Here is a 72,089-nt window from a genome sequence, read left to right as displayed (position 1 = left end):
GAATAAAAGAAGGACAATAAATTTCATTTGTATATTTATTTATATAGCAAACTTTACCTAAAATACAAAGATACAACTTGCTATTATTCGTAATTATGAAATAATTACTATGAAATTTCTAATTATGAGCTTAAGTTTGCTACTTATGAAATTTTTTCATTAAAATAAAAAGCTTCTTTAAATATCCAAATAAACACTTAAGTCAACGAGAAAGAATTCAAGGAAATTAGATTTCCAAGCAATCATCCTTTTTAAACTTGAAACAATCAAAAGCTTCAACAAGCTCTCAAACACTCAAAAGATTAGTATTCACATTCATCAAAAATAAAATCTCTCTTTAAAATGAGTTATGCTCCACTATTTATAGACTAGACTAATTACAAAAATATCTTAATGAATTAAGTGTCTTCTTAGTCAAGATGCTTGCATTTAAATAATAACCGTGTCCATATCCTCTTTTTCTTTCTTCAAGTTGTCTTTCACGTGGAACCTTGTAATTTTATTTTAAAACGTTCCTAAGATTCAACAATTTATTCCAAACTCCTTTTAGGCCTTCAAATAATTGACTCAAGCCAAAGCTTTTGAACTCTTTATCTTGGCTTGGCGTGCATGCATCACCAAGGGCCAAAAAGTTGAATATATAACTATTATGAGTAGGAGTGTTCAAAATCGAATCATACTAAAAAATTCAAATTGAAGACTGGCCGTGGACGTATTTATACATTCAAGTGCTAATTAGTGCCCATACTTTCGTATATTTAGTGAGCTACATTGCATATATATTCATTTGATTGGGTGTAATTTGTGTGCGTAAACTAATAGATATAATTAGTGTTTCAGGACTAGACTTTTGCGAAAATTGAGCTTGATTGGATGTCAATACCTTGCTTGTGGATGATTGAAGGCATTAGGAGCAATATCGGGAAGCAAGACGAACTTAAAAAGAGTTTAAAAGGCATCCGCAAAGCATGAGACACGAAGTAAAGTGAAGAGACTACACTATGTTGGAAATTTAGAGTTTGAAATACAGCTCCGTGCCACAGAAGTTGAGCAAGTGATAAGAGCGTGGCATGGAGCTGGCAAAAAATTGAATAGCAGAAAACAGTATTGATCTGCGATAAAAACAGGACATGGAAGAGTGTTTTCTATAGCTTTTATCCTTATATTATGTGATGGAATTATTCTTGGACGACTTAGGAGAGAAAAAACACATGAGGGAGGATCCAAATAGGTTTTTAATTCTTCTCTTTTCATTACTTAATTCTTGCATGAACTACATTAATTTGGTGATTGTAAAGTAGATTTTTAGTGGCTAAAGACCCTCTCTAGGATTGAGGCTGTGAACATGATTACTTTGGATACAATTAAGTTAGTTTAAAGTTAATTATCACATTTGATTGTTCATATGTTTTTGTAATTACTATTTTATTGTTTCACGACCTTTAGAATACACTTATATTTCTAATGTGAGCTCGGAAGAAGAAACTTTAGATTATAATGTGTAGCATATGGAGTGGGTTATTTTCTTTTAGAAGAATTAAGGATAGGATATGTGGCTAGAATAGGAATATACCTAATTTGCCCCATTTGGTTCAAATACGAAAAGACATATAAATACGAAAAGACATATAAATGCATTTGAATTAGTTCTCAAATTTTTGCTCAATGATGTAGTTGTGGGGCTCATTTAGATATATGTTTAGAGGCTCGGAAGACCACCATCATGTCATTAACTCCGCAAATCAACAACGAAGATAGTTAACTTGACCAACTAGATTGTATATCTTTGTAGGATTGTTCAAATTTCCTCGACCCTGGATTATTTTTATTATTATTATTATTTCAAACACTTTATATTCTCGTTATTGTTACTTTCAAATTTTAAAAACTCAAACTCTCTTTTGGGTACAACTCGCACTTATTTAGTCTCATTAGTAACACCAGAGTTGGATTGCTTGCTAAACACCAAGTCCATGTGGGATTGATATTCGGCTCGAAAGGGCCACTTTATTACTTACACGATCATCTACACTTGCATGTGTGCTAGGACACAATAATTTTTTACACCATTGCTCGGACTTTAAAATTTAACAACTCTTTAATCTTTAGTTTCACTACTCTATTTGATAAGTGATGACAATTTGATCTGAGCTACTAAGCTTGCAGGTACAAGTTTGAATATCTAGTAAGCTAACAAGGAGAAAGAATTTGGTTGAACCATATCCCAAACCCAAGAGACACTTGCATCAATTAAGGAGAGAAACAACACTTCTCTATCCCATTCCGCAAGTTCAACAGGGCGAAGCCATTCCTGCACTCATGGGTGATGAACAACTAGTCTGCAAGACAGAGTGCAAAGTGACAATTCCACTCGCAATTAATGTTACCTCCAACATTCACAAATCAGCTATAGAAGGTCGATTTGAGCTTAAGTAGAACATGGTGCAATTCTTACACAGTAACGAGCAATTCACAGGCCTATCACGTAAGAATCTATAGGTGCCCTTAATTTTTTTTGGAGATTAGTGAAATGTTCATTCCCACTGGAGTCTGACTACGTGAGGCTCACACTTTTTTCTATTGGGGGAAGCAATGAAATAGTTGAGGGCAAAACCTTCAAACTCGATCACAACTTGAGAGGACTTGACAAAGAAGTTTATCTCATTCTTTCTGGCAAAATCACAAGGTTGAGGAGTGAAATCCTGAATTTTAAGCAAAATTTAGATGAAAACCTATATCATGCATAAGAGAGATTCAAGTATCTTCTCAGGGATTGTCCGCATCACCAGCAGATCAATCAGGTACTAGCTCAAACTTTTGTTGAAGGACTTGACCATAGCTCAAAAACTTTGCTAGATTTAACTGTAGGTAGTCAGGCTTTGGAAAAACTTATGACTAACTGTATACTCTCTTGAATCAAGTTGCACAAGATAATCCTAAATGACAAGGTGATGCATACAGAAGTACGATGAAGAAGTCTGCAAGTACGATAGAGTAGACAAAATCAAAATGTTGACTATGTAAGTTGCTTTCTTTCATAATCAAATGATGACACAGCTCAACAAGTTGAGTGTGATTCAAACCTAGGCCCAAGTTAACGCAATTCAACAGAGTTAGATTTGGTGTAAAATTTATGGAGGTAGTGATTATTCTGTAGACTAATGTAGGGTAAATTCGGAGTAAGTGGATTTCATGAGTAATGCACAAATGAAAAATCAAAACTATGGTAAAGCCTACAACCACAACTGACAAGAGTCAACCTATTTACTCATAAGGCAATAACCAGGCTTCACCTTAGCAATTTCACCAGTAGCAAGGTAATCAAAATAACACTCAAGCCATCAGTAGAGAGTAGACGTTGAAAAATATCCTGACCAACAAAGAAGAAATTACTGCGATGATATAAAATAAGCAGCAAACTTATAAGAACTTAGAGAGACAATCGATCCTGTTAGCTCAAGCGCAGAACACAAGATCTTAAAGTGGTTTACTTAGTGGTACAAAAAATTCAAAGCAAGTGATAACAATAACCTTAAGGAATGGTAGAGACCTGATGGACAGATCTCCAAAGACAAATCACGAGGTGTAAGCAGAGTTCATCCCGCTTCAAGCAGATGAGAAACAAGTAGCAGCTAAAGAAGCTGAAAATTTGATGAAGTCGGAGTACCTAAAAGCGAAGGCAGATGAGTAAATAATAGAAAGACTACCACTACCATTCTAGCAACGCTTAAGAAAGTGACAGAGGATTCTTATTTTAAAAAGTTTTTGACACATTCATAAAACTTCACATTAACCTTCCTTTGTTAGATATTTTGTAGGGAATGCCTAAGTATGCAAAGTACTTGAAATATGTGGTGACAAACAAGAAAAAACTGGGTAACATTGAGACTGTAGCACTTATTGAGGAGTGCAATGCTATAGTGATAAGCAATATTCCCCAAAAGATTAAGGACTTTAGGAGTTTTACCCTCCCCATACAAATTGGTGAAAGTGATGTGGTTCATGCTTTGAGTGATTTAGGGAAAAACATCAACTTGATGCCCGTTTCAGTATTTAAAACCCTGGATTTAGGAAAATTGAGGCCTTATTCTGTTGTGCTCCAAATGACAGACAGAATAAGAGTAGATTATAAGGAATCATAGAGGATATTCTCATTAAGATTGGTAAGTTCATTATTTCAGCCGACTTTATTGTTCTTGATTATGATGTAGATGAAAGTGTGCCAATCATATTGAGATGTTCATTCTTGGCTACTGGAGAAACACTGATATATGTGAGAGATGAAACTCTTAAAATGATATTGAATGATGAAGAGGTTGTAATACCCCGTACTTCTACCTAGCTTAAAATCATCTTAGAAATGTTAAAGACTTGTTTGAAAGATGAATCCACTTTTATACATGTGTTATTTTTAAGATTTTCATTTTTTATCATGTGAGAAATTGAATAAGGTTTCCATCGATACTAAATTATCCCAAATCCAACACCCAGGTGAAGAGTTAGAGCCTTTTTAGTAAGGCAGTGTGCCACCTGAGCCATCAACGCATCGTGGAGCAAGATAAAATGGAAATTGTTAAAATACAATGAGCCTCTGCGATTATGGCGCATCACGCCAGATCTCAAATTCAGAATTATCATTTTTCTAGTATCTCAGCGCGATGTCTTCGCGTCGTGCTAAACTTTCAGGTTTCAAATAAAGTGGCAATACAATAGCCCCGCATCGCGCCACCATGTAGATTCCTAATTTTCCAGTTCCAATGACTTGGCATAATAGTGGCGCGTCGCGCCAAGGATGAAAATCGAGAAATTTTCACAGAATTAAAATACGTGTCCAAGGGTTAAAAGGGTCAATTTCTCACCCCTATATATACCCAATAACACATGATTCATCCATAGTTCACCCAAAATATATTTTTTCTCTCAAGTTTCTCTTAAGAACAAGCAAGGGTTTTCAATTGGGGATTCAAATCCAAGACTCAAATTTAAGAATCTCTCTATCGGTCTTCATAGAATCAAGAACTATGGTATGCACAGTGTTCATTCATGAATTTATTCATCCATGAAGCCCAAGAATAATGTTTTAAATCTTGTATTGTGAATATTTTGTTGTGGGTTGATTGTGTTCATGTGATTATGGTTGTATGATTCCCAAGTTTGAATCTCTATGTGTTGTTCATGAATCTATGCTGGTATGTGGTCTGAAACATGAGAAATTGAGTTAAAATATGGAGTTTTCTAATATTAATTTGATGGTCATGCCTATGCCCTAAGTCATGCATCCTAGGTGTTTGAAAAAATGCCTAAGAGAGTAGAAATTATGCATTATAGCTTAATTGTGACCCAAATGATAAGTGTATGCTTTACCCTATGACTAAGAATGACTTCCAGGATATTGTGTGCATTATGAATGGTTGAGGGAATGTCCATGAGATTAGGTTGATGAAAGTTTGACATGTTTATATGCAATTCAATTCATGTACAAGACTATGATAACCATGTGCTTAATGAAGTCCCCAAATTAATGTATTATGAATTGTTGATATTGGTCATATGTTTAAGAAGTGTCATGTTCTGTCAGTTTCATGCTATCGAGTCCTGGGGGTACTTGTACCCGATAATTTAACTGTGTTTCTAGAGCCATGTTATGTCTTCACGATACTATCAGTCAAGCCATGATTCTTAGTATTCAATCAGTCTCATAACTCAGGAAGAATTCAGTAAATTCAGTATCAGTCTATCCTACTCAGTAATCTCTGTGACCTCAGTGATCTTAGTAACTTCAGTACTCTCTGTCAGTCCTCAAATCTCAGTAGCATTCTGTCAGTTAACGGAACTCAATAAACTTAGTTTAGCTTCGCTAAAAAATACCATTAGTATCAGTTTTATTCAATTAATCAGTTCATTGTCTATTCAGTTGGGAGTTGGATTCAGCACTGAGTGAACCCAAGGATGGGGACTTACCTGTTATTCAGTGAAGGGTATGATCTTATAAGCAATCCTTGCATTCTAGAACTACGTAGCCAGCATAGGTTGAGATATAACCCTATGTGTTGGGCTACTAATACATCTCGTTTGTGGTTATTCCTACATAAGGGTTGACGAAAGAGCTTTCTATCAGAGAGGGTTACCTCACAGCTTGTCTTTACCCATGGCATGGTATTGACACCCTTCCAGCTTGGGTTACAGGTTGGACCCCACTAGTTCAGTTTTAGGGCATGTCGGTAAGATGATTACCTCCCACCATCTCAGTTTCAGTCTCAGTCTTACTCTCAGTAATAGAACTGAGATAGTTCTATAGATTTTTGGACTATCAGATACAGTCACTAAGTACAGTATGAAACTCAGCTAGGTCCATCAGAATTTAGACTGTCAGATACAGTCGCTCAGTATCAGTAACTGGCTTCAGGACTGTTAGATACAGTCAACCAGACCAGTGCATCATAATCAAAACTGTCAAAAAATAGTTATTTATGTATCCGTAATGTAGTATCAGTCCCTCAGTATTCAGTATCCCAACATCACTAAACTCAAATATCTTTAAATCTAAGTTATCAGTAGACTCAGTAGTTAGAACTTAGCATTCAGTCCTATTACCCTCTCAGTTACATTTATATATTCATGCATGTATTCTCACGTTCATATCATTCAGTCAGTTAGTGTTGTCCATAGATATGAACCCTTTTGCATCCAGCCTACCTCACTTGCATACCAGTACATTCAAAGTACTGATGTAATTGCGCTATGGTGTCTTATACCATACGTTCAGATACACGAGCTCTAGAGCATCAGTAGATTCTAGATATCAACAGTCAGTCAGCAGTGAGTCTTCATCCTTTGAGGATGATATAATTTATTATTTCATTATTTCAATACTTAGTTATTTCAGTAGTCGGAGTTAGTTGGGGACATGTCCCATCAACTCCACAGTTTTCAAACAGTTTAGAGGGTTTCAGACTTCAACATTTGTTTAGACATTTTATTTCTATTTTGGGTATTTTTATACCCTATTACAGACATTGTATTATATTTGGTGTTAGTTTAGTTTTGAGCCTTATGGCCTTACAGCTTATATTCCACATATTTATAATGTATTATTCAATGCTCTATTACAGATTTTAGTCATGGGTTAGCTTGTGGTCCTTCGGGGTCATGAGCACCATGTAGCATTCTGAATACCAGATTTGGAGTGATACAAATTGGTATTAGAGCCTAAGGTTTAACAGTGTCCTAGGAAGTCTGAAAAGCTGCATCTAGAAGAGTCTTGTAAATGGGTGCGTTATGCACCACATTTATGTGAAAGAGGCTATGAGATGTTTTAGGAATTGTTTCCCTTGTTTCATGTTTTAGATCGTGCTATAGAAAGGTTCTTTAAGAAATTTATGTAGGTTCTCATAATGCTCCATTCATGTCAAATCCACGTTACTTTCAAGGTAACATAAACAGTGAAGCTCAAGGTCCTAGGGGTAGGGCTTTCTCAGACAGTCCACGCAGACAGTTATAGGATTGCCCACAGGCTCAAATATATCCCATCAGCTTTGTTATGTTCCAATGTTGTACAGATCTTATTTGTGATCATGAGAACTCATTCGCGAACTTAAAATTAGATTGCCATCAGATCCCTTCGCAGGATCCTATGATAGTTTATGACCTAGAGTTAGAAGCATGAACCCAAGAGTTTAGCAGTAGTAGAGTTGGGATAGCACTATCTAAATTGAGAAAATAATATATTCATGGGAATAGTTGTACCAAGGTAGACCAGTAGGCTTGAATAGTGCAAGTAATAATTTAAGATTATTAATCTAAAATTAAGTATGAAGGTGTAGATATGAATTAGGAGATGCAATATTAGTAGTATATAAAGAAACAAAAATCAGATGATGTGTTTAGTAAGGCAAGCATGTGTCGAACAGAGTGTAAGTATATGATGATGATTGCAGTTTAGTTCAGAGTTTAGTAAAGTGTTCACAGACTTATGATGATGGCTTAAAGCTAATGGGGAGATGTAGATCAAGTGACCAATTCAAGATCTCAAATTCCAGTAGTAGTGCCAGGACGTATAGAAAAGCAGTAAGGAAAGATGATTCCAGACCCATCCTGATCTCAGTACAGAGTTTTGTACTTTAGTCAGCATGATGCGTATGCATGCTTCACATCTCAGTTCCATGAACACAGCTTATATTCATACGCTTTCCATAGAATCATGTACAATTCCAGTTCCTAGCATATGAAGTTTAGTTCTATTCTCCCCAGTAATGCAAATCATGTCCCACAAATATAGAAAACTCCAAACTCAAGTCATACAGCTCATGACTCATGTACTCATGCCATGTTTTACGGTATGTTTAGCCCACATGACTTACGTTCCACTCCTAGTGATTGTCCAAGCTCAGACTATGTCATATATATCCTCAGTTCAGACCTCTTGTAAATCCAGGATATTTATATTCTATTCCTCAGGCTCCAGTCAAGTGTCAAGTTTAGTTAGTGTCCATTCATGTTTCAGGTCCTCCTGATTTAATCCTTCAGTAAGCTCTCCCTGTGAAAATAGTGTGGTGATGAGCAGTCACTTAGAAGGGAGAGAGTAAATATTTTATAATTAAGGGAAGATTGTTGCGTGCTTATTTTACACAAGGGTCTAATGATGAAGATAGGATTGAATTTCATATTAGTATGCCAGTAAAGGGCTAGCAAGAGGTTGTAATTAGAAGTTGGAAAAGTATAGAGTGTGAGTAAGAATATACATTCACATCCTTGATCTACATTAGTCCTCATCATGCATCTATCCAAATTCAGTTACCATCTCAGTTACAGTTTTAGCGTTCATAACTCAGTAATCAGTGTTCAGTCTCAGAATTTAGTACCCCAATACCAATCTAAACCTTAGTTATCAGAAACCGGTATTTAGTCCCAGCTACAATCTTAGTTATAGTTACAGTCTCAATTATCGTCTTATCTATAATCTCAGTCCCAATCCTAGTTCAGCCAGATCAAAAACTCAGTTCACTTTTAGGATTACTCGACCATAGAATATAGCTATCAGTTATTCAGTCATTAGTATTTCAATACCTCTGTTATGGAATGTTTTTAAATCATGTCATATGCTTGGTCTTGTAATTTCAAGTAATACAGTTTTCATAAATCCATGCCCAGTCACCTCGTGTCACTCAGTCAGTCCTTACCTCCTTTGCATAATACTCTACAGCCTCAGGCTAGTTGTTCAGACTAAATACAGTTCAATCTTATATGCTGACGTTCATCTATAAGTCATTTAGTTAATCAGATAAATTAGTATGTTTATGCATTCTTGCTCAACACTATGTGAACCTTTTTAGTAGTCTCAATTGTAGTACATAAGGTTTGGTCACTTTATCTTAGATGATGTTTCATAGGCCTTGCCTCATAATATAAGAACCCAACCATGTAGTGATCTTCCATTCAGATGTCCTACTTAGACCAAGCGAAGATTTGCTTTCTCTTTATAGTCATTAGAAATCTATAGATCGAGTATAAGTTTTTAGCATGAGTTAGTCTGCAAAGCCAGTGCTTTAGTTTAGTAGTCAGAACAGACAAGTTCAGATGGTGAGGTTCCCCATCTTTCCACCTAATTGAACTATTCAGAATCTCATGAATGTAATCATTCTAAGATGGATCAACTAGGTAGTTGCGTGTTCAACTTGGTTCATGTATCATGCCTTAGTTTCATATCCCAGATATTAAGTCATAATTCAGTTCATTAGTTCCCTATGCATCATCCCAATTTTCCTTAGTATCGCAGTCAAGTAAGTATTCTTCTAGGGACCTAGTGTCCCAAAAAGGAGAAAACTATAATTCCCAGAAACTTTCATGAGATAAATATGCTTCTCTTTTCTTGTAACGAATCCATTTTGGAGTAGTGGGTACCCATAGGTTGACCCTCTATCTCCAATCTCAATTATATGACACGTATTTAAGGTACATAGTTTAGATCATGATATTCAGCAGATGTATCACGTTCCAGACCCAGTTACATTCTCATGTTTCTGGTCATGCATATTTAGTAATTAAGCTTAGATTCAGCCTAAGGTAATAGCTTTTCTGAAGCTTATCCAGTTTCATGTTCAGGTTTTAGTTACAAATGTGGTATTCAATTCCATGATCAATTTTTATTTCAAACTTGGTATTGTTACCCTTACATGTTCAGTCACATGTTCATGATTCGGTTCAGTCATGTATTCATGCATCAGATATGCGTGATCAGCTTATCAGTAGTCTCAGTCAAACATTCATGTATTAGATCAGTCATAAAATCATGCATCAGATATGCATGCTCAGTATGAATCTTAGTAATGTCAGTCAGGTAGTCATGTTTCAGCTGGTCATGTTTAGTATGTACTTCATCTTGTCGTTTCTCCCATCTAAATCAATCTCATTCAATGACAAATTATCCCAAGTGGGAGATATTGTAATACCTCGTAATTCTACCTAGCTTAAAATAGTCCTAAAAAAGTTAAAGTCTTTTTTTAAAGAAGAATTCACTTTTATACATGTGGTATTTTCAAGATTTTTACTTTTTATTATGTGAGAAATTGAACAAGATTTCCATCGATACCAAATTTGCCCAAATCCGACACCCGGGTGAAGAGTTAGAGCCTTTTTAGTAAGGCAATGTGACACCTGAGCCATCAATGCGTCGTGGTGTAGGCCAAAATGGTAATCGTCAAAATCCAGTGAACCTTCACAATTATGGGCTCAAATTGAGAATTGTCCCTTTTCTAGTGTCTCAACGCGATGTCTTCGCATCGCGCCAAACTACCAAGTCGTAAACAAAGTGGCAACACGATAGCCCCGCATCGCTCCACCATGCAGATTCCCAGTTGTCTAGTTCTAGTGACTTGGCACGATAGTGGCGTGTCATGCCAAGGATAAAAATAGAGAAATTTTCACAGAATTAAAATACACATCCAAGGGTTAAAAGGGTTAATTTCTCACCCCTATATATACCCAATAACACGTGACACATCCAAGGGTTAAAAGGGTTAATTTCTCACCCCTATATATACCCAATAACACGTGATTCAACCATAATTCACCCAAAATATATTGTTTATCTCAAGTTTCTCTCTAGAACAAGCTAGGGTTTTCAATTGGGGATTCAAATCCAAGACTCAAATTCAAGAATCTCTTCGTCAATCTTTGTAGAATCAAGAACTAAGGTATGTACAGTATTCATTCATGGATTCCTTTCATCCATGAAGCCCAAGAATCAAGTTTTAAATCTTGTATTGTGAATATTCTATTGTGGGTTGATTATTTTCATGTGATTATGGTTGTATGATTCCCAAGTTGGAATCTTTATGTGTTGTTCATGAACCTATGCTAGTATGTGGTCTGAAACATATGAAATTGAGTTGAAATATGGAGTTTTGTTGTATTAATTTAATGGTCATGCCTATGTCCTAAGTCATGCATCCTAAGTGTTTGATAAAATACCTAAGATAATAGAAATTATGCATTATAGCTTAATTGTGACCCAAGTGAGAAGTGTATACCCTATGACTATGAATGACTTTTAGGATATTGTGTGCATTATGAATGGTTGAGGGAATGTCCATGAGATTAGGTTGATGAAAGTATGACATGTTTATATGTAATTCAATCATGTATAAGACTATGATAACCATGTGCTTAATGAAATCCCCAAATTAATGTATTATGAATTGTTGATATTGGTCATATGTTCAAGAAGTATCATGTATTGTCAGTTTCATGCTATTGAGTCCTGGGGGTACTTGTACCCGATAATTTAACTTTGTGCCTATAGCCATGTCATGTTTTCATGATACTCTCAGTTAAGACATGATCCATAGAATTCAATCAGTCTCATTACTCAGGAAAATTCAGTAAATTCAGTATCAATCTAGTCCTACTCAGTAATCTCTGTGACCTCAGTGATCTTAGTAACTTCAGTACTTTCCGTCAGTCCTCAGATCTCAGTAGCATTCCATTAGTCAATGGAACTCAGTGAACTCAGTTTAGCTCCGCTAAAACAATACCATTAGTATCAGTTCAATTCAATTAATCAGTTCAGTGTCTATTTAGTTGGGAGTAGGATTTAACACCGAGTGAACCCAAGGATGGGGGCTCACCTGTTATTCAGTGGAGGGTATGATCCTTAGAAGCAATCCTTGCATTCTAGAACTACGTAGCCAGCGTAAGTTGAGATGTACCCCTATGCATAGGGCTACTAATATATATCATTTGGGGTTATTCCTATAGGAGGGTTGACGGAAGAACTTCCTATCAGAGAAGGTTACCTCATAGCTTGTCTTTACCCATGGCACGATATTACCCCCTTTCCAGCTGGATTTATATGTTGGACCCCACCAGTTTAGTTTCGGGCATGTCAGTTAGATAATTACCTCCTACCGTCTCAGTTTCAGTCTCAGTCTCATTCTCAGTAATAGAACTGAGATAGTTCTACAAATTTTAGGACTGTCAAATACAGTGACTCAGTACAGTATGAAACTCAGCTAGTTTTATCAGAACTTAGACTATTAGATAAAGTCTCTCAGTATCAGTATACTAGTTATATGAGATTTATGTTATCAGTATTCACCTTCAGGACTGTCAGATATAATTAACCAGACCAGTTCTTCATAATCAATACTATGGAAAAATAGTTATTCAAGTATTCGTAATATAGTATCAGTCCCTCAGTATTAGGTATCCTAAAATCAGTAAACTTAGATGTCTATAAATCCATGTTATCAGTAGACTCAGTAGTCAGAACTTAGTATTCAGTCATATCATGGTCTAAATTATAGTTCCATATTCATGCATGTATTCTCACGTTCATATCATTCAGTCAATTAGTGTTGTCGATGCATATGAACCCTTTTGCATTCAGCCTACCTCAATTGCATACTAGTACATTTAAAGTATTGATGTATTTATGGTATGATGTCTTATACCATAGGTTGAAAGACACAAGGTCCAGAGCATTAGTAGATTCCATATATCAACAGTCAGTCAGCAATGAGTTCTCATCCTTCAAAGATTATATGATTTGTTATTTCATTATTTTAGTACTTAGTTATTTCAGTAGTAGAAGTTAGTTGGGGACATATCCCATCAACTCCACAGTTTTCAGACAGTTTTGAGGTTTTTAGACTACAACATGTTTTTAGACAATTTATTTTAGTTTTGGATATTTTTATACCCTACTACAAACATTGTATTATATTTAGTATTAGTTCAGTTTTGAACCTTATGGCCTTACAGCTTATATTCTGCATATTTACAATGTATTATTCATTTATAGATATTCGTCATGGGTTAGCTTGTGGTCCTTCGGGGTCATAAGCACCATGTATTGTTCTGGGTACTAGATTCGGGGTGTTACAGAGGTGGTTTTTAGATATACAAAACACTTAATACACCCTCACACTATAAAGATTTATGCATGATCACAACTATGAAAGTGGATGAGTGTGGGGTAAAAGATTGTAAATATCCACTTACCTCTTCGAAATCTCTTATGGAGTTTTCTAAATTACCAGTTAAGCATGCAATTAAGAAAATTAAAGAAGATTCTAAAAAGGAAAGTGTGGAAATAGCTGTAGAGCTTAAGAGTAAACGCTCAAAAGGTCATAAAATAATAATAAGATGGGCTCCAAGTAGGAAGAAAAGGACAAAAGACTGTGGTTAAGAGTTCTGAGTTAAGTCATACCGCAATAATAAATCAGGCATTACTTGGGAGGTAATCCAAGTTAAGATACTTATTTTATTTATTCTATTTTTCTTTAGTATCACCTTGGATTTTTTTTTTTGTGTCAACAGGATTGAAGAGAAGTTTGAGTATCAAATATCTCAGGTAAGGAGCATAGAAAAAATTGAGTGTGGGGTCCATCGAACCTTTTTGATGACCATGATACTACTTCTAGGACTAGAGCCCTCAAGAAGTATATCTATCCTTACTTTTAATTTATACTTAGGGAACAAAGTATATTTTAAGTGTGGAATGGAAAATCTTTCAATTATTTAGGTGAAGTGAGCTATAGGATTTTCATTTTACTTTATTTTTTAGTCTTTGAATAAATTTAAAAAATTATAAATTTTTTTATCTATGTTTATTTTTAGTTTTTCAGTATTTGTTGCGTTGTCTGTCTAGTAAAAACATACTTCACCCACCCCTCAATTTTTTTTGGCTCTTTTTCGAGGAGAAGCCCTTTCAATTCAGTATTCCTTTTTGATTTTTAGGAGGAATTTAAAATTTTTGTTATTAGAAATAAGTAGAGAATCTCTTGCTAGGTGCTATATATGATTAGGATGTAAGTTGGTTTTGTATGTGGTATGATGTGTAATGAGAGAATGACTATTTTGAGACACCTAGGCTCTTTTATATGACTCTTGTGTGATATTGGCTTAATTTTGAATTCTTGCTATTGCTTGATTAAGAATCTATAGGGATCTTTGTTGAATTAAGCATGTGCCATGTGTGAGTGAGGTTTTTGTTATTTTTCATGTGCATATTGATGTCTAGAACTTTTTCGGTGTGTTTGCAAGACGAAATAAAGAATTTTGAGTTTTGGAAATGGTACAGGATTTCTTTGACAACAATGTTTTATACCTGCTTTATCTATCCCTTTTTCATAATCTTAGTTAGCCCCGTTGAGTGTTTAGCCTATTCTTTGATAGCCTTATATATAGCTTATTCTTTTTTTTTCCAATTGACCATAATTTAATCCAAACTTCTAAGTGCTTTAGTTAAAAGATTGAGAATTTAAGGAATATATAATTGAAAGAGGAAAAAATTCTATAATGAAGCCCCAAAGAAATAGTAGCTATTGGTGTGTTGAAAAAATTTATGTGTTGTGGGTGGGAGCAATGTAGTAAAAGAAAAATTAATCAAACGTGAATCATGGTGATAACATATACTCCCTACTAAAGAAGTATAAACTAGCTTAAAGAGAAGAGGCAAAATAAAAGAGAGGTAAAAAGATTAAAGTGGTGGAACAGAAGTTGGTTGGAGATGAGTCTATGTAAAATATGATGTATTAAAGTACTTAGGGAAGATAGTCACTATTACTGACCAGAATAGTACTTACCCATCCCTTAGCCTACATTACAATCCTTAAAAGCCTTGTTTGATCTTGAACTTTGACATTGAATATTAGTAGAGTGCTACACTAAGGACAAACTTATGGTTCATCTTACATGACATGTGAATTCAATGTGAGAGTAAGTGAAATTTAATTCTTACACCCGTTCTTGTGATTAATTTCATATAATCTAGTGAATATGGGTGCCTCTTTTGTGGTAAGGGCACATGTTTAATGATGGATATGTGACTTATATGATCTCTTTGTTAAGTAATATGCATGATTTTGCCAATTTGGTATAGTTAATTCTTGAGGCTAGGAAGTCTTAAAGTAGTATTTACGAGTTTTGCAAGTGTAATATGATATGTCTAATGTGGACTTGTTATTCATGTAGTTTTTTAGTTCTATCTCGAGTGTCTTAGTTCAGGTAGTAATGTAAGAGTCTTCCTTAATTGTGTAGTGTAAAGAGTTGTTCAAGGGAAAACAAGTATTTAAGTATGAGATGGTGATCTTGAGCGTATTTATACCTTCAAGTGCTAATTAGTGCCCATACTTTCGTATATTGAGTGAGCTACATTGCATATGTTCATTTGTTTGTGTGCTTGATCTAATGAATATGATTAGTTTTTAGTACTAGATTTTTGTTAAGATTGAGCTTGATTCGGTGTCAATACCGTGCTGGTGGATGAATGAAGGCATTAGGAGCAATATCGGGAAGTAAGACAAACTTAAAAAGAGTTGAAAAGACATCTACAAAGCATGGGACACAAATCAAAGTGGAGAGACTACACCATATTGAAAATTAGAGTTTGAAATACAACTCTGTACCACAAAAGCTGAACCATGAATAAGGGCGTGGCACGGAGCTGGACAAAAATTGAACGGCACAAAATGGTGTTGATCCGCGACAAGGGCATGCCACGCTCCTTAGCCCATACGATAAAGGTGTGGCACAAAGGGGTATTTTTGACAGTTATTACCCCTTCTATTATAAATAGGACACTTGTTTTATGTGATGAAATTATTCTTGGTCGACTTGGGAGAGGAAAACACACGAGAGAGGCTCTAAATAGGGTTTTTATTCTTCTATTTTCATTACTTAATTCTTGTATAAACTAAATTAATTTGGTGATTGTAAAGTAGATTATGAGTGGCTAAAAACCCTCTTTCCAGGTTGAGGCTACAAAAATAATTACTTAGCGTTCAATTAAGTTGGTTTAAAGTTAGTTATCACATTTGATTGTTCATATGTTCTAATAATTACCATCCTATTGATTTGCAACCTTTAGAATTCACTTTTATTTCTATTGTGAGCTCGGATGGAGGAACTTTAGATTAGAACGTGGAGCATATGGAGGGAGTTCTTGTCTTTTAAAAGAATTAAGGATATGATTCACAATTAGGATAGAAATATACCTAATTCGCCCCATTTGGTTCAAATACAAATATACATATAAATGCTTTTGAATTAGTTCTCATATCCCCGCTTAAAAATGTGGTTGTGGAGCTAATATAGATCGACAATTAGAGTCTTGTAAGACCATAATCATGTTATTAACCCTGTGAATTAGCAACCACGATAGTTAAGTTGACCAACTAGATTGTATAAATTTGTAGAATTGTTCAAATTGCCTCGACCCTGGATTCCTCCTTATTATTGTTTCAAACACTTTATATTCTCATTATTGTTTATTGTTGCTTTCAAATTTCCAAAACTCAAACTATCTTTTAGTTATAACTCACATTTATTTAATCTCAGTAGTAATGCTAGAGTTGGATTGCTTATTAAACATCAAGTCCCCGTGGGATCGCTATTCGACACAAAAGAGCCACTTTATTACTTGCACGATCGTACACTTGCGTGTGCGGTAGAACAGAATAGTGTTATTGTATTACTGATATCACATTAACGATTTGGAAGTGGTTACAAATTTTATAAATAATAAATTATCGATTTGAAAATGAATCATCTAATTTTAATATTGAATAACCCACTAACCCATTAAACCCATTAATTCCTAAAAAAATAATAATATTATCCGTGACTGTATAAAGTCACCTTGAGCGTTCTAAGAATCTCCCATGTTGTTATGCAGGGACCTTATCGATGGAGTGTATTATGATGGAGTGAATTCATTTAACTGTTTTGAAACAATAGTCTCGACATTCCATGCTATAAAAGTTGAAAGGTTGAGTTTTTCGTGAAGTTGGTTTTATTAAATATCATAGCCAATAATTCAATCGATAATCGATGAATAATCACTAATTCTATTTGAATCGACAGATATCTTGTAGTTTGGTAACTATTTTAGTTTGGTAACTATTTTGAACACATGAGAATCAATAACTAATAAATCAAAACCGTTAAGTACAAATATTGAAATGAACCACGTGACACACCAACTTGAAGTCTGATTTGAAAATCACTCTCTACCTTCACTTTTTTGCATATTTCTCATAGTTTTGATTTTATCTTAGGCAACCTATCCACATAAGGTGACATGATACCCGATAAGAATTGTTTTGAGGAAATTTTGACATTTTAAGAGACACAACTTAATTTTGAAAAGGAATTAAGAAACCTTTATACAATACTTTAAGAGATTCGAAATAAGAAAATCATTTAAGTTTCGAGGATTCTGAGTAAGCGGTTCCTATTAACATTTTAGTAAGGTTTAAGGCACCTAAAACATCCGCTAACTTGAGGTTGTTCGGACTGTTTGAAAGTATCTTTTGACTAACTTCAAAAAGATTGATTGTTGAAAAGTGATTGAATTTTTGAAAAAGACTTGTGTAAAATAGATTTGGGCGACTTAGTAAGGATTTTAACTAAGTCTAAATAAACTAATAGGCAAATAAACATATAAAAAGGGAAACAGAGGAGGAAGTAAAAGACTTAGGCCATTGGGCCCAAATCAACAAAACCTGTCCTAATTTAGTTGGGATTTTGATCCATTTTCACCTATTCTAATCTATGTTTTCGAGCCTTTTTGGCCCATAACCTGCCCTGAACTATTTTTTTGAACCTTTGGCTTGAGTTTTCGCTTCAACTGTATTAAATTTACAACTTTGGTTTTAAGGCCCAAATGAATGAATAATGAAATGGAGGAAAAAAGTCAATAATAATAAAAAGACAACAATAAATGAATAAATAAATAAATAAATGAGACTTCCAAGTCTCCTATCTGCTTTAAGGATAGGACTTTAGTCCATTCTTCTTCTTTTGATTCCTTGTATTCATACGCTATTTAATTGACTTTGGGCTTTTCTTTGGCTTGACTCGGAAAGATGGGCCATATTGTCCCATTATGAGATGCAAGAAAAAGATCCCATTAGGACTCCAAGGTGGGTTCACATGTGAAAGAAGCAACAACAATAACAAAGTGGGGTCTGGGGAGGGTAAGATGTATGCCGTGCATACCACTACCTCTGGAGAGGTAGAAAGACTATTTTCGATAGACCCCCGGCTCAAGGAATGCAAAGGAAAAAGTAAACCAACACATTGGAAAGCTGATACTTGAATACTACCCTATTCAAAACCAATTTTAAGAGTAAGAACTCCAAAATGGTATCTCGCGACATACTTTTACTAGTGACTATGTTAAGGCATCCAAATTTCAACAATGAGGGAATAGACCAAAGACAAGACACAATGAAATGAGTAATAAAAAATAAGCAAAGGAAAAGATAATGGATATTCAAGTAATTAAGCACCTTAATGACTTCAAACATACTGTATGATGGTAAACTAATTTATTGCAATTTAAAGAAATAAAATGTACACCAACTGGGGTACACCATCTTATGCACTCATATTGGATTATTAAACAGTTTTTGCACAAAAAGTTAGGTTCTAGTCAGATTTATTCAAAGAGAGCCAAACTGGATCAAAAGTAAAGAAAAATTTGAATATACAACCAACCAACCTAAGTAGAGGAACATTATACCAAAAGTAGACAAGAAAGGATCCTACCAAGTATCTAAAGATTAAAACAAGGAGATAAAATGATATAGAAAAATCTGGACATTTCCTAAAGTGAAAATGCAATTAGGAAAAATTGAAACATCGAAGTAAATTTGTTTGCAATGAAGGAACAAAGAATCATTTTGCGTAATTAACATACAACAAGAAACCCAATTTTCATTTCTCAGAAGTGTATATGCAAGCCATCCTCACCCTCTCTTCGATCAACTCGAAATGAACTTTCGAAGGTCGAACAAAAAGTACTTGAAGAAAATCGGGATGAATCGAAGTGAAAATACATTTGAGAAGATGTAACTAGACTTAAATAGAGATATTCAAGCATTGCGACAGCAAATCCAATAATAATACTCAAAAGAAATAAAAAAAGCATGAAGAAGTGACTGAAACTTAGTATTACAGTAGTCTTTAAAGTGAGATGCATTCAACTCGAATTAAGAATAAATAAAAGAAACTATGCGTTCGACTTTCATTTAACAAAGTTAAGGTTAGACGATGATATAACATCTCACAATGGAATTTGAAAAATCAAGATAGTGAGGCAACAATTCCATGCTATACGATACTTCAGTTAATTGACCACATTAACAGTATGTTCAAAGTAACCAAAACATGGAATAATAATCATTGGTTGAACGAACCACATAACAACTAATACATTTAAATCCTACAACCATTGAGGCTATCATCTACAACGAACTCCCAGCATACAAAACTATTATGATAAAATGATGACGATGAGATAAAGAAGACATAAAACCAAAAATAAATAGGCAGGATGATTACCTGTTTCAGGGCAGCAAAATGGGATCACGAGCTTCATCGGGATCAATCACCACCGCAAAACATCATCGTCAACTCGAAATCTTTATTTGGCCGTTGAATTTCACAAAAATAAAATTTTTCTACTAAAAAATGTGAGACTATTTTTGCTTAGAAGTTTTTCGACCACCAAGACTTGTTTAATTTTGCTCCTAAACATAGTTTATATTGTAAATAGTTGGGGTTGACCTTATTCCTTCCAATGATGTGGGAACAACCCATTTTGGGGTAATTTTGGACTTTTTAAAAAAGCATAAAGTTTTTTCCAAATATAATCATACAAATCCATACCAAATTTGAATTTCAAAATGGATGAGCTGTGCTTGTACGATTTCGTACAATTGAAGTGCACCACATTGTGGTTCTAGAATTTTCATCAAAGCCATTAGAAGGGTCAAAGTCGGGTACTGTTATTTCTATTTGGATTTTTGCTGGTATGGGGTTTTGGGGGTCGTGTCGAGTTGTACACAATTGATGCTTTTTGTGATGAAATTAGGTTTGGGTCAATGATTATACCGTTGTCATCATTTTGCCATTGTTGTTGGATTATTGGGAAGCTGTGTGTGAGTTGTACGTTCTAGCTGGTTTAACGTTGTTATCCATCTTATACGCTTGCTATAGGTAAAGGCAAAAAATATGGGCCGGGTCACGAGAAGTTGTTGGGCTATTTTAAGTGTTGGGTCAATGGGGATGGGTGTCATTTGCTGTTAAAGGAATTGGGATGGTTTGGTTTTAAGATTGGGGTTATTTAATAACCCTAATTAGACACTAAAAATGCCTACTGGGGTAGACACTAAAAAGGGCTCGCCTAGAATTTTGGGACTGACTCCAAAGTTGATAGTTATATATGGAGTTACAAAAGAAATAGAAGCTCCAGAGTCTAGTAAGGCATAAACAAGTAAGTGAAAGACTTGCAATATAATAGTAACTACATCAGGAGAATTTTCCTGATCTTGGCGAGACTGAAGAGCATATAATCTGTTCGGACGCTGACCACTGCTAGCAGTGAAAGCGGCACCCTGCTGAGTTAGACGACCAGAAGGAACTGACAACTGATGGGACTGGCCCTATTGGTGCACATCCCTACCTTTCTGAACAATTGCTAGATACTCTCGAATCTAATGGCCTGGCTTGCCACACCCAAAGAACATATCACTACCCGCTCTATACTCACCCTGATGGTGTCAGCCACATTTCTTACATAGGGGATTTGTACGAGCATTGCTAACATACTGGAACTTAGATCCTGGTGCTCTATCTCTATTTTTATTTCTGAATTTGGGTACTGGAGCACTGGCCGAAGATGGTGCTGGGGCTGGAGACCTTTAGTAAAATTGAGGACGGTTACCACCTTCTGACTTTGATTGACTGAAATTAAAACTACCCATCCTAGCTCTTTTGTTTCCTCCCTCCCTTTCCTTAATCTTTTGCTCTTCTATCTGTTCAACATGAACCATCAACCTAGACAAGTCCATCTCACTAATCAGCATTGTAGTCCTACACTCTTTGACCACACTATAAGATACGCCACATACAAACTTACCCATCTTGAACCTGTTATCAGCTACCACATGAGGAGCATATTTAGCTAACTGAGTAAACTTGAGGGAATACTCCCTCACGCTCACGCTGCTCTACCTCGAATTAATAAACTTTAACACCTTGGCCTCCCTTAACTCTAATGGGAAAAATCTGTTTAAAAAAACTGTGGCAAACTCTTCCAATTCTACAAGTCCTGCATCTACACTCCTATCAACTTTCCACTGCTTCTACCAAAAATAGGCTACATCCCATAACTGGTGTGCAACCAACTCAACACTCTGACTAGATGTTACCCCATAGCATCCGTGACCTTTTGAACCATATCTAAGAATTTCTGTGGATCCTTTTTAGACTTGGATCTCGTGAAAGAAGGAGGATTCATCCAAGTGAAATCTTGAATTCTAGTTGTAGCAGTATTGGCCACTGGGCTGGCCTGAACAACAGCTAGCCGTTCATTTTGTGCTGCTACGGAGTTCACTAGAGTGGTGAATGCTGCTCTGAATTCTACGTATGAGACATACTCATCCAAAGGATCTGCCAGGATGGGCTGAGCTTTTGGATGGTTTCCTGTTCTTCTTTTATTTTCTTGGGAGGCATGTTCTGTAAATGGAAGAAAAAATTGATTAAACAGAGTATTTAACTTGACCTCATGCTTACTCACACGATATGAATACAAAAAGAAGGGAAAATTTTCCTAAACTCGTTGTAGCCTCTCATCTATAAATGTGGCGTGCTACACACCCATGAACAAGACTATACTTGGTTCAGCTTTCAGACTTCCTAGGAAACTTTAAAACCTTAGGCTTTGATGCCAAGTTTGTAATGCCTCGAGAGTACACCCTGGGCGTTGAACGGTGCTTACTGTACCGAGGGACCACAAGCTAACCCATGAGCTGTTACCTGTGGTGAGCACTGAATAAAAATATTATAATTGCAGAATACATCTGATATTGCCATAATATTTTATTACTAAATCAATACTAAAATATGAATCTATAATATAAAAACTGATTGAATCTAATTATATACTGATAAACTGACATGTCAACTGAATATCCAAATACTGAATAACTGACTCTAATGTCTAAAAAGCCTCTAAAACTGACTGACTGAATATGAGTTGATGGAACAGGCCCCCAACTAACTCTGCTAACTACTAAAATAGAGATATAAAGTAAAATAATCTGTCCTCGAATAATGACGACTCACCACTGCTATTATACTGCTGATAGCCTAAAAAGTGAATAAGCGTAGTCCAGGAACTGAGCATCAACACCTATGATATAATACATCATAGCTCAAAAGAAAGGTATGCGATCAGTACTTTAAATATACTGGTATGCTAAATGAGGTAGGCTGATATGCATGGTTTTATGAACAGAACTAATTATTAACTGAATATGCATGTAAAACATGGAGTACTGAGTAGAGAACATAGAGGCTGTAGATACTAAAAATATAGAGAATTTGTAAATACTGAGTATACATCACAGTTTGTAAATACTAAAAATACTTAAAAATTTGTAGACACTGGGGATGCATGACAAAGAATATAACATGAACATAGTAAAATCTGTAAACTGAAATACTAAAAAAAATATTGATATCTGTATGCTTTGGCCAAACAACTCTAAGACTGCATAACTGAACTGGGACTATAACTGAGACTACATCTGAGACTGTGGGAGGTATCATCTAAATGACATGACCCAATCTGAGCTAATCGGGGTCCGACCTGTAACCCCAATTGGAAGGGTATTAATATCATGCCACGGGTAATAACACTGGATGTGTGGATCCACTAAACAGATATAATGTCCGAAGGACTAAGGGTGTCAAGTCTGAACTGACGGTTGACCCCTGCGAGATAGTTTAGCCTAATATGATGGGTGACTACTCATACCCTACGCTGACTACATAGTTCTGGAGTATAGGGACTGCTACTAACGACTTTGCCTATCTTACGAAGAAGCCACCATCCCTACACTCGCTCGGTGCTAAATCCTACTCCCAATTGAAAGACACTGAAATACTAGACTGTTCTGAGTTTAACTGACTAATAACTGGCTATTTTGATAATGCTCATAGTATATTATGAAGATTATTCTATAATGTACTTTGTACAAAGACTAAACTAAATAAACAACTATGATTTTCGGGTATTCAATACTCCCAGGACTCAAAGACAATAATAGTAAAATGACACTAAAATTTGGAGGTCAAAACATGACGACTTTTATTAAATCAATTACTCTTGTAGGAATTTTATCAAACACTTGTAGTTCATGGTTTAAAACAATCATAGGAATGTCATGGAACTTGTAGGAATAGCATGAATCATCATAATATTATTAATTCATGGTCTAATTCAATAAATAAAAATATTAAAACATGAAGGATTGAATAATAACAATAATTTCATGGTAACATGGTATAAAATCAATAGTTCATGGAGATTCATGGATGCAATCATAATTTAAAACATAATAACTTGGAAAGTGTGACGCCCCGAATCTGGTACCCGAAATGCTACACGGTGCTCAAACCTCGAAGGACCACAAGCTAATCCATGACTGATATCTGTACTTGAACACTACATAATACATTGTATAAATGCGAAAATAAAGGATGTAGGGCCATAACGTTCAAAACTGTAACATAACTAATAAAACATAACATATGGATGGGGTATGAAATACCCAAAACAAATGAAATAAACTGTCTGAACATACTGTAGTCTAGAAAGCCTCTGACTGACTAAACTATCAAACTAAGGAGTTGAAGGGACATGTCCCCAACTAACTCCAACTAATTAATCAATTAATGAGATAATAAAGTAGTGCTCATGTCCTCAAAGGATGAGGACTTACTGCTAACTCTGACTGCTGAGACTAGAATGCTACTAATGCCCTGGAGCTTGTGCTTTCGAACCTACGGTATAAAACACCATAGTGCAAATGTCTCAGTACATTTGAATGTACTGATATGCATGTGAGGTAGGCTGAATGCAAAGGGTTCACATGCATGAACTATACTAACTGACTTGATAACATGAACGTGAGAATACATATGCATGAATACATAATGACCATGAATGAGTTCGTGATAACATTATTTATGAGTCCGAGTACTGATAGAATGAGATGCTGATATCTATATAACTGAAATAACTGATACTGAGTGACTGTATCTGACAGTCTAGGTTTTGATGTAACTAGTTAAGTTCCGTACTGTTTTGAGTTGACTGTACCCGACAGTCCTGAATCCTATAGAACTAACTGAGTTCTATTACTATGACTAAATAACTGTATCTGATAGTCTTGATTCTGTGCTAAAACTATGGGAAGTAGTCATCTAATCGACATGCTCCTAATACGCCATTATGGCTGAGTTAGGGTCCAATCTGTAACCCCAATTAGAAGGGTGTAAATACCGCACCATTGGTATGGAAAATCTGTGAGTAACCCTCATATAACAGGTGACTCTATTGAGAATGGTGGGAACCCTTATATAACAGGTTAAGCCACTTTACCTACCCTTATATAACAGGCTATGATGTCTCAACCTACGCTGGCTACGAGTTCTGGAATGCAAGAATTGCTTCTAAGAATCACACCCTCATATAACAGGTGGGTTCACATCCTTGGGTTCGCTCTGTGCTAATTTCTACTCCTATCTAGATAGACACTGAACATGATTAACTGAACTGATTGGACTGAGTTTCGCTGACTGACGGAATACTACTGAGATTACTGAATTTTTGAGGTTTCTAAGATCACTGAGTTTACTGAGTTTTCCTGAGTCACATGACTGACTGAATTTCTATGATCATGGCTCGACTGAGAGTATCTTGAAAACATGACATTGACTCTGGACACACAACTAATTATTGGGTACAAGTACCCTCAGGACTCGATAGCATGAAACTGATAAAGCATGACTTTCTTGAATACATGACCAACATCACAATCCATAATACAATAAGTTGGAGAATTCATGAAGTACAAGTTCTAAAGAACCACAATGGCCACATATATATCCATAACTCATTGACTAAGATATTTCATCAAACACTTGACATGCATAAACTTGTACATAAATGGGGATTTTATATTATCATACTAGTATGACAATTTTCCTTCACATAGGTATTTAATCGAATACATGGGGAGCATGCTTTGGTTATACAATCATCAACACATCTAATAATCATGGACACATTAATCAACGTGTAAATTTAAGAGTTTATCATGATTACTATGCAAATTACCACATCTTAGGGTCAATCATTGGAATATGTAATTTCAAACATGAATCAAAACCCATAACATCATAAACATGAATTTCAATTCAATTTAAATCATTAACATTCATAAATACATACATCTTGGATTTTGAAAAGAGATTTTTGACCTTCATGGGTGAAAGGGACCCATGAATCAACACATGACATACCTGAGTGGATGATTTCTTGAAAATTGATGGAGGAAAACTTGAATCCTTGACTTGAAATTAAACACCTAGGGTTTTTTATTCTTGGGGATTGATCTTTGAGAAGAAACCCTAATTTGATATTGTGAATGAATAATGAACTTATGAACCTTGGTCTGATATAATAAGGCGTTAAAACGGGTGGAAAAAGACCCAAATACCCTTTAAAAATGACTTAAAATGCCATCTCCGCGACACAACACCATCGCGGAGGCTCACTGAAAATTGCCAAACTGGAAATTAGCCTGCTCCGCGATGCCCCAACATCGCGAAGTCACACTAGAAATTGAAAATTATCATTTGGACTATTTCTGCAATGTGCTAAGGGTTAAAATGATGATGTTTAATGACTGAAACTTAAAATCGCCATAACTTCTTACCCGGTTATTAGATTTCGATAAATTTTACATCGTTGGGAAGCTAATTGAATTTCTACTCAATGACAGGCTCTAAACTAAATAATAATGAGTGTTTCTAATTATTTTTCTATGCGAATACTCATGCACAAGGACTTAGATTATGCTAGGGATATACGGGGTGTTACAATATTTTCCCCTTGGGATCATTCTCCCTTGAATGAAATCGGTTAAGCTGAGGAAAGCTGCTGCGCTGAGCTTACTCACTGGACATGCATATCTGATGTATGGAATGCATGAATGAACGGATTTGTAAATGAATGATTGACATGAACATGATGTGCAACTAAAACTGAGTATGATAGAGAGAAATCTTAAGAAGATTGGTACCTTATACTAAATCTTAATTCGCGGAGAGAAGATGAGGGTACTTGGTTCGTATATCTGCTTCTATTTCCCAAGTGGCTTCCTCAATGGACTGATTTCGCCAAAGAACTTTAACCAGTAGAACTTCTTTGTACCTTAGTCTACAAACTTAATGATTAAGAATTTCAACTGAAACTTTCTTGAAGGAAATATTGTTCTGAATATCTACAATCTCTAAGGGAACAACTTCTGCTGGATCACCAATACACTTTTTCAACAATGAGACATGGAACACCGGGTGTACTGAGGCTAGATCTGAAGGCAACTCAAGCTCGTAAGCTACCTTTTTAGAACAACTGAGAACTTTTAAGGGACCAACATATCGGGGACTAAGTTTTCCTTTCTTGCTGAATCTCTTCACTCCCTTTATGGGAGAGATTTTTAAGTACATGAAATTACCGACCTCAAACTCGAGATCCTTTCTCCTCACATCTGCATATGATTTCTGTTGGCTCTGGGCTGCTCTAAGCCGTTCTCTAATCAACTGAACTATCTTGGATGCATCAAACACCAAGTCATACCCTATTACTACGGCCTCACCTACTTCAAACCAACCAATTGGAGATCTACATCTCTTACCATAGAGAGCCTCAAATAGAGCCTAACGCATACTGTAATAATAGCTGTTATTGTTTGCGAACTCAATCAAAATCAAGTGGTCATCCCAACTACCTTTAAAATCAACTGGGCATGCTCTCAGTATATTCTCAAGAGTCTAAATGGTACTTTCTGCTTGACCATCTATCTGAGGATGGAAGGCTGTACTGAAATTGGCTTGGGTACCAAGACCCTTTTAGAATGCTTTCTAGAAATAAGAGGTAAACTGGGTACCTCTATATTAGATGATAGATAAGGGAACACCGTGCAACCCAACCAATTCTCTGAGATAGAGTTTGTCATAGTATTCGGCTGAATAAAAGGTATGGACTGGCAAAAAATAAGTTGATTTAGTCATCCTATCTGCGATCACCTAAATAGAATCATGCTAATGACGGGTACGAGGTAAACCTATCACAAAATCCATGTTCACTTCCTCCCACTTACAAGTGGAAATACCGAACTCCTGTATGGACTCACTAGGTTTTTGGTGTTTAATATTAACTTGCTGACATATAGAGCACTTAGCCACATACTTTGCAATATCTCTCTTCATCCCACTCCACTAATAGATCTCCTGTAAGTCACGATACATCTTAATGGACCTGGATGAATAGAGTAACGTGCACCATGCGCTTTTCCAATAATTTTTTGCCTCAAGTCATCTACACCAAGCATACACAATCTACCCTGACAACATAATACACCATCTTATCCTTGAGAGAAAACCTTTATTTTTTGATCTCTGACTATTTTTTTCAACTTAACTAGACTGGGACCTCTATCCTACTTTTTCTTCACCTTGAAAACAAGAGATGATTCTGAGCTACTCTACCCCACACACTACCCTCTGTTGGGTCAACTAAGTAGACACCTAGTAGGGCAAACTGATGGACTTCCTGAGCTAACTTCTTCTTACCATCCTCAACATGAGCTACACTACCCATGAGCAATCTACTGAGAGCATCAACCACTATATTGGCCATGCCCGGATGATTCAAAACACTTATGTCATAATCCTTTTATAATTTTAACCACTTTCTCTGATGCGGATTTAAATCTTTTTGAGAGAACACATACTGAAGACTTTTATGATCTGTGAACACATCTACATGCACCCGATACAAGTAATGCCTCTAAATATTTAAGGCAAATACTACAACTGCTAACTCAAGATCATAAGTAGGGTAATTCTTCTCATGTGTTTTATGCTGTATGGAGGCATAGGCTATGACCTTACCTCTTTGCATGAGGACACAACCCAAATCTACTCTGGATGCATCATAGTACACCATAAAACCATCTGAACCATTTGGTAGAGTCTTGACTGGGGATGAAGTGAGTCGAGTCTTCAACTCCTGAAAACTCTTCTCGCATGAATCTGACCACTGGAACTTAACTTTTTTCTGAGTCAATCTGGATATGGGGGATGCAATAGAAGAAAACCCTTCAACAAATCGACGTTAATAGCCAGCTAAACCCAAGAAACTCTTGATATCTGATGGAGAGATGGGTCTAGGCTAGTTTCTCACTGCCTTGATCTTTTGAGGATAAACTCTAATGCCATTACCAGAAATAATATGGCGTGGAAAAGCTACTGATCTTAGCCAGAATTCACACTTACTGAATTTAGCAAATAACTGGTGAGCTCTAAGAGTTTGAAGTACTATTTTGAGGTCGTCTACATGATCGTTTTCACTATGGGAGTAAAAAAAATATCATCAATGAAGACTATGATGAACATGTTCAAGTACTGCCTGAACATTCTATTCATCAAATCCATGAAGGTTGCTGGGGAATTCGTAAGACCAAAGTACATGACCAAAAAATTAAAGTGACCATACCGGGTTCGTAAAGCTATTTTTGGAATGTCACATTCTTTGACCCTGAGCTAATGATAGCCTGATCTGAGGTCTATATTGGAAAAGTAGCTAGCACCCTGAAGTTAGTCAAACAAGTCATCGATTCTAGGAAGAGGGTATTTATTCTTGACTTTAGCCTTGTTCAACTGACGATAGTCAATACACATTTAAAGAGAACCATCTTTCTTACGCACGAATAGAACTGGCACCCCACGAGGAGACATTGGGTCTGATAAATCCGTTATCTAAGAGATCCTTCAACTGTTCTTTAAATTCTTTGAGTTCAGCTGGAGCCATTCTGTATGGTGGAATAGATATAGGCTGAGTATCTGGAAGAAGGTTTATTTTGGAGTCGATTTTCCTTTTGGGAGGAAGTCCGGGGAGATATTCAGGGAACATATCTAGAAATTCTCTGGCTACTAAAACTGAATCAAGGGTTGAAGTTTCTGAGTTAGAGTCTTTGACTCGCACAAGATGGTAAATACACCCCTTCGATATCATTTTTCTCGCTCTAAGGTACGAAATTAACTGACCCCTAAGAGCTGTGGTACTACCCATCCATTCAAGGACTGATTCATTTGGAAACTAAAAATGAACTATTATATTTCTACAATCAATTGGGGCATAACATGAGTGGCGCCAATCCATGCCGAGAATGACATCAAAATCTGTCATCTCTAAACACATGAGATTAATTGAGGTAACTTTTTAAGATATTGTGACCGGACAGTTCCTGTATACCTGTCTGGCTATAATGGAAATGCCTACTAGGGTAGACACTAAAAAGGGCTCTTCTACAGTTTCAGGACTGACTTTGAAGTTGACGGCTATATATGGAGTTACAAAAGAAAGAGAAGCTCCAGGGTCTAGTAAGGCATAAACATTTAAGTGAAAGACTTGCAACATACCAGTAACTACGTCAGGAGAATTTTCCTGATCTTGGCAGGACTGAAGAACATATAATCTATTTGGATACTGACCACTGCTAGCACTGGAAGTGACACCCTGCCGAGTTGGGCGATCGGAGGGAACTGACGACTGATGCGACTGGCCCTGTTGGCGCACATCCCTACCTTTTTTAGCAACTACCCGACACTCCCAAATACAATGGCCTAGCTTGCCACACTCGAAGCACACATCACTACCCGCTCTACACTTACCCTGATGGTGTTTGCCATATTTCTGACATAGCGGATTTGTACGAGCACTGCTAACACTGACCTGGGACTTAAATCTTGGTGCTCTATCCCTATTATTATTTCTGAATTTTGGTACTAGAGCACCGAATGGAGATCGCGCTGGGTATGGAAACCTTTGGTGAAATTGAGGACGGTTACCACCTTCTGCCTTTGACTGACTGAAATTAAAACTACCATCCTAGCTCTTTTGTTTCCTCTTTCCCACTCCTTAATCTTATGCTCCTCTATCTGTTGGGCATGGACCATCAACCTAGACAAGTTCATCTCACTAATTAGAATTATGGTCCTACACTCCTTGACCACACTATCAGATACGCCAGACACAAACTTACTCATCTTGGACCGGTTATCAGCTACCACTTGAGGAGCATATCTAGCTAACTGAGTAAACTTGAAGAAATACTCTCTCACTCTTATGCTTCCTTGCCTAAAGTTAATAAACTCTAACACCTTGACCTCTCTCAACTCCAATAGGAAGAATCTTTTTAAGAAAGTTATGGCAAACTCTTCCCATTCTACAGGCCCTATATCTACACCCCTATCAACCTTCCACTGCTTAAACAAAGTATGGGATACATCCTGCAACTGGTATGCAGTCAATTCAATACTTCGACTAGATGTTACCCCCACAACATCCGTGACCTTCTGAACCATATCTAAGAACTTTTGTTGATCCTCTTTAGACTTAGATCCCATGAAAGAAGGAGGATTTATTCAGGTGAAATCTCAAATTTTAGTTGCAGTAGTATTGGCCACTGAGTTGTCAAAATAGCAGCTGGCCGTTCATTCTGTGCTGCTACGAAGTTCGGTAAAGTGGTGAACGCAACTCTGAATTCTGTGTGAGAGACATGCTCGTCCAGACTATTTGCCTAAATGGGATGAGGTACTGGCTGGTTTCCTGTTCTTCTTCCATTTTTTTGGGATGCATGTTCTGTAAATGGAATAAAGAAACAGATTAGATAGGGATTTTAACTTGAGCTCATGCTCACTCGTATGACATGAATACTGAAAGAAGAGAAACTTTTCCTAAACGTTTTGTAGCCTCTTGTCCATAAGTGTGGCGCGCTATATACCCATGCACAAGACTCTAACGTGGCTTTCAGACTTCCTAGGACACTTTAAAACCTTAGGCACTGATTTCAAATTTGTAATGCCCCGAGAGTACACCCTAAACATCACACAGTGCTTACAATCCCGAGGGACCCCAAGCTAACCCATGAGCTGGTACCTGTGGTGAACACCGAATAATAATATCGTAATTGTGAAAAACATCTAATATTGCCATAAGGTTTTATTACTAAATCAATACTGAAATATGAATCTATATAAAAAAAACTGATTGAATTTGCTTAAATACTGATAAATTGACATGTCAACTGAAAATCCGAATACTGAATAACTAACTCTAATATCTGAAAAGCCTCTAAAACTGACTGACTTAAAATGAGTTGATGAGATAGGCCCTCAACTAACTCTGCTAACTACTGAAATAGAGATATGAAGTAAAATAATCTGTCCTCAATGATGAAGACTCACCATTGCTATTGTATTGCTGATAGCCTGAGAAGTGAAGTCTAAGCGCGGTCTGAGAACTGAGCGTCAACACCTATGATATAATACATCACAACGTAAAAGAAAGGTATGCTATCAGTACTTTGAATATACTGGTATGCTAAATGAGGTAGGCTGATATGCATGGTTTCATGAACAGAATTAATAATTAACTGAATATGCATGTAAAACATGGAGTACTAAGTAGAGAACATGGAATTTGTAGATATTGAAAATATAGAGAATCTGTAAATACCGAGTATGCATAACAGTCTTTAAATATTGAAGATACATAAAAATCTGTAGACATTGGGGATGCATGACCAAGCATATAACATGAACTGAGTAAAATTTGTAAATTTAAATACTGAAAAAAATAATAATATCTGTATGCTTTGATCAAACAACTCTAAGACTGTATAACTGAACTGGGACTCTAACTGAGACTGCAACTGAGACTATGGGAGATATCATCTAATTGACATGCCCCAATCTCAGGTAATCGGGGTCCAACCTATAACCCCAGTTGGAAGGGTGTTAATACCATGCCACGGGTACTAACACTGGCTTTGTGGATCCACTAAACTGATATTATATCCAAAGGACTAAGGTTGTCAAGCCTGAACTGATGGGTGACCCCTGCGAGATAGTCAAGCCTAATCTGACGGGTGACTACTCATACCCTACGCTGTCTACGTAGTTCTAGAGTATAGGTACTGCTACTAATAACTTCGCCTATCTGACGAGGAAGCCGCCATCCCTTCACTCACTCGGTAATAAATCCTACTCCGAACTGAAAGACACTGAATTACTAGACTGTTCTGAGTTTAACTGACTAATAACTGGCTATTCTGATAATGCTCATGGTATATTCTGAAGACTATTCTGTAATGTACTTTGTACAGAGACTAGAATAAATAAACAGCTATGGTTTTTGGGTATTCAATACCCTCAGGACTCAAAAACAATAATAGTAAAATGACAGTAAAACTTGGAGATCAAAACATAAAGGCGTTTATTAAATCAATCACTCTTGTAGACATTTTATCAAACACTTGTAGTTCATGGTTTAAAACAATCAGAGGAATTTCATGGAACTTGTAGGAATAACATGAATCATCATAATAGCATCAATTCATGGTTTAATTCAATAAATAATAATATTAAAACATGAAGGATTAAATAATAATAATAATTTCATGGTAACAGGGTATAAAATCAATAGTACATGAAGATTCATGGATGAAATCATAATTTAAAACATAATAACTTGAAAAGATTATAATTTGGTAATTAAAATGGGATATGGATGAAAGGAATCCATGGATGAACATCTAACATACCTGGGATAATGAATTTCCTGAGGTCTTTGGTGAGTTCTTGAAGATTGATCTTGAATTTGAGAGATAGGTTTTCTTGTTCTTGGAAAAGGCGATATTTTATTTGAGAGGAATTGAATAATAATGATTAGTTAGGTCAATTGTGGCTAAATTTCGTGTTTTAAGATGAGTTTAGGGCTTAGGAAAAAAAGCCAAATACCCTTAAACGGATTTAAAACGTAAGTTGAAAACTGACCATCCCGATTGTTGGCCTTGGCGCAACACTACTATCGTGCCAAGTCACTGAAAATGGACAACTGGGACCTGGACAAATACCACGACACGGAGTTTTCACGATAAGCCTTTGGAATGTCAATTTGGCCATCTCCGCGACATGCCACCATCGTAGAGGCCCACTGGAAATTGTCAAATTGGAAATTGGCCTGCTCCGCGAAGCGCCAACATCGCGGAGTCACATTAAAAATTGACAATTGTCATTTGGATTGTCTCCGCGACGCGCTAAGGATTAAAATGACGATTTTTAATGATTTAACTTAAAATCGCCATAACTTCTTACCCGGTTATTGGATTTCGACGAATTTTATATCGTTGAAAAGCTAATTGAATTTTCTACGCAATGGCAGGCTCTAAACTTAAAAATAATGAGTGTTTCAAAATTTTTTTATATACAAATACTCATGCACTGAGACTTAGATTATGCTAGGGATATACGGGGTGTTACATAAATCGAAATTCGACACGAATTAATTCCTCATTTAATTTCGGGTTTCTTGATTTAATAAAATCAAACAAGTATTTCTCCAAATAAATTATTTTGAGAATAAATTATATTTAAATCAAGATTTTAATCATTTAAATTTATTTTCAAGATAAACTTTGATAAAAATCCGATATTTTGTAAAAATAATTATTTAAGTAACAAAATTATATAATCTCGTATAATTGAATACGATAATGTATAATAGCTACTTACATGATAAAATTACGTACATAAATATTTTGAAATTTTCTTTTATTTAGATGAAATAAATATTGTAATTTTATTTAAAATCGAAGAAACTCAGGATTTAATTTAGTTGTGGTGGGCAAAAATTAGATGTCAAAAAGAATTACTAATAATAAGGACAATTTTCTACATCTATCTCGTGTCAAATTACTAAACATATGATTACAATGGTGATTCATGCATCAAAAATGAAAGATTTACAATCGAATTTGCTAAAATAATTATATCCTTGTATTTGTCTTATTTTTAATATCTTATTTGGTATTGGATAATTATATGTTATAGTTTTTGCATTTAAATTTCTATAATCAATTATACAAACAATAGATTATAATGATTATAGCTATAGAGACATATATACAGAAGGGGTGCGGATATTTAATAGATCTAATAGATTTATTAGGTTTCTAGTGAATCTATTTTTATTTGTGCGTGGATATTCTTTAAATTTTGTTTTAATATCTTTTAATGATTTACTTTTTTCGTAAGATATATTCATTAATTTATTTATTATTTTATCCTGTAGTAATTGCAGAGTTACAAATTTCTGTATAATAATTTATCCTATCTATACTGTAATGTATATCTAATTTTAGATTTTCAATGTTATTTATTATCTTGTGTTGTTCTTCTCGTAGTGAGTTTTTAAATTATATAAACTATCACATGTACTTTTATCTAAATTTTCTAAGGTTTTTTCTATCCATATTAATTTTTCTTTTAGATTTTCCATTATTTTTCTTATTCGGTTTCTATAATTAATTTAATTATTTACATTTTCTTGATTTTCTCTAGTTTTTCTAATATATTCTAACATCTCTTAATCTGTATAATATCCTTCTGGGTAAATTTCTTCGTATAACTGTTCTAGCCAATTTATAGTTTCAATTTCGTAGTCTATCACTTTTTCTAATATTATTTTCTTAATATCTATAATTTCTAAAACTTTAAGATAATCTAATTGATCTATCTTTAAAATTGGTTTTATTATAATATTTTATAGTTGTTTGTTTTAGCCTTAGTAGTTCTTGCATATTTTTATTAAGAAATTCTATGTATTTTATATCTTTATTTTTCATGTATTTGTCTATATTTACTTTTATCTGTTTTTCTAGTAACTGTATGTTTTTCATATCTTTTTCTAATTTTTCTATGTAATTTGTCATGGTAAGTATTTGTAAGAGTAATTAGGTAGATATGGTATATAATTTACTCTAGTCATGTAATATTTACCAAAGGCTTTTTCTAATATGATTTTTCTTATATCTACTACTTTTATATCTCTAAGTGCATACAAAATAAGTATTTTAAATTTATCTACCATCACATCAGATAAATAATTATTCATTTTCATAAAATTGCTTTTTTCAAAATATTCCCTTCAACCATGTACATAACAAAATATTGTCATCTTAGCTTACTATATACTAGATTATTCTTAAATAATATGTTCTTCGGTCACTATTAACATGGTAATCCGGATACTTTTTCCCTTAAACAGCGCCTCTACTCTGGTTACTCCCCGCCACGGCTTCTTGCCTCATTGGTTTCACCTTTAGGATGGCATAGTCCTTAGGGATTTTTTTCCGTTTCCGCTTTGTTAATAAACTTCTTAACACATTATTCTTCGAATAATTCTACTATAAAGTAACTAATATGAATTTATTTTATCATATCATGATTGTTGGGAATTATGAATTTAGCTATTCATAATCATAAATAAATATACCTGTTCGGGTAGTTTTGATATTTCTGAAGTTTGTTCCTCCATAGCTTTTTCCATTGAAATATGTCTATTTAATTAACTGAGTAAAATATTTGTTGTGGAATGGAGAGAATGTTTGCTTCAACACATGAAGGCTTGCCTTTGCAATGCCTTCTGCTTTCTTTATTTATAGAACGAAAAGTAACTTTACAATCCAATCTAACTTTACATGTTTTTTAAAATGTAAAACTCAAAAGTCAAAAAGGGAGGCTAGGCTACTAACTAGCCTACTAGCCTTTGATTTTTTACAAACTTACAAATCTATATCTTTACGTAAAAGTCTAAAGTTTGTACAATAATTTCAACAATAATAATAATTCAACAGTATCTTGTCTCCGTTGATTTTGTCGTATCTGTTATATCTTCATTATTGCTTCTTATCTTTTCTTTCCAGTTGACATCTTGTCTTCTTTTATTCTAGATGTACTTCTGGAATAATATTATCTTCTCCATTATACCTCGAACATTGGTGATCTGGATATTTGTGTCCAATTATTTTACAATATCTTGTCAGTAGTCCGTCTGAAATAAATCCTTTTTCAATTGCTCTTGCGGTAGATTGTTTTTCTGGGTTGAGTAGTGTCATTATCCATTGTCTGACAGCTTCCATATCTGCTTGTCGTAGCTCTTTTGAATTAGAATAAATCATTTGATGATCTCTCGAATAATAGCTCCATATTGGGTTTCCATTAGTATAATTATTTGCTAGTTCTTGAATAATCGTAGCTAGTCCAATAAGTCGTTTGTTTGCATAGAAGTCTGGTATCTCAATTCTGGGTATCTCCGGTTGTTGTGTAATATCTTCTGGTATGATCATATCTCTAGTTAGTCCTATCTTTACAACTTGTATAACTGGTTTTATTTCGTCATATAGTATCTCTGCCGGTGCAGTATAACATTTTATATAAAATAGATTGCCTTTTGTGATCCTTTTGTAGGTGGTGAATATTTTGTATAATTCTTCCATAGCTGTTAATTCTTCTCCGTCTTGGGTATATATGGTGTTTAATAGTCCATAGTCAAAACAGGTTTTTACTAGGCTTGGGTTAGTTTTGGGTAGTGCAATTAGTTTGTTATATCCTTGGAATTTTTGGGTTATATAGTTGGTATTTGGTTCTTTGATGTTTGTAGCTCTGGGGTTATGGTTTAGAAAGGTTTGTACTCTGTATATATTTTCTATGTATTTCTGGGCGGTGTAGTTGTAAACTTTTTTATCTTGGTTTAGGCTATCTCGGTATGTGTTAACTTGTGGGGGTATGAACAAGTGGTCTTTTTGTGTTTTTGGTGTAAATGATTTTTCAAATATTTTATTCATATTTACATTCTGGTATCTTGGTCGATTAACTCCTTTGCTTGTACCTGCAGAAGTAGATTGATAAATGTTATGGGTTTTATGGAGTGTCCCAACGTCTCCTTCTAGCTCTGAAACTTTAATGTCTTCCGATCGACATAGCTCTGCACACTGCTGAGTTAGCAGATTTGTAGCTATAGACTTCAGTTTATCTTCATTAGTCTTTAGCTTTTCTATCTCATTACCCATACTGTCCACTTTCATTGAAAGCGTAGTTAGGGTGTTAAGTATTTTTTTCTAGAGTATCTTCTTCTATTATTTCAGTCTGTGTATCTTTGTCTTGATATGTAATCTGCAATAACATTTTTGTTAGTACTGATCACTTCAATTGTGAATGTGAAATTTAATATATTCAAAACTAGTCTCCGAATCTCTTTTGTTGTAACTGAATTTTGTATTTTCTTTGTTAACCACCAGCGTACCTGTGTATTATCTGTTCGTACAATAAATTTGTTATATACAATATATGGCTCAAATGCTAATAAACATTTATATAATGAACATAATTCTTTCCTATTTATTTTCCATTTTACTTCTGTCTCATTGAACATACCTGAGTAGTATCTACAATGGTGTTCTATTTTTTATGCTTCATATCGATATTTAAGTACTCCTCCGTAACTATATTCACTAGCATCTGCTTCTACTATATATATAAATTTTCTATTTTCATCTGAAAATTGTAATTTTGGTAATTCTTTACAAAGTAATTTTATTTTTTGAACTTGTTTTTTATCTTCTTCATTATAGTTATATTCTACATCCTTTTTTAATTTTTTCTGTAGTGGTTTTAAAGTGTCTGCTAATTTTGGAATATATTCTCTTACTTGGTTTACTAATCCTAAAAATGATTGTAATTTCTTCTTTGTATCTAATTCTTCTTTCGAATTTATTATTTTTTGTACTATATGTTGTTGCATTTTTACTCCACTTTTATCTATTTGTATTCCTAAAAATTCTATCTGGTTTTTCATAATTTCAGCTTTCTTTTCGCTTAGACTTATTCTCGATTTTTCTATTATATCTGTAAACTGCTCTAATAAATTTAAATGTTCTTCTTTGGTTTTTGTATATAATAATATATCATCTATGTATACTATACAATTAGATAATTGTTTAAAATAATTATCCATAAAATGTTGATATCTACCTGGTGCATTTTTATATCCAAATGGTAATACGTTCCATTCATAAAATCCTTGTGGTACCGTAAATGCGGTTAATTCTTTAGATTCTTCTTCTAGCTTTAGGTGGTAAAATCTTGATTTACAATCGAATTTGCTAAAATAATTATATCCTTGTATTTGTCTTATTTTTAATATCTTATTTGGTATTGGATAATTATATGTTATAGGTTTTGCATTTAAATTTCTATAATCAATTACCATCCTACTTTTTCCTCTTTTTTGTTTACTATGTTTATTTACTATAAATGCTGGACTATTATGTTTACTATTACTTTTTTGTATATATTGTTTTTCTAATAATTCATCTATGTGCATTTTAAATTCTTTTAAATCGTCAAAATTATATGTTAATGGTTTTTGGGTTATTATGCTATTTTTATCTATTTATTCAATTTTTATAGTAGTTTTATGTTTTTCCCATCCTTTTAATGGATCTTCACTATATAATTGTTCTAGTTTTTTCTGAATTATTTCTATTTTATTTATTGAAAATATAGTTATTTCTATTTTATTTATCGAAAATACTACTAGTTCTATTGTATCTTCAGTATTTTTTATATTTTCCAACTTTTGTGTAATTTTTTCACTTCCTTTTATCCAATCAGTTTTCTTTCTTATTTTATTATTAACTCTTTTTGCTCTTACTTTCTGCTTACATGGTGTTGTAAACCACCAGTCTGTTTTGGTTATTATATGTGGGTATAATTTATCTAAGAACGGCATTCCTAAAAGTATATCTTTTGATGTTAATTCATAATTATAAATTTCTTCTATTGTTAATATCTTATCCCATACTTGTATTTTTACATTCCTAGCTTTATAAGTAATTAGGCTTCCTTCATTATTAAATCCTTTAACTATTATTGGTGTTTTTAATTTATCCCATTTACTTTCTGGTAAGCAATTATATCTACATAAATTAGCTTCTGCTCCTGTATCTATCATAGGCGTATAATATCTACTGTAATATCCTTCTACTACTATCTTCATTAATACATATATCTTCATTTCATGTTAAGGCTCTTTTTAAGAATAACTTTTCTTTGTTATATGTTAAGGTTAATTGTGTATGTTCTATATTGTATGGTTTTACTTGTTCTAACCATTTTATTCCTAATATTATATCTGCTTTTTGCATTTCTTCCTTTATTTCGAATTCTATTTTTATTTTTCTAACTCCTATTATTATTTCTTTTTCTGCTATATTTTTATTATTTATTAAACTTCTTGGTAGATCTGGGCACATATCATTATCAGTCTTTATTTCTTCATTTTTTACTAGATATTTTGCTATATAATTTTCTTCTTGTCCTGTATTCAAAAGTATTAGATATTATTTTTCATTTATTTTTCCTGTTATGTAATATTGATTTAAATTACTTATTGAATTCGTTTCATAACTTGTTCTTTTTGATGAGCTTGATGATTCTGATTTTTCATTAGCTATTCTTTTCGTTGTACTTATTCTATCATTTACTATTTCTAAATTTTCTTCTGTATCTATGTCTCTATAGCTATAATCATTATAATCTATTGTTTTTACAATTTGTTCGAATGGGCTTTCTATTCGTATTTTATTAATCTTATTTTTTCCTGTTAATTTATGTTTTGTTGTTAATACATATAGATTTTTACATTTTGCTGTAAATATTTTACTTCCTGGGGTTAATTCTATTCCTGATAATTTTCAATATAATACTAATGATTTATCTATATTTCTATTTGTTACTGCTACTGAATAATTTGCACTTATTATAAATTTAAATTTTTGGTATATTAGATTTCCTTTTACGGCAGTTATTATGCTTTTTTCTATAGGTTTTATAATTCTATCATCTGCTAAATATAATTCTATTGGTGTATCTATTCCTTCTCTAAAACATGCTTTTATTAATATCTTTGTACCTCCAAGGTGTACATATTTTATTGGATCTCCTTTACTTTTTATTTCATTTATTTCTTTATTAATTATTCTTTTTGTTACTAGTGGTATACTAGCTTTGCCTTTTGCATATCTGCAGTCTATTACATGTTCTTTTTGGCATACTACATAATATTCATCTTTTTTCCTAGTAAAAATATTTTTTATTGTTGGTATTTTAAATATTTTCTCTACACTTAAATCTAATTCTTTTCCTTTTATTTCATCAAATATGTTACTGTCAAATATTATTTTTTGTTCTGTTCCTTCGTCATTTAAATATTCTTCCTTTGTTATTATTTTTATATCTTCTTCAGTCATTTGATTCATCTATTTCACTATCTATTTCATTATCTGTTTCGTTTTCTGAAATTTCATATATACTATCCTTATTTTCTAATTCATAATCTATATAATCTATCTGCATATATTCTGTATTATCTATTTTTATTTCTGACATTTGTTTAGCTTTTGGATTTTTAGGTAATTTACAATCTCTAGCTAAATGTCCTAACTTTCCACAATTATAACAAGTACATTCTTTTATAGATTTCTTCTTTCTATATGGTCTTTTATATTTATAATTTTTTACATAATATCTTTTTCTTGGTTTCTTATATTTATATTTTGATTTTTTATATTTCTTATATTTCTTATGTCTTTTTCTTTTCTTATAATATCTTTCTTCACATCCAAATTGGGGTGCTATTTTATTTTTGCAACATGCTAAATTTCTTATTAATGTTTTTTCCATTTTTAATTCTTCTCTTTATTTTTCACATAAGTTTCTATACCATTGTTGTAAAAATTTTATTCTTGCTCCTAACGTATCTACTATTTTTGCTTCTTCCCAACTTTTTATTATTTTCGAACTAAATGGCTCAGGTAATTTAGTAAAATATAATTTTCTTATTTCTTTACTTTCTTCTATACTATATGCTCCTTTGTAATAATATTCTTTAAATGCGCAAGTATATTCATCTATATAACACATATTACATATTGCTAATTTTAACATTAAATTTCTATTTGTATCTTTTTCTTCATCTTGTTCTTCTTCCATTGTTGTCGTACTACCAAATTCATCTTTTATAGCTGTTTCATATTTTTTTAATAATTCTATAGGTGTTAGTTTAGTTATTGTTGATGATGTTCCTTCTATAGGTTTATTAGTTCTTAATACTTTCTTGCTATTTTCGGTTAAATTTGAAAACCATAGTTTTACTGATCCTATTAGTGTTCTTTCTATATATTCTGGTGCATCTGTTATATTTATATTATTATCTAATAATTGTTTTGTCATATATCCTATCCATAATTGTATTGTTTTTTCTGTATCTATTACACAGTCTAGGTCTAAAAAGTTATAATTTTTATTAATTATTTGTTTTGGTGTCCATTTGTCATATTCATTATATTTTTTAAACTTATTCTTATAATATATAGGTTTTCTTATTTCTGTTGTTTTAGGTATTATATTTTCATCTTCTTTTTTATCAAGAGTATTTATTTCTGTGTGGGTACTTTCTAAATTTTCCTCATTAATTTCTTTTTGTTTTTCATTGATTTCTAAATTTTTTGTATTTGTTAATATTTCTGTATATGTTTCACTATCTTCGGAATCATAATTGTCTGTCTCTGTCTCTTCGACATCTATATTATTTATTTCTAATTCTTTGTTTTTTATTTCCAATTTTTCCTTAAATTGATTTATCTCGTTTAGTAATTTTTGTTCTCTATCTTTTTCTTCTTTTTCTTTTTGCCTTTGTTCATACAGCTCTTTTAACATTTGTAATTCTTTTTCTAATTCAGCAATCCTATTATTTTTAGTTTCTTCTATTTTTCGTATTTCTTCCGTAGTTTGTTGTTTTATTTTTTCTATTTCTTTTTTCCTATCTATCTCTTCATTTTCTTTTTCTATTCTTACCATTGCTGTTAATTTATCTTCTAATTTTAATTCTTCTTTTTCTAACATTAGATATAAATGTTCACCTATTTTCTTATATCTTCTTCCTAGATTAGAAAATACTATTTTTATTTTTGATCCTTCGTGGTTTTCATATATTTTTTCATCTATTATAAATTCTTCTTTGTTCATTTTATTGTGAATAGTTCATGTTGATATATATATTCTAAACTATCTATTTGTGATTCTAATTTTAATATTTCATCTTTTTGTGTATCTATTGAGTTTTTACTAACTCCGGCAAATATATTATAATGTAGTCTTTTTATTCTTATTTTTAATTCTTTACGTTTTTCAGAAATAATTTGTTTTAATTCTTTGTATTGTTGTACTTTATTCATTTTAAATTATATTTATAATATCTTGGCGGATATCTAAATCTTATTTTATCATAATTAGGTAGTATGTGTTTCATTCTCCTAGATTTTAAATGGATTATTAATTTTGATTCAATACTAGATATTAATGTAATTAAGTAGGCTAATCTTTGTGGGTTTTCTTTTGTTTTATTTAGACTTATATATTCTGAATAATTACTAATTAAAGATTCTTTAATTTTTCTAAAAGCTTCTCTATTTTTAAATGGTCTTCGCATAATTAATTTAATAATTAGGTAAATCTAATAATTCTAACATAAATTCTAATAACTCTAATAACACTAACATATGTCTCACTTCCGTATCTTTTGAATTACTGGGGTCTGATACCAATTGTAGGGGGGTGCGGATATTTAATAGATCTAATAGACACACAATATACAATATTTTTTCGTCTACCTTCTCTGGAAACATTACTTTCCAATAAAAGGGATTCATTTGAACTCTTCCTTTCTTATGGCTCCCCAGATCTATAGAAGATTAGGGGTCGTTTGGTTGGTAACACATTATCGTAGGATTAATTATCTTTTATCCCTCAAGATGGGATAAAAGCAACACTACCTACCTGGGATAACTAATCCAAAGATTAGTTATTCCATGCATTTTATTTCAACCAAACATGTGATAAGCTCATTCTAAATTAATCTCCGTGTTAGTTATCTCTCGTACCAAATGAGTCCTAAATACAATATGCTTTTCCCATAATTCATAATTATGTGACTACTTTTCCCACAATTCATTCCATTGGAATGTTGTTGCACAAAAACATTATTAAGTACATGATCACAAAAATGGTTGCACGACAAATCATGAAGATCACAAACTAAAGCCAAATAATAAATATTCAACCCTCATACGATCCCATAAAATTACAAACATGAAATAGAAACAAGAAATTAAACACATGAAATAGCAAAGAATTAAATCAAACTTTAGGATCAGTAGCATTTGAGTCCGTCGTTGTCTCAGCCGCGGCAAGTTCAAGGAATTTAACAACGACGAAGCCCAAACCATGGCCTAAAATAGCAACAATGAAAATACCAATGTTGAAGGACATAACAGCAAGCATAACAAAATAAACAAGAACCATTCGAACAGTGTAATAAATCCCATCCCGAATTAGTCCACCAACTATGGGCCTCTTGATGATCATTTTCGAACCCATCGACATAATTTCGACACCAAAAGCCATAAAGAAAACAAAGAACAAAGACAATATGTACATGCTTAGGTTGTTGTCTGGCCATCCTTTAAATAATATTGTCACATCTTTACCCCAATAGAAATTCATTTGCATCATCATGTTCATCACCATAGGCATATCATCATGAGGCATGTCCATGTTTCCTTGATGCTCGTGTGTGTGTGACATTTTTTTAGGAATTAGAGTTATTAGGGAGAGAGACAGAATGTTAGATGAATCGTTTGGTTAGGAGTTGTGTTTAAATAAATTTGTAAAAGTCATTGTAAAGGGTGGATGAAGCTGTAAGTTGTCGGGTTCATATGAATACAATATTTTTGACGTACAATATAAATTTGTGTAAAAATTTAAAATTAAAATTGCGACAAATAGTATATATGAACCTATAATTTTAATATAATGATTTAATACTTAGAATCTTAAAGAGCGAACCGATATATAGAGCTTAAATTCCGAATCATCTCTTGATCATAACAAAGATGAAAATGACTATTTTGTATGTTGTCTGTTTATTTGAAATGGGCAAGGGAGAATATATTATTGCTGGCGCCAGCCTAAAGACAACAACGTCCGTTATCTTTCAACGTTGAAATCTCTGTTTTGGAAAAGAATCTCGTCGTTTGAATGAGTTAAAGAAAGACAACAACAACCTTTAAACTAGGAATTCCCTCGTCCCAAAGTACTTGTTAATTAGGATTATTTTATTGAGAGTCAAATTATATGAATTTTTATCAATATTTTGAGATGTCTTTTTCTTTTTTTACATCTTATTTATATGAGAAGAATTGCAACGTAACTTATAGTACTTTTCGTGTAGTTTTTAAATATCATGATGTTAAAAACATCACTTAATTTAAAAACTCAATTCAACTACTAAAATTAGTCAAATCAATTCTCAAGTGAAATGTGATAATTATTTTAAGACAAAAAAATTAATTACTAAATATGTTTTATCTTATCGAAAGGATAGAAAATCAACATCAAACAACCAATGTTATTGAAGTACCAAAGGTGCGCCAGCCCGCCCTACGAGGTGAGGCCAAGGGAGGATATAGGGCCAGGATATATGAAACAGACTTTTAATCTTATTGATCGTTTTTGTTTAATTTCGAGAATTTCAGTTTACCAGGGCATAATATAATTCACATATGGTGACAACGCTCGTAGGATCAATGAGTAGCTTCCATAAATTTCCTCCAAAACATAAATTTTTTTAAAATGATCAATCAATATTCGAAACCATTAGTCATATTAATATTAATTTATGCCGCGTAAAATTCATTAAAGAAAACAATTGCGTAAAATTCCTAAAATTCATTAAAAAGAGCAATCCCTATCATCATCTTTTCCATTCCACGTAAAGTCCATTACATACAATTAAAATGGATATAGCAGATTATTAACTTATTTGTCAAGTTATTGCATCAGACTAAGTATAAACATTGCATATGTTCTTGTAAGTCAACGTAATCTTTAATTAATGTATAAAAAGAGTTCTATCAACAATAATAACAATAACATATTCAGTATAACCTCACAGAATTGGGGTCCAGTGAGTGTAGAGTATATGCAATTTACCTCTAGCTCAAAGGTAGAGATGTTGTTTTCAATAGATGTATCTCGGCCCAAAAAAGAGGGCTGTATCATACTCAATAAATTGGGGGCAATGCCAGAAGAGTTCTGTTGGTGTAATATACTACAAATTGCAATAATTGTCACAATTGAAATAAAAGGAACAAAAAAAAATTAAAGAAAATAATATCATATCCTTCTTGGCTGAGGCGCGGATATCTCGCTTTTTTTTAAGAAGATTCAAGTCCACTGCGGCATAATTTACGTTGATCCAGCCAGTGGCGGAGCCAGGATATTCACGAAGGGGGTTCATAAGGGAATATACGAACTAACCGAAGGGGGTTCAACGTCTAATATATATACATAAAAAATAATTTTAACCATGCATATATAGCATAATTTTTCGCCGAAGGGGGTTCATCTGAACCCCCTCGGCAAAGGGTAGATCCGCCACTGGATCCAGCAGTATATCTCTTGACTTATCCCCTCCAGAATATAACAACCCATCAACGATGTACAACTCAAACAACTCCGGATTAGTTGAAGAGTCCAAAGCTCCACCATAAAAACACCTTCCTTCAACACATCTTTACTCTCTTTATATAGTGAATATAGTTAAGGACTTAGAATATTTTCTTTGTCTCAACTCTTTCTTTCACTACTACACACTAAAATCTTTTCCACACTTATCATATTTTCTTGTACATTCTACATCAACACAAAGGAAGAGCCACCATTATTTATAGTTGTAGAATTCTTCCATGTAATGAATATGATGAATGAGGGGTAGTAATGTAGGTAGATGAATAGTCTTGATATTACATAAGTTACATGTAAGTAATGACCATGGAGTTACAAGAATTAATGACCTTGATAGTTATAAGAACTAACGATCATATGAGTTACAAGAACTTATGGTCATCTTTATCACAATTCATACCCACTAATATAAAATATAATGTGGTAAGTTACAAGAATAATGACACCACTTTCTTCACTTTATGCCTACTAATTGTCATGCACTTTAATATTTTTATTTTAATAATAAAATGCACCAACAAGTACTAGGCTTCAAAAAAACACTGATCGCACAGATTGCAAGTTCAGATAGTGCATGGGTCATCATTCACTGATTCCCATTGGTCACCATGATATTGGTACATCTTACAAACTAAATTACCAACAGCATATCCAGAAACAGCCACCAAGAAAAACCTGAAATCAGTTGTGATTATACAGATGATAACCAAGTAAGACATAAACATCCTCAAACCATGAAATCCAGCATCTTGTAAAAAACCTTTGTGGCCTTTTTCTTCCAATTCCTTCTTGGTAAATGTGTACAAAGAACAAAACTCTGACATAAATGCAAGCAAAAAAATGAGGCAGAGAGAAAAGCAATAATAGCCCATTTGATGAGTTTCAAAATGAGGACTTCCAGGAAATAGCTTCATCACATATGATTTTCAATAAGTTGAGCTTTCAAATGTTTCTTTTGAAGAATTGGACCAATTAGTAGATAAGAAACTAGAGACCCTGGAATAACAGAGTACTTAGACATGATAATTTTTTTCTTTATATAGGGATCACAACTATGCTTTGATAATCTAGAAATTTGGTTGTTGAAGTATATTAATAGATGGAGAAAATTGAAAGTGAGTTGGAGTAGTAATATGAAAGTAATGTAAGGATTTATTTACCTATAGTCTCATGCACTACTTTGTTGCTTCTACCCTCCTTCGATTTCTAGTATTATCTACCGTCTCTTGTACTTGAATTATTGCACTACTTTTTTTTAATTATTAGTTTTTCTCTTCCAAAGTGCTTTATCATGTTTATCATCTATAGTTTGCCATGATTTTTTTTACTTCGGTTATTCTTTTCGATCTGCTTTTTCATAAGTCAAGGATCAATGAGAAACAAATTCTCTACTTTCTAAGATATTAGAAGAAATAAAAGCAGCATACCTCTTCATACTTCACCTGTGAAATTATATCGAATATGTTCTTTGTTATTATTGTTGTCACATACACAATTAATTGGGATTCATAATTAATCCTCACAAATACTATATCTTATCAATTCTTTATTGCAATTATGAGGAGTAACTTCTACTTCCAATACATGACCAATCAATCATTTCTTTCTTTTGACATGATAGAGCTTAGCTTCTTTCAATCTTTCCCTTCACGATTTCTACAAAATCCAATTAATCTCTATTGTGCTCCAAGTCTCAACTATCATGTCCTGAATAAAATTTCACCAGTTCATTCTAGAATTAGTTAGGTGATTAATATCATATTTGGTCAAACTTTTAAACTTTGTTTAATTTTGGAAAATATTCTTGGCTGGAAGTATACTTCAAGCAGTAATTTGAACAGTTTATGTTTGACTAATTATTTTGAAAAATACTTTTGTCATATTGGAGCAGTACGTAGCACTTGATTAATGTTCCAAATTGCTTTAATATAAAATCTACTGTTTTCCTATAAAAAATAGATGAGAAACAACTACTAGCTACTGCTACTTAAAAACACTTCATTTTTTTTTTTAAAACTCGATCAAACACCTTAATTTTTTTTAAAGATTTTAAAATTTATAAAATACACACTTTTAGATTCCAATTTGTTAAACAAGCTATACATTTGGGAAGAGGTCCTTATGGCAACACTTCTGATGTGTAACACTGACATTCTTTTAAGCTTTGCATGCTTTGAAATCATATTGACTTGTATGATTATTTCATTTGAAAATTTAAATCTTAATTTTAATCATGTAATTACGTCATCAACATTAATGACGACCAAAATAATATTTATCTCAAAAATCAGAATGGAAAACAAAATTAAAAAAATCAAAGAAGATATAGAAACACCATTTTATTTATGAAGTACTAGTTACTACTAACATTACACAAGCATATGCCAAACTTAATCTTCTTTTTTCTCCATATATAGTAAAATATTTTACTCTTTTATTTTACTTCTCATTCCACAATATTATATTACACATATGTGGAGTACCAAACAAGACACATGCCATAATAAAATTCATCCTTTTTAATTAATTAATTTATTTGAACAGTTCTAAGATGGTGGAGGTTCCTGTGGATTTCCTTCTTAGGAACAGTTATTGTGAGCATTCCATTCTCCATGGATGACTTCACATAATCAGCCCTAGAATTCACAGGCAGTGAAAAAGAAGTGAAGAATTTTCCACTGCTTCTTTCATAATGGTGCCAATTGTCTTCTTTCTTCATCCTCTTTTCCCCAGTGATCTTCAGTACTTTGTCATCCTCCACCTGCATAAGAGACGTATGTAGCATATAATCAATGGGTTTAGCTGAATTAACTTTCCATTCCGAAAAAAGAAGAAGAGGATATTACATCTTTATAGTTCGGGAAAAAAGAATGTCACTTTTATAAATTTCAAAATAATGCCACTTGAACTTCCCATTTTACCCTGAATGTTTGACATAAGTCTTTTTATAGCGTCAACAACTATTATGACATGTTTAGTAGTTCTTTTTTTTGTTTTAATTTATGCATCTTAATTCTTTTTTTAAAGTACATTTATGTTTTTTTTTTTTTTTAAATCTCACTATTCACACTTGGTCCGTAATCCCTAGTCTCAATTTATGTGATATTCTTTTATTTTTTTGAGATTCAAATTATGTGAATTTGATCAATATTCAAGGTGTGTGTATATATATGTATATATAATCATAATAGCGACATTAAAAGAAATACAATGTATATATAGTACTTATAGTATAGTTTCTGAATATGTAATTTTAAATTATTGAGTTGATCTAATTTAATTAAGCTTCAAGATAAGTCAACTAAATTGATTCTCAGACGCGATAAATATCACATAAATTGAAACAGAGGGAGTAATGTTTCAACATCTTATATGACATGTTTAAGGCTACAAATTTAAAAGTCATTCTAGTACATCGTCATACACATTATCTTTAGTTTAAGACCACAAGTCACTTTTACTTTCTTAAACTCTATATTCAGTCAAACTAAGACATTTATAAGTGTTCTTTCCTATTTTAAACTTCGTGTGCTGTCAAAATATATCATATAAATTGAAAAAATGATAGTAGTATATGTTAAAAATAAGAAACTAGTAATAATTTCAGTTATAAGAACCTAAAGGGATCCACTACCTGTACTTTGACGTCTTCTTTCTTGTAGCCATGCAAGTTACACCTAAAGATATGTGCCTCTGGTGTTTCTTTGTACTCGATTTGAGCCATCGTTGCAGGTGCATGGTGGAAAGATGGTGCTGGGGCTATGAGGGATCGAGGACTTTCGAGATAAAATTCGTGGAAAGAATCCCAAACTTCATGAGCAAAAGGATCATGCACTTGGTGTGCTTGTTGATGAGAATAAGGACGTGTGTGGTGAGAATAGGGATCATGAACCAGAGGTGCATGGTGGTCAGAATAAGGATCATGCACCTTGTTTGCATGGTGGTCGGAGTAAGGATCATGCATCTGGTGTGCATGATTTCTCCGACCACCAAATACAGGCATGAGAGACATTTCTTTTATATTTTGTTTTTGCAAAAGAAAGTAAAGAAGGAAACTTATGATTTGTGGAGTTAAGTTCTTGCTGGAGTTATTATGAATAGAGTAAGGTATTTATATAGTGTAAAGATTTAGAAGTTTCAAGAAATGGGAATTTGTTTGAGAGGGATGTAAAGTGAATATGGAAAAAGTTTACGGTTGAAATGAAAGAGAATGAAATTCCTTAAGGATGTGATTGAGACAGTGTGGAAAACATGAGAAAGATTCGACATTCATTATCAGAAATAGAACAAAAACAGAGAAAAATCCACTTGCTAAGGTCTTGTACTGTGTAAATATGCCTTTGGCTCTGTGTGTCCACAATTGGATGAAAATTGGATTTTAACCACATGTGACTGTTATTTTATGGTGTATTTTCGGGTATAAGAATCTGTATTTAGGCACAACAACTTCAACATTAGTTCAAGTTTAAAACAAGAACACTATGAAGTACAAAAACACCCTCAACACAAGACAAAGTGATCTTTTTTAAGAAGTGTGTTTTATTTTTTCAGAAATTAAGATGAAACAGAAATATAAAGCCAAGTTCCCCGACTTCACGGAGTGTCCTTAAGGAATAATTTCCCTCACTGTACCCGAGGTTTTGGAATCTTCCTCCCAGGATTAAATGACTTTCAATCCAACTATAGTGGTACCTCAAATAATTGGATTTGTCGAACTCACTCAACGATTTGATTGATCACAAAGAATGTTTTGAAGATAAGAAGAGTTTTTATTTCAGAAAATTTTTCATTCATTTCTAAACCTGTGGATGAAAGCAGGTTTATATAGCCATCAGATGCCTCTTCTGAAAGGTGGCAATGGTTCACTTAAAAGGTGTATCCTTTGGAAGAGTCATGTCTGTTCATTCAAAACATTGTGTCTTTTTCTGAAAAGACATAACTATCTAAACAGTAACACCTTTTCCAAAACAATATGTCTTTTGCTCAAAGGTTGTATCCCTCCATTTTCCATTCACACCAATTAAACCCAACAATCCCCCACATGAATGGGGAATAACTATTCTTTGTAAAAGTTTACGGACAAGTATGTGATCATCAAGATAAGATTGATTGCATTTGGATAAGTGAGTTTCTCTTTAAAATTTTCATAGTGAACATGCATTGGATGCACTCAGTCAATCGGTAGATTTGATATCTTGGAACCATCGAGCTTTAATGTACACCTAGACAACACATGTCACATAGCCAGCCTTTTACCGTTTATAGTTATCACGGTTTTATTTTTTTTAGCCCTGAACACATCTCGATTTCATGAGAGCTTAGAGAATAGAACTTGACTAACATTCTCCTTGAAGCGGCTTCCACTTCTCCCTTACATAGGTTATTTTTAAACATTCAATCCTACAGATTAAACTATTTGTTCAAATCTGCCAATTAGATAATCATTGAAAGACTTTTCACTTTAAGTCTTATCCTTGTTTACTAAACATTGTCTACATCATGAGAATGGGTTGGGTAATTAATAATGTTGAACTTGTCAGACACAACTTTATTTGATCTCCTTGAACTTAGCTCTTGGGATTTCAGTCTGCTAGGTAAAGTTACCGCCATGCTGACTTGTCCTAGGCCTTAAACCCATTCCCTTGGATGTCCTTTCTACTCCTTCTCTAGATAGGCCTTTTGTAAGTAGATCCAACACATTATCCTTTGACTTAACCACGTCAACAGTGATAATTCCATTAGAGAGAAATTCTCTAATGGTATTATGTCTCCATCTTATGTGACGAGATTTATCATTGTACATCATGCTTCCTGCCCTACCTATTGCCGCTTGGCTATCACAGTGTATACATACTGGTGCTACTAGTTTGGGCCAATAAGGAATATCTTCCGAGAAATTCTGGAGCCCTTCTGCTTCTTTACCGGCTTTATCCAATGCGATATATTTAGATTCTATTGTAGAGCGAGAAATACAAGTCTATTTGGATGATTTCCAAAAGACTACTCCTCCATCGATAGTAAATACATATCCACTTGTGGAGTTTACTTCGTTCGATTCAGTGATCCAATTTGCATCACTATATCCTTCAAATACCGTAGGATATTTATTATAATGCAAGACATAGTCTTGAGTGTATTTTAGATACCCCAAAACTTTTTTCATTGCCATCCAATGAATTTTGTTGGGAGTACTTGTGTACCAACTCAACTTACTAATATTGCATGCTATGTCTGGTCATGTATAATTCATTATATACATTAAACATCCCAATACTCTTGCGTACTCCAATTGTGAGTCACTTTCACCTTCATTCTTTCGAAGTGCAAAGCTCACATCCAATGGAGTCTTGGCAATATCAAATTCCATATACTTAAATTTGTCAAGTACATTTTCGATATAATGAGACTGTGACAATGCCAACCCTTGTGGAGTTCTATGGATTCTTATACCTAAGATCATATCCACAACTCCAAGGTCTTTCAAATCAAACTTGCTCTTGAGCATTCGTTTCATTGTATTTATGTCAGAAATGTCTCTACTGATGATCTAACATATCATCCACATATAAACAAATAATGACTTGGTGATTCAGAATGTCTTTAATGTAAACACACTTATCAGATTTATTTATCTTGAACCTGTTTACCAACATGGTTTGGTCAAACTTTGCATGCCATTGTTTAGGTGCTTGCTTTAGTCCATACAATGTCTTAATAAGTTTACAAACCTTATTCTCCTTTCCTGAAACCATAAAACCCTTAGGTTGTTCCACTGTAAATTTCTTCCTCCGATTCTCCATTTAGGAATGCGGTTTTCATATCTAATTGATGGATTTCAAGACCATATATTACCGCTAATGCAATTAACATTCGAATCAATGTTATCCTTGTTACTGGCGAGTATGTATCAAAGTAATCAAGACCTTCTTTTTACTTGAAGCCTTTTACTACAAGTTTTGCCTTGTATTTGTCAATAGTACTATCCACTTTTATTTTCCATTTGAAGATCTTTTTAGAACCTAAAGGTTTATTTCCTGGAGGAAGATCAACTGATTCCCACATATGGTTACTTAAGATTGAATCAATCTCACTATTGACTGCCTCTTTCCAAAAGGATGAGTCCGAAGACGACATTGCTTCTTTAAATATTTGAGGCTCATTTTCTAAGAGAAATGTTACAAAATCCGATCCAAACGTAGTAGAAGTTCTTTGACATGTACTACGTCTTTGATACTCTTCATTATGTACATTCTCACTTGGTTCATCTCGAGGTCGTTTAGATCTTCCACTAGACTGTTCAAGTCTAGTTTTATACGGGTAAATATTTTCAAAGAATTTAGCATTATCTGATTCAATTACTGTATTTTTATTTATATCCGGATATTTGGATTTATGAACCAAAAATCGACATTCTTTATTGCTTTTATCATATCCTATGAACACACAGTCCACAGTCTTAGATCCTATCTTAACCCTTTTAGGCATAGGAACTTGGACCTTTGCTAGACACCCCCATACTTTAAAATATTTCAAGTTGGGTTTCCTTCTTTTCTATTTCTCATAAGGAATTGATTGTGTATTACTATGGGGAACTCTATTGAGTATACAATTGACTGTAAGGATAGCCTTCCCCCCCCAAGTTTTGCGGTAAACAAGAACTTATAAGTAAGTCATTCATCATTTTCTTCAAAGTTTGATTTTTTCTTTTCGCAATTCTATTAGATTGAGGTGAATATGGGGACGTAGTTTGATGGACAATTCCATTCTCTACACATACTTCGGCGAAAGGAGATTCATTTTCAACGGACTTATAAGGATGCTTTGCATACTTTGATTCCACACACGTTTGATACTTTGATTTATTGCACTAAAAGTTTGGCAAAACCTCTAAGTTAATCAGTTTTCATAATGTTTTGTAATTAACATGGCCTAAACATTCATTCCACAAATTATATGACTCAAGCAAGTAAGAAGAGTTTGAACTTTTATTGATTTCAACATTCATTACATTCATCTTATAAAGGTCCTCGATGAGATAGCCTTTTCCTACATATACTTCTCCTTTGCTAATTACAATTTTTCTAGGATCGGTTACACATTTGAATCCTTTCTTGTCTAGAAGTGAAACAGAAATCAAGTTCCTACATAAATCCGAAACGTACAAGACATTGTTAAGTTTCAAGACCTTTTCTGAAGTCATTTTCAAGCCCACTTTTCCTGTTCCTTCTACCTTAGCCGTAGCGGAGTTAGCCATGTAGATTATTTCTTCTACTTGAGCTGGAGCAAATAACAAAAATAACTCTTTGTTGGCATACACATGACGAGTGGCACCAAAGTCCTTCCACCATTCGCGAGGATTCTCCGTCAAGTTTCATTCTGAGAACATAGCGCACAGATCATCACATTCTTTGTTGGACTCAACCATATTAGCTTGGTCCTTTTTCTTGCCTTTCTTAGGGGCACGATAATCCGTGAACTTATGGCCAATTTTACGACAGTTGAAGCACTTTTTCTTGAATTTCTTCTTGGGTTGATTGCTTCTTTGTTCAACTTTCTTCCCTTTCTTAGAATTGTTTTGGTCATGTTCTACAATATGTGCTTCATTAATTGTAGAATTTCCTTTTGTCCTTCTCTCGGCAGCCTTATTATCCTCTTCAATATGCAGTTAGACAATAAGATCTTCGACAATCATCTCCTTGCGTTTGTTCTTCAAGTAGTTTTTGAAGTCTTTCCATATAGGTTGTAGCTTTTCAATGATCGTTGCTACTTGAAATGCATCATTCACAATCAAACCTACATAACAGTTTATGTGAGTACTAAGAACATTTTCAATTTGTTCAACTAAGGTATTTTTCAAAGATATACCTTCTGCTAAGAGATCATGGATGATTACTTGCAATTCCTGAACTTGAGAGACAACCGATTTGCTATCTATCATTTTAAAGTCCAGAAACCTTGTAACTAAGAATTTCTTAATTCCCACATCCTCGGTCTTATATTTTCGTTCTAGTGCCTCCACAATTTCTTCGATATCTTAGTTCCACTGTAAACATTGTAAAGGTCGTCTTTGAGACCACTCAAGATATAATTCCTACAAAGGAAGTTTGAGTGCTTCCAAGCTTCTACAATCATGAAATGCTCTTTGTCCAAGGTTCCCTTGGGCACCTCAGGAGCATCTTCACTAGTGAACCTTTGAAGGCATAGAGTGGTGAGGTAAAATAATGTTTTTTACTGCCATCGCTTAAAGTCAATACCCTCAAATTTTCTGAGCTTCTCCGCAGGTGCCATTGATTGCGGAGCATTTGCTCGACTTGTTGAGGCAATACTAGTTACCCCCACAGTCGTAGACGCACTTGCATTTGACTTTCGTTAGTCATTTTTGCTGTCACCAAGAGACAATAAAATTTAGTATTTTCAGAACACTATTTATAAAGTTAAGCAACTTTAAACTCTTCTTCTTGTTTCTAGTTAACGATGAAGTTTTTATGGCTTCCAATCGTCAACCGAATGATCTTTAACTTGTGATGAATATTTTATGTCTTCGAATCACTAGTTAAGTTCAAACGGAGTAGAAAGCTTAAAGCTTTAATCTCCAAAATTAAACAATACAGATTCTGCAAGGGTTATTCCTTAGATTGTTATTTTATGGTGTATTTTTGGGTACAAGAATCTGTATTTAGACACAACAACTTCAACACTAGTTCAAGTTTAAAACAAGAACACTATGAAGTACAAAAACATCCTCAACACAAGATCAAAGTGATCTTTCTAAGAAGTGTGTTTTATTTTTTCAGAAATTAAGACGAAACAGAAATATAAAGCCAAGTCCCCTAACTTCACGGAGTGTCTTTAAGGAATAATTCCCCTCACTGTACCCGAGGTTTTGGAATCTTCCTCCCAGGATAAAATGACTTTCAATCCAACTATAGTGGTACCTCAAATAATTGGATTCGTCTAACTCACTCAATGATTTGATTGATCACAAAAAATGTTTTGAAGACAAGAAGAGTTTTTATTTCAGAAATTTTTTCATTCATTTCTAAACCTGTGGATGAAAGCAGGTTTATATAGCCATCAGATGCCTCTTCTGAAAGGTGGCAATGGTTCACTTAAAAGGTGTATCCTTTGGAAGAGTCATGTTTGTTCATTCGAAACATTGTGTCTTTTTCTGAATAGACACAACTATTTGAACAGTCACACCTTTTCCATAACAATATGTCTTTTGCTCAAAGGTTGTGTCCCTCCATTTTCCATTCTCACCAATTAAACCCAACAGTGACAGTAAGATCACTCTACCACATACAATATCCTGTTACGTATTCAAGTCCTCTTGAGATTTCGGAAGAACTCTATCCACCCATCAATGAAAATTGTACTTCAAGATGGTCAACAAAGCCTAGCGTATTAGTTTAGATATGAAAAGATTAAGCAGGCAATATACATAAACACATATTTTGAAAAGAAGCTGATAATGCGTTAAGGAACTTCAAACTTCAGAACAAGATTTCCAAATTTCAATGTAAGGTACGAAGTGTTGATTTTCTTGGTGATTCAATATTTGATGTTGCTACTTTTCTCAATTTCCCCTTCTTGACCCATACATAATATCAGCCAGCTAGTAAAAGAATAATCATTGTCATTTTATGTATGTTAAAAATGCATTGTGGATGTGTGAACTCTAATTCTGTTCACATCTATACTTTATTCGATCCAATCTTTCATTTTACGGCCATAACTTTAATTATGCGATCCCATCCAGATGGAATATCATATAGTTATATGATTTTTAGATAGTTTAAATATTGTTTCATAGCTTGACTTATCAAGATCCTATTGTATAGGGTGATGTAGGGAGCTTTTGTTTGTATTTTATTTTATTTAGAGGTGATGTATGTCTTTTGGACAAGACACAGTATTTTGTGAAAGGGTATATTATTCATTTTTTAAAAAAGAAATACAGTTACTCTTTGTGAAAAGGTGTCATCCAAATTGTAAACAGTATGTATATGTGCTGTCTTACATTTTGATGATGACCGATTGCTATTAAAGGACCAGGTACCTGGCTCATGGTGAATTGGTACAACTGTTACATCTTTGCACCGTTTTATTTGTTAATGCAATAAATTATGCAGATGTGCAAAGTACCTGAAATACCTGGTTCAATCGAAATTCAGTCCTGATTTACACATCACTATAAATAGAAAAGGAGGCTTCTCATTCAATAGTTTTTGCAAATTGATGAATCTCTTGAAACGACAAAAAATCTCAAAAATTGCTCAAGTCCAAAATCTCTTTGTGCTTCACTACTAAAAAATTCAGGATTTTCGACCAGAAAAAACTGACAAGAGAATGTGGTCGGAAAAAATCGATCACTTGTGGTCGATTTTATATATATTTTTAAAAACTTTTATTTTAAAAAAAGCGACCACGTGTGGTCGCTTTTGTATTTTAAAATTTCAAAAAAATCCTTTCAATAATTGTTATATTAATTATTATTTCTTTTACAGATAAAAAATTGACAAAAGATAAAAAAAATCAACCACTTGTGGTCGGTTTTTATTAAATTAAATAATAAATTATTTTTAAAAACCAACCACATATTAAAATAAAAAAAATAATTTTTAAAAATTGACCACTTGTGGTCAATTTTATAATTTTAAAAAATTAATTTTCAAAACCTACCACTTGTTGTCAGTTTTTGAACTAAGAAAAATAAAAAAGTAAATAATTTTTAGAAATCAATAATTATATATATAATCAAATATATATGTTATTTTTATTAAAAAATAATTATATATATAATCTAATATATATAATTTTTTGAAATTACACTGATCACACATAGTCGATAACCAATATAATAATAATAATAAAAATCAATCAATCTTAAATTTTGTGAAAAAGTTATACTAAAAAATATATCAAATAAAACAAATAAATTACGTTAAACATAATCTTCATCTTTTACTTATGTTTCAATATATAAAATAAATATTTTCTTTTGTATATACGTTAATTGACGTTAAACATGCATAATCTTTGTATAATGAATATGTGTATATATATATCATACCGTTGAGATAATGATATTATGTTACTATTGAAGTCATAATAATGTAATATATAATCGATGATTCATCAGAATATAATGAACGTGTTCTATTATAAGGTACTCCCTCCGTTTAAAAAAGAATGACCTACTTTCCTTTTTAGTCCATTTAAAAAAGAATGCCCCATTTCCTTTTTTGGCAATACTTTAATTCCAACTTTCTACATGGCATGTTTATGACCACATGATTAACGAGCATTTTGGTAGATTTGACACTACTTTAATTTAAGGCCACAAGATTCAAAAGTTTTCTTTATATTCTTAAATTTTGTGCCAAGGGAAAGTAGGTCATTCTTTTTGAAATGGAGGAAGTAATATACTTGTGGATGTGATATATATAGTACACATTCAAGAGTTCATATATATAAATATCTTTATATATATATATATATATATATAAATATGATGTAGTGATTGTTTGATGAACGATGTAGTCAAAACCTAGTAGAATATAATTAAGCTAATCAAATATAATTAATCGATCACTCATTAGAGTATATACATGAAATATGTTGCATTATATTATTGGATAATATACTCGTGAACGTATGTGATATATATAGTACGTATTTAGAACTTGATATAGTCTATAGTGTGTACATGTGTGTGTATGCATAGGTATATATATAGTATATACATATTATATAGTGAAGGTATATTAATGACATAAGATAAACTAATCGATAATTATCTGAGTATTTGTGAAATACGTTGTATATTATTATGTGATAGTAAAATTGTGTATGTGATGTTTATAGTCTGTATTTGAAAGCTGATAGACAATTGAATATATGTATATATACATATAGTTGAATGATACGTTGATATATATCATACTATTGAGGAAATATAAATACTATTTTGGGTCAATGTAGACACACGTATGTTGTTGAAGTTGTAATAATATAAGACAAGTATTAAGAGGTATATATGGAGGGAGGGAGGAAGAAATAGGGGAGGAAGATAGAAAATTGAATCTTGAAACTGGCATATACTTACCATTTGCTTTGAATTTTGAATTTTGAACGACAACCAAATTTTGTAGGTGAATTTAAGTTTTTTCGCTTACAAGTTCTGTATCTGAGTATATGTGAAATATGTTGTATATTATTATGGGGTAGTAAAATTGTATATGTGATGTTTATAGTACGTATTTGAAAGCTGATAGACAATTGAATATATGTATATATACGTATATCTTGTGTAGTGACGTATGCAGTAATTGAAAGCTCGATAACTGAATCTATATATCAAAATATTTTGAAAGATATGTTGATATATATAATACTATTGAGAAAATAGATATACTATTTTGGATCAATGAAGACACACGTATGTTGTTGAAGTTATAATAGTGTAAGATTAGTATTATGAGGTATATATATATATATATATATATATATATATATATAATATTCTATTTAAAAGCTAATTAACAAAAAATTTATTGTAATTTGTAAAATTCATTGATTTTATTATACGATTGAGAAAATATACTACTCGTGTTAATGTGATGATAAAATAACTACTTATCTGATTTATATATATACGAATTGTATTAAATTAATTGGATGTTGTTATAAATATTATAGAATTTATTCAAATTTTAATTTGTTAAAAATTAATTTTAATTTATTAACTTATTTTTTAATTTTTTAATTATAATTTATTAAACTTTAACTTCGAAAATAATTTTTAAAAAATCGACCACATGTGGTCGGTTTTCGTAATAATTAAAAAATTATTTAAATTTTACCCCGACCTGACCCGTACTACAAAATAACACACAAAACATACACCAAAATCCCGTCCAAACACAACCACACACACAAAATCCATCAAACACACACTTTAACACATAAATCCTCCCAAACACATATTGCGATCTTCTCCGGCGACCCCAAACAGACGGCGACGATGACGACCATCTTCTCCAGCGACTTCAACTTGTGAGTTGTTCTCTTTATGTGTTTGAATTTAGTACATGTCTTTTTTACACTTGTTCAATTGTTTGACTTATTATACTATAAATGAATATGTTGCTTGAAAGTGAATAAGTGTAGTTACTTAGTTTGAAGGTGAACTTTATTTTGAATTTTGTTGAAGAGTACTTGTATGTGAATTTTTTATTGTGAATTTTGCTATGCTTGATAATTTTGAATGTGGTTTACTTTGGTGACTTGGGTGGTGACTTAGTCACTTGAAATTGATTAAGTGTAGGTACTTGAAATGTGAATTTATCATTTTGAAGGTAGTTTAGTTTGTTGTTTTAGGAGGTGACTTAGTGACTTGAAAATGTTGAATTTAGATACTTGAAATGAAAATTTTTGTTTTGAATGTGGTTTAGTTTGGTGACTTGGGTCATGACTTAGTGAGTTGAAATTTACCAAGTGTCGGTACTTTAAAGGTGATTTTTTTTATTTTGAATGTGGTTTAGTTTGGTGACTTGGTAGGTGACTTAGCCACATCAAATTGATAAAGTGTAGGTATTTTAAAGATGAATTTTTGTTTTGAATGTGATTTAGTTAGGTGAGTTGGGTGATGACTTAGTGAGCTGAAATTTACCAAGTGTAGGTACTTTAAAGTTGATTTTTTTGTATTAAATGTAATTTTTTGTATTGAATGTGATTTAGTTTGATGACTTGGTCACTTCAAATTGATAAATTGTAGGTACTTTAAAGGTGAATTTTTATTTTAAATGTGGTTTAGTTTGATAACTTGGGTCATGACTTAGTGAGTTGAAATTTACTAAGTGTAGGTACTTTTAAGGTTAATTTTTTGTTTTCAATGTGGTTTAGTTTGGTGACTTGGTAGGTGACATAGTCACTTCAAATTGATAACGTGTGGTTCTTTAAAGGTGAATTTTTGTTTTGAATGTGGTTTAGTTTGGTGGCTTGGGTGATGACTTAGTGAGTTGAAATTTAATAAGTGTAGGTACTTTACAGGTGAATTTTTTATTTTGAATGTGGTTTAGTTTGGTGACTTGGTAGGTGACTTTGTCACTTCAAATTGATATAGTGTAGGTACTTTAAAGGTGAATTTTTGTTTTGAATGTAGTTTAGTTTGGTGACTTGGGTGATGACTTAGTGAGTTGAAATTTACTAAGTATAGGTACTTTAAAGTTGAATTTTATTTTGAATGTGGTTTAATTTGCTGACTTGGTAGGTGACTTAGTCACTTCAAATAGATAAAGTGTAGGTACTTTAAAGGTGATTTTTTGTTTTGAATGTGGCTTAGTTTGGTGACTTGGGTAATGACTTAGTGAGTTGAAATTTACTAAGTGTAGGTACTTTAAAGGTGAATTTTTTGTTTTGAATGTGGTTTAGTTTGGTGTCTTGGTAGGTGACTTAGTCACTTCAAATTGATAAAGTGTAGGTACTTTTAAAAGTGATTTTTTATTTTGAATGTGGTTTAGTTTGGTGACTTAGGTGATGACTTAGTGGGTTAAAATTTACTAAGTGTAGGTACTTTAAAGGTGAATTTTTTGTTTTGAATGTGGTTTAGTGTGGTGACTTGGTAGGTGATTTAGTCACTTCAAATTGATAAAGTGTAGGTTCTTTAAAGGTGAATTTTTATTTTGAATGTGGTTTAGTTTGGTGACTTGGGGGATAACTTAGTGAGTTGAAATTACCAAGTGTAGGTACTTTAAAGGTGAATTTTTTGTTTTGAATATAGTTAAGTTTGGTGACTTGGTAGGTGACTTAGTCACTTCAAATTAATAAAGTGTAGGTACTTTAAAGGTGAATTTTATTTTGAATGTGGTTTAGTTTGGTGACTTGGGTGATGACTTAGTGAGTTGAAAATGTTGAAGTTTAGGTACTTGAAATGTGAATTTTTATTTTGAATGTGGTTTAGTTTAATGTTTTAGGAGGAGACTTAGTCACTTGAAATTGATTATGATGTAGGTACTTTTTCATTTTAAATTTATGTACTTGATATGTAAACTTTTTGTGACTTGATCTAATTAGTTGGATCTGATTGATTGTGTAGATGTAACCTGATTATAGCTAGATATATCAAAGGAATAATGATAATAGAATGGGTCTTAGGGAGGAATTTGTTGAAGGTGTCAGACGATTTGTTGAACATGCTTAGACACTTGATGTTTGGTAACGTTTTTGGGCTATTTGTTGTACTTGTGTTAAATGTGATGGTATAAATCTTTTAAAAGAAGAAGTTGTGAAGGAACATTTTTATAGAATGGGGTTTTACGAGGACTTTTTAAGATTGCGTACTATTGATGGTGATATTGAGCAAAATCACTTTGTTGTTGGAGAAAGTAGTAGGTCTGCAGGGCATAATGAATATCAAGATACTAGAATGACAAAAATGGTGCACGACGCTTTTAGGATGCAACACGGGGGTGAATTTAGGGAAAATATCGAAGATGTTCCTAATATAGAATCGGGCAAATTCTATGAACAATTGCTTGCTTGTAGGCATCCTTTGTTTGATGGGTGTTCGTACTCTTATTTGTCTGTTGCTATTAGATTATTAAGTATTACATCTAACTGGAATATTGCTAAAGGAGGAATGGACTCAATGACAGACCTTATTAAAGAGTTAGTTAACCCCGACTTGGAGGTTCCTGATTCTCTCTATAAGGCAAAAAGATTGGTGTCAAAGTTAGGTCTCTCCCCGATTAGAATTAATTATTATGAAAATGGCTGCATGTTATACTTTAAGGAATATGCTAACCTGGAGTCCTGTAAGCTTTGTCAGCATCCTCGATATAAGCATGGTTGTAGTGAAAATAAAATTGCTATTAAGGCGATGCCTTATTTATCTCTAATACCAAGGTTGAAGAGGTTGCATGCTTCAAACAGCTCAACTCCTCATATAAAATGGCAGTGAAAATAGAAGGCCCACTGGTGTTATGTGTCATCCATTTGCTGAAGAGGCTTGAAAGAATTTTGATGCAACTTATCTAGATTTTGCAGATGAGCCACGAAATATTTGTTTGGGATTATGTGCAGATGATTTCTCTCATTTTTCAGTTGGTGCTGCGCCATATTCATGTTGGCCTATATTTATCACCCTGTATAATCTTCCTCCTAAATTGTTGATGTAATACCCCGTATGTTTCTAAGCTAGGAGACGAACCATTTTTACTACGTATGAAATCTCCCATCCCGTGAGTAGCATTTTAGTACATGACTTACAATGAGTATCCTAGCAATAAGATAACTTATGATACATTAAGCATGTTTATATGAGTCACTTAAGGTAATACATGCTAAGAGTTTTTGAATCTATCAAGTTTTAGTGTTCGATTTTGTAAGGGTCATCTTTGAATGAGTATAACTTGATGTTAATGTGGTATTCTACATATTTCTACTGAATTAGCTTTCCAACAATACCAATTTCTCCTTAATCCAATACCCAACCGAAAAGTTATGCCCATTTTCGTGAGAGACAGTAAGGATAGGCGATTGGTTAGGCGCCGCCCAACCAAACTTAGGCGCCGCCTAAGTCAGTTCCAATGCCAAAAACACTCCGTTTTGATTTATTTTGAGGGTAATTAAGTCTTTTAACACTCCTTACACGTCCCTAAACTTAACCCTACAAAATATATAGCTTCTAAACACATTACAACCCTATTAACATCTCAAAGCTCATCATCCAAGAGCACCATAGGAGAAAAAACAACTAGGGTTGCACAATCAAGCTTGAAGATCAAATTTTAAGAAAATTTCTCCGTCAATCATCAAGAACCTCCCTTCCAAGGTATGCGTAGTGTTCATAGACGGATTCCTTTCGTCCGTGTAGTTCAAGAATCAATCTTTAAAATACAAAAGCTTGGTTGATTGTGGTGATATGATCATACCCATATTGATGCTTGTTTGTTTTGCTATATAATAGTATCGTGACTGTATATCTCATGAAAGTTATGTTGTTAGTTGAAAAACATGATCTTTAGATGGATTGATAGAATGCAAGTATGAAATCCATCTGTGCCTTAAAGAATGCATGCAAGGTGTTCGATAAAATGCCTAGTATGTTAGAACTTCATATTTACATGATTTCATGATATCTAAATAACAAGTTCATATTAGCTATACACTTCAATATAAATTTCCATGCTAATTATGTATTCTTATGGTAGTGGCATGAAGCATATATGATGATGAAGATATGAATTATGTATGCAAATTATATCCATGCTTTTCCTACCATGTTTGAGATGTTGAATAAATACATGAAGTTTAATATCCCAAAATCATTACAATATGAAGTATATGTTACATGTTGCCGTTCCCTTATGCTTGAATGGTTTTCATGCCCTTGCTATGAATAGTATATGTTGTCGGAATGCCCATGATATTAGAATATGAGATTTATGACTTGATTATAAGCATTCCGATTCAGCGAATCGGCGTGTTACAAACTTGGTATCAGAGTCTAAGGTTCAACAGTGTCCTAGGAATTCTGAAAGCTGCATCAAGTAGAGTCTAGTACGTGGGCGTGTTGTGCACCACACTTATGTGCAAGAGGCTATGAGATGTTTTAGGAACAGTTTCCCTTCTTTCATGTCTCAAGATCGTGCTATAACAAGTTTCTTTAAGGAAACCATGTAGATTCATATCATGCACCCCTCATGTTCACTTTACCTTACTTTCAAGGTAATAGAAACAGTGAAGTTTAAAGTCCTAAAGACAGGGCTTTCTCAGATAGTCCCTACAGTCAGTTATGCGATTAGCAACAGACTCAAACAGTATCCCATCAGTTCATTATTGTTCCAAGGTCGTACAGATTTTATTCATGATCATGAGAACTCATTCTTGAACCCAGAAGTTTAGCAGTAGTAGAGTTAGGATAGGATTATTCTATTTGATCATATTATGTATTCATGGGGATTAGATCAGTAGGCTTGAACAGTACGAGCTAAACACTTAAGTTTATTGACTCAAAATTAAGCATGAAGGTGTGAATGTGATATTAGCAGTATATGAGGAAACAAAATCAGAGGATGTGTTTAGTAAGACAGACAGGTGTTGAACATAATGTAGGTATGTGATGGTAGATCAAGTACCTAAGCCAGGCCCTTAGATTTCAGTAGTAGAGCCAGTATGTATAGAAAGCAGGAAGGGAAGACAATTCCAGACCCATTCTCATCTCAGAGTAGAGTTTTTCACTTCAGCTATCACGAGACCAACTCAGGCATTGCATACCAACTTTATGGTCACGAACTATAATCATGTATGAATTCAATTTCCAACATAAGGAGTCCCTTTTACTCCACAGTACGAGTCATGTTCCATGAGAACAATCTACTTTCACACACTTTCCATGGGATTATGTGCGCCTTCAGTTCCCAGTATAAGCGGTTCAGTTCCAGCTCTCTCAGTATTCGAATCATGTCCCACGAGTACAGAAAACTCTAGACTCAGGTCATAAAGCTCATGACTCATGTACGCATATCATGCTTTCCAGTATACTTAGCTTCCATGACTCATGCTATGCCTCTACAGATCAGATACATTTAGACTATGTCATGTATATCCTCAGTTCAGACCTTATTAGTAAATCCAAACTATTGATATTTTATTCCTTAAGTTTCAGTCATGTGTTAAGTTTAGTTTGTATTTATTCATGTTTCAGGTCCTCTTGATTTACTCCTCCAGTTAGCTCTCCTTATGGAACAGTGTAGTGATGAGCAGTTGTTTAGATAAGAGAAGATTGTTGCATGCTTACTTTGCACGAGGGTGTAGTTGTGAAGATAGGCTTGAATATCATGATAAATGTACAAGTAAGTGTCTAGAAAGGGGTTGTATTTAGAAGTTGGAAAGTACAAAGTGTAAGTGTACATTTAAATCCTTAACTTATGTCAGTCCCCAGCATGTAGCCATCAAAAACTCAGTTCCCAACTCAATTATAGTTTCAGTATCCAACACTCAGTAATCAGTGTTCAGTCCTTGAATTCAATACTTCTGTACTAGCTATAGGCTTAGTTATAATGTCATCTTTAGTTCAGTAGCCAGCTTTGAAATTCAGTTCAGTTCCAGACATGCTTTACCATAGCATTCAGGTTGTCAGTACTCAGTTATCAGTGTTGCAGTAACCCAGTTTATAGAATACCTCAGAGCCATATCATACGCTTGGTCTCGCATTCAAAAATAATACAGACTTCATGAATCCATGCTTAGATACCTCATTCTACTTAGTTAGTCCTTATCTCCTATGCATAAAACTCAAAAATCTCAGCCCAACTATTCAAACTAAGTACAGTTTAGCTTTGCAGATCTAGTACTCAACTATCAGTTATTCAGTTAATTAGATAAGTTAGTGTATTTATGCCCCCGTGTTCAGCCCAGTTCATGTATCATGTCTCAGTTTCAGATCCTAGCTATTCAGTCATGACTCAATTCCTAGGTGTTTTGCGCATCGCCTCAATTTCCCTCAGTAGCTCATCCAAGTCAGTATCCTTTGAGGGACATAGTGTCCTAAGGGGGAGATACATCATATCTCCAAAATTTCATGACATAAACATGCTGCTCTATTTTCTTTTGATGAATCCAGTTTGAAGAAGGGGTACTCATAAGTTAACCCTCAAACTCCAACTTCAGACGTATGCCATGTTTTCAATATTCAGTTCAGAACATGATATTCAGTATATCTACCATGTCCCAGACTTAGTTGTGTTCTCATGTTTCCGATCATGCATATGGAGAAATTAATCTCAAACTTATCGGTATTATCAGTTCAAGGTAACAGTTTTCCTTAAACTTACTCGTTCTCATGTTCATAGTTTAGTGCCAAACTTGGTATTTAGTTCCATGCTCAGTTTTTAGTTCAAACTTGATACCTTTACCATTGTATGTTCATGAGTAAGTTTAGTCTTGAATTCATGCATCAGATATGTGTGATTAGCTCATTAGTACTTTCAGTCATGCATTCATGTATTATGTCAGTCATATAATCATGGATCAGATATTCATGGATTTAGCCTTTCAGTTGTGCATTAGATATGCATTCTCATTTTGAGAAAACTTACTTTATTAGAATCCTCAGTCTTATATTCATGAATCAGCTTCCCATGCATCAGATATACATGTTCAGTATGTTGTGCTCAACTTTCAGTCATGCCAGTCATGAACCCATGTTTCAGTAGTGTATGTCTTGTACGTACTTCATCTTATCATCTCTCCCGCTTCATTTAATTTCCATTTGAGGACGAATGTTCCCAAGGGGGGGATATTGTAATACCCCGTATGTTTCTAAGCTAGGAGACGAACCATTTTTATCTATGTATGAAATCTCCTATCCTATGAGTAGCATTTTAGTGCATGACTTACAATGAGTATCCTAGCTATAAGATAGCTTATGATACATTAAGGATGTTCATATGAGTCACTTAAGGTAATACAAGCTAAGAGTTTTTGAATCCATCAAGTTTTAGTATTTGATTTTGCAAGGATCATCTTTGAACGAGTATAAATCAATGTTAATGTGGTATTTCTGCATATTTCTACCACAAAATTGTAGATAATTGAATTAGCTTTCCAACGATACCAATTTTGCCTTAATCTAATACCCGAGCAAAAAGTTATGCCTATTTTCGTGAGAGACAGTAAGGATAGGCGATTGGTTAGGCGCCGCCCAACCAAACTTAGGTGATTGGTTAGGCGCCGTCTAAGTCAGTTCCAATGCCCAAAACACTCCGTTTTGAGTTATTTTGAATGTAATTAAGTCTTTTAACACTCCTTACACGTCCCTAAACTTAACCCTACAAAATATATAGCTTCTAAACACATTAAAACCCTATTAACATCTCAAAGCTCATCATCCAAGAGCTCCATAGGAGAAAAACAACTAGGGTTGCACAATCAAGATTGAAGATCAAATTTCAAGGAAATTCCTCCATCAATCATCAAGAACCTCCCTTCCAAGGTATGCGTAGTGTTCATCGACGGATTCCTTTCGTCCATGGAGTTCAAGAATCAATCTTTAAAATACAAAAGCTTGGTTGATTGTGGTGATATGATCATACCCATATTGATGCTTGTTTGTTTTTCTATATAATAGTATCATGACTGTATATCTCATGAAAGTTATGTTGTTAGTTGAAAAACATGATCTTTAGATGGATTGATAGAATGCAAGTATGAAATCCACCTATGCCTTAAAGAATGCATGCAAGGTGTTCGATAAAATGCCTAGTATGTTAGAACTTCATATTTACATGATTTCATGATATCTAAATAACAAGTTCAGGTTAGCTATACACTTCAATATGAATTTCTATGCTAATTATGTATCCTTATGGTAGTGGCATGAAACATGTATGATGATGAAGATATGAATTATGTATGCAAATTATATCCATGCTTTTCCTACCATGTTTGAGAAGTTGAATAAATACATGAATTTTAATATCTCCAAGAGATTTCTGACTTGATTATAAGCATTCCTATTCATGATAGATATTATGATGACCATGTACTTTATGAAATCCCCCACTCATGTATTATGGATTGTTATTGATGGTCGTGTACTAGAGAAATTCAAGTTACGTCAGTTTTCTTCCATTGAGTCCTGGGGGTACTTGTACCAGAAAAATATAGCTGTGTGCCTTGAGCCATGTCATGTTTTCACGATACTCTCAGTCAAGCCATGATCTATAGATTTCAGTTAGTCATATGACTCAGGAAAACTCAGAAATCTCAGTAATCTCAGTAGTCCAGTAATCTCAGTAATCTCAGTGCTCAGTAACCTCAACAACCTCAGTATTCACAGTCAATCTCAGTAACTTCAGTACTCTCAACCAGTCCTCAGAACTCAGTACATTCCATCAGTCCTTGAAATCCAGTACACTTAGTTTAGCTCTGCTAAACAATACCACTAGTATCAGTCCAGTTAATCAGTATCAGTTCAGCTAATCAGTTCAGTTCAGTTATTTAGTTTAGCTTAGTTATTCAGTTCAGTGTCCTTCAGATGGGAGTAGAAGTTAGCACCGAGTGAACCCAAGAATGGGAACTCACCCGCCAGTTCAGGGAGTGATTCTTAGTATTCATCCTTGTGTTCCAGAACTACGTAGCCAGCGTAGGTTGAGACATCTTAACCCGTTAGATTAGGGTTGATGAGGTGGCTTAACCCGTCGGTTTAGGGTTCCCACCGTTCTCATTGAGTACCTGCCAGTATAGGGTTCTCACAGCTGTCCTTACTAGTGGCGCGGTATTGACACCCCTCCAGTCGGGGCAGAGATTGGACCCCAGCTTAGCTATTATAGAGTATTTGGGGCATGTCCATTAGATAACTACTTCCCACAGTTTCAGTTACAGATTTTAGGACTGTCAGCTATAGCTACCCAGTCTTAGTAAAGAACTCAGATAGTTCTTTAGATTTCAGTATATCAGGACTGTCAGATACAGTCAACTCAGAAATAGAATTGAACTCAGATAGTTTCCTTCAGATTTATGGACTGTTAGTTACAGTCATTTATGCTATCAATCACAATAGTTATCAAAACTCATGCTATCAGTACTCAGCTTCAGGACTGTCAGATACAGTCAATCAGACCAGTTCTTCATAATTCAAACTGTCAGAAACAATCATTCCTTTATTAGCAATATAGTATTAGTCTCCCAGTATTCAGTAATACAGTATCAGATCCATCACTTATTAGTGATTTACATATCAATATCAGTAAACTCAGTCTTTTAAAATCTCATTATCTGTACACTCATGTTGTCAGTATTTAGACTCAGTAGTCAGTATCTCCATGAGTTCAGTTCCAGTTACGTATGCATGTATGTATTCTCACGTTCATATCAGTTAGTATTTTTCATGCATATAACCCTTTGCATTTAGCCTACCTCACTCGTATACTCAGTAAATTCAGACATACTAGTGCATTTGTGCTATGGTGCTTTCTCTTATGTTACACCATAGGTTTAGAGGTATGAGCTCCAAATCAACAGTAAATTGTAGGATCAGCAGTCAGAGTTAGACATAAGTCCTCATCCTTCGAGGACATGATGATTTCATTTCTATTTCAGTTTTTAGTTTATTTCAGTAGTTGGAGTTAGTTGGGGACATGTCCCATCAACTCCTTATTCAGTTTAGTTAGAGGCTTTCAGACTAGATGTCAGATTAGATGTTCAGACTTCAGTATTTATGTTCCTTTTTGGTATTGTTATACCATATTTTTCAAATATGTATTAGTATTGAGCCTAATGGCCTTACAGTTCATGTTTTCACATATTTTATGAGATATTATACAGTTTGCAGTTACAGATATCAGTCATGGGTTAGCTTGTGGTCCTTCGAGGTCATGAGCATCGTGTAGCATTTTGGTTCAGAAAATCGGGGCATTACAGTTGATGACTAGTCCCTATATATATATCTGAATTGTGTTATTCCTAGCTCGCGTAATCCAAAAATTGAAATAGATATCTACTTGCAATCTTTGATCGATGAACTTCAAATTTTATGGCATGAGGGGAACTTGGGATATCTAACATAAATAGAATTTCAATCTGCGTGCATATCTAATATGGGTTGTTAATGATTTTCCTGCTTATGGAATATTGTTTGGGTGGATGACAACTTGAAAGTTGTCTTTTCCATACTGCATGGAAAAAACAAAATCTTTCACATTGAGACATGGCAGGAAAAATTCATGGCTTGATTGTCATTGTTTTTTCTTGCCACCTGATCATGAATTTAGGAGACTCAAAAATACTTTCAGAACGAATAGAAGGAAACATAATGGTCCAATGCATTCAGAAGGAATAGAAGGGAACATGATGGTCCACCTCCAAGGCTATTTGGTCATGACATCTGGGAGATAGTTCAGGATTTTCCAAAAGTCAGTGAGGAGCCATTGTATAGGCTGGATGAATATGGCGTTTCACATAACTGGACTAAGCGAAGTATATTTTGAGAGTTAAAATATTGGCCAGATAATTTACTTAGACGTAATGTTGATGTCATGCATACTGAGAAGAACTATTTTGACAACTTCAACATAATTATGGATGTCACTGGCAAAACAAAGGATAATCCTTAGGCCAGACTTGACTTACTATAATATTACAAATATAGAGAATTACACTTATAGGAGGGGCCCAATGGCAAAGTTATTAAGCCCAAGGATAGTTTTACATTAAAGTTAGACCAAAAACATCAAATATGTGAGTGAGTTCAAAGTTTGAAGATGCTCGATGGATATGCCTTGAATTTTGGAAAAAAGGTTGATATGGCACAAGGAATCTTGCATGGAATGAAAAGCCATGATTGTCATGTTTTTATGGAACAATTACTTCCAATTGATTTTATTGGTTTACCTGAAAACATATGAAAACCAATAGCAGATATTAGTCTGTTCTTCAAAGACTTACATGCCACCAAATTAAAAGAAGAAAATCTGACACGAATGGAAAGTAATATTGTTGTTATCAGCAACAAGTTGGAGAAGATTTTTCTACCAGTATTCTTCAATGTGATAGAACATCTTCCCAATAACCTTGTGCACAAAGCTCGGCTAGGTGGTCCAGTTCAAACTAGGTAGATGTATGCATTCAAACGGTAAGCAATTGCAACATATTTAAATTCATACAAATGTTTTTTTAATATAGTAAGCATCTAATCTTAAGATTATGCAGGACAATTGAAAAACTAAAATGGGATCCCAAAAATAAACATAGGGTGGAAGGCTCTATAGTTAAGGCATATCTTACAAGAGAAACGTCTCAATTTTCTTCATACTACTTTCGTGATGAAATTGCTTGTTCAAGAAATAGACTGAATCGTCATTAGGAAGATGAGAATGAGCCTCATTTGCAATGGATATCAATTTTCAATCAATCTGGTTGTAAGGCTAAAAAGACCATATTTCTCTGGC

The 72,089-nt window shown here is 33.6% G+C and overlaps 2 protein-coding genes, 1 non-coding gene and 1 pseudogene across 3 annotated transcripts; all 4 read right to left on the bottom strand.

Annotated features, from left to right (window-relative positions):
* Nucleotides 1-2,684: 2,684 nt before the first annotated feature.
* Nucleotides 2,685-2,791, bottom strand: LOC124887522. Its single transcript, XR_007045292.1, has one exon. It is a non-coding gene; the product is annotated as a small nucleolar RNA R71 (small nucleolar RNA).
* A 38,000-nt stretch (nt 2,792-40,791) lies between these two features.
* On the bottom strand, nt 40,792-42,576 carry LOC124887318 (annotated as a pseudogene).
* Nucleotides 42,577-43,746: 1,170 nt separating this feature from the next.
* Nucleotides 43,747-44,193, bottom strand: LOC107842136 (copper transporter 1). The gene has a single exon (XM_016685904.2). It carries the CDS (start codon nt 44,191-44,193, stop codon nt 43,747-43,749), a length of 447 nt encoding a protein of 148 aa, XP_016541390.1.
* A 4,265-nt stretch (nt 44,194-48,458) lies between these two features.
* Nucleotides 48,459-50,264, bottom strand: LOC107842861 (18.1 kDa class I heat shock protein). The gene is made up of 2 exons (XM_016686898.2): nt 49,769-50,264; nt 48,459-48,895 (listed from the first exon to the last, which is right to left on the bottom strand). The coding sequence occupies exons 1-2, from the start codon at nt 50,144-50,146 to the stop codon at nt 48,662-48,664; spliced, it is 612 nt and encodes a 203-aa protein (XP_016542384.1). The 5' UTR covers nt 50,147-50,264; the 3' UTR covers nt 48,459-48,661.
* Nucleotides 50,265-72,089: the final 21,825 nt, after the last annotated feature.

Source organism: Capsicum annuum, chromosome 9 (genome assembly GCF_002878395.1).
Source record: "Capsicum annuum cultivar UCD-10X-F1 chromosome 9, UCD10Xv1.1, whole genome shotgun sequence".
Taxonomy (NCBI): Eukaryota; Viridiplantae; Streptophyta; class Magnoliopsida; order Solanales; family Solanaceae; genus Capsicum; species Capsicum annuum.
The sequence above is the reverse complement of the archived record's forward strand: the minus strand, read 5'-3'. Positions and strand labels throughout refer to the sequence as shown.

Coding starts and splice junctions, on each gene's coding strand:
- LOC107842136 (XM_016685904.2), bottom strand. CDS start 44,193: ATGTCACACACACACGAGCATCAAGGAAACATGGACATGCCTCATGAT.
- LOC107842861 (XM_016686898.2), bottom strand. CDS start 50,146: ATGTCTCTCATGCCTGTATTTGGTGGTCGGAGAAATCATGCACACCAG. Junction 48,896..49,768: donor AAGAAGACGTCAAAGTACAG/GTAGTGGATCCC, acceptor TCTCTTATGCAG/GTGGAGGATGACAAAGTACT.